The sequence below is a fragment of the Nicotiana tomentosiformis genome, chromosome 3 (assembly GCF_000390325.3).
Source record: "Nicotiana tomentosiformis chromosome 3, ASM39032v3, whole genome shotgun sequence".
NCBI classification, from domain to species: Eukaryota; Viridiplantae; Streptophyta; class Magnoliopsida; order Solanales; family Solanaceae; genus Nicotiana; species Nicotiana tomentosiformis.
The window spans coordinates 7,426,236-7,498,324 of record NC_090814.1 but is presented as its reverse complement, the minus strand read 5'-3'; the positions used below and the strand labels follow the sequence as shown (position 1 = coordinate 7,498,324).

Sequence of the window (72,089 nt, the reverse complement as noted above, 5' to 3'; positions counted from 1 at the left end):
AATCAATTACTCAACCACAGCTTATCCTTTTAAATTTGCCTCTGAAAGCTTCAAATCTATTCACAAACAATTCAATATATTCAATTCTAATCATAGGAATTAATTCCATATGACTTTACACATTTTTCGGATAAAAATCCGAAATTCATTAAAATATTCGACAGTAGGACCCACGTCTCAAATCCCGAAAAACCTCACGAAATCCGAACACCCATTCCGATACGAGTTCAACCATACAAAATTTGTCTAATTCCGATATCAAATGGACCTTCAAATCTTAATTTTTTGTTTTTGGAAGATTTTATAAAAATCTGATTTTTCTTTCATAAATTCACGGATTCATGATATAAATGAGTATGAAATCATGAAATATAATCAATATAGGATAAGGAATACTTACCCCAATATTTTTCTGTGAAAATCGCCCAAACATCGCCTTACCCGAGCTCAAAAACGGAAAAGAGTTTAAAATGGGTCGAAAGCCCATTTCTAGAACTTAAGTTCTGTTTCTGGGATTTTAGCCTTCGCGAACGCGGTCAGTGCCTCGCGTTCACGAAGCACAAATTTGTGCTGTCCAATTTTACTCTTCGCGAATGCGAGGGCTACCTCGCGAACGCGATGCTTGCCTGGCTTGGCCTTCGCGAACGCAAGATGCCCTTCGCGAACGCGAAGGCCAATTTTCCTAGCCAGCCTCTTTCCCTTCGCGAACGCGGGGATTCGATCGCGAACGCGAAGCTTTGTACCTCGACCCTTCGTGAACATATTCCCTTAGTCGTGAATGCGAAGCACAAAAAGTGCCAGTCCAAATTTCCTCTTCGGGAACGCGAGACTCCCCTCGCAAACGCGAAGAAGGAAACCAGAAGCAGATTTCTGCAGTTTTCTTAAGTTCAACAATGATCCGTTAACCACCCGAAATCATCCTGATCCCTCGGGGCTCCAAAACAAACATGCACCCAAGTCCTAAAATATCATACAAACTTGCTAGCGCGATCAAATCGCCAAAATAACACCTAGAACTACCAATCGGACACCAACTCAAAGGAAGTTTTCAAGAAAACTTTAAAACATATATTTTCACAACCGGACGTCCGAATCACATCAAATCAACTCCGATTCTCACCAAATTTGGCAGACAAGTCATAAATATTATATTGGACCTATACCGGGCTCCGAAACTAAAATACGGACCCGAGGTCAATAAATTCAACATCACTAATTTCTTAGAAATCATTAAGCTTTCAAGCTTTTAATTTTTTATCGAAATTCCATATCTCGGGCTAAGGACGTCGAAATTAGATTCCGGGCATACGCCCAAGTCCCAAATCACGATACGGACCTACCGGAATTGTCAAAATACTTATCTGGGTCCATTTTCTAAAATGTTGACCAAAGTCAACTTAGTTGAGTTTTAAAGCTCTATTTCCCATTTTTATCCATTTTTCACATAACAACTTTCCGGTAAACTTTTACGGACTGCGCACACAAGTCGAGGAATGATAAATGGTGTTTTTTGAGGTCTTAGAATACAGAATTACTTATTAAATTTAAAGATGACTTTTTAGGTCATCACATTCTCCACCTCTAAAACAAACGTTCGTCCTCGAACGGAGTTAGAAAAAAAGTACCTGAGCTGGTGAATAAGTGTGGATATTTACTCCGCATGTCCGACTCGGACTCCCAGGTAGATGCCTCTACCGGCTGACCTCTCCATTGCATTCGAACTGAAGGATAACTCTTAGACCTCAACTGTCGGACCTGCCGGGCTAGAATAGCCACCGGCTCCTCCTCGTAAGTCAAATCTTTGTCCAATTGGACTGAGCTGAAATCTAACACATGGGACGGATCACCATGATATTTTTGATCATAGACACATGGAACACCGGATTAACCGTTGATAAACTAGATGGTAATGCAAGCATGTAGGCTACTTCGCCACCCTTTCAACAATTTCAAAGGGTCTGATATACCTAGGGCTCAACTTGCCCTTCTTTCCGAACCTCATTACACCTTTCATAGGTGAAACCCGGAGCAATATTCTTTCTCCAACCATGAATGCAATATCACAAACTTTACGGTCGACATAACTCTTTTGCCTAGATTGAGCTGTGCGAAGTCGATCCTAAATAATCTTGACCTTATCCAAGGCATCCTATACCAAATCGGTACCCAACAACCGAGCCTCTCCCGGTTCAAACCAACCAACTGGCGATCGGCATCTTTCCGTATAATTTCGCATATGGAGCCATCTGAATGCTTGACTGGTAGCTATTATTATAAGCAAACTCCGCAAGTGGCAAGAAATGATCCCAAGAACCTCCAAAGTCTATAACACAAGCGCGGAGCATATCTTCCAATATCTGAATAGTGCGCTCAGACTGTCCGTCTGTCTGTGGATGAAATGATGTACTCAACTCCACCCGCGTGCCTAACTCACGCTGTACAACCCTCTAGAAATGTGAGGTAAACTGCGTACCTCGATCTGAAATAATAGACACGGGCACACCGTGAAGGCAGACAATCTCACGAATATTAATTTCAGCTAACCTTTCTGAAGAATAGGTAACTGCCACTGGAATGAAATGTGCTAACTTGGCCAACCTATCCACAATGGCCCAAACTTCGTCAAATTTTCTCTGAGTCCGTGGGAGCCCAACAACAAAATCCATAGTACTACGCTCCCACTTCCACTCAGGAATTTCTAACAAGCAAACCACCAGGTCTCTGATGCTCGTACTTAACTTGCTGACAATTCAGACACCGAGCTACATGTGCAACTATATCCTTTTTCATTCTCCTCCACCAATAATGTTGCCGCAAATCTTGATACATTTTGGCGGTACCTGGATGAAAAGTATACTTGGAACTGTGTGCTTCTTCAAAAATTAATTCACGAAGCCCATCCATATTAGGCACACAAATACGACCCTGCATTCGCAGAACCCCATCTTCCCCTACAGCAACCTGTTTGGCATCACTGTGTCGCACTGTGTCATTAAGGACAAGCAAGTGAGGATCATCATAATGTCTCTCTCTGATGCGCTCATATAAAGAAGACCGAGCGACTGTACAAGCTAGAACCCGACTGGGTTCTGAAACATCTAACCTCACAAACTGATTAGCCAAAGTTTGAACATCTGCAGCTAATGGCCTCTCACCAACCGGAATATACGCAAGACTTTCCATACTCACAGCCTTTCTACTCAAAGCATCGGCCACCATATTGGCCTTTCCGGGATGATACAAAATGGTGATATCATAGTCTTTCAACAACTCCAACCATCTTCTCTGCCTCAAATTAAGATCCTTTTATTTGAACATATATTGAAGTCTACGATGATCAGTAAATACCTCACACGAGACACCGTAGAGGTAATGCCTCCAAATCTTCAGCGCATGAACAATGGCTGGCAATTCTAAATCATGAACATGATAATTCTTCACGTGAACTTTCAACTGCCGCGACGCATATGTAATTACCTTGCCATCTTGCATTAATACTGCACCAAGCCCAATGTGTGATGCGTCACAATATACCGTATACGATCCTGAACCTGTGGGTGATACCAATACTGGCGCCGCAGTCAATGCGGTCTTGAGCTTCTGAAAGCTCAACTCACACTCGTCTGACCATCTGAATGGGACACCTTTCTGGGTCAATCTGGTCAATGGGCTTGCTATAGATGAAAATCCTTCCACGAACCGACGATAATAACCTGCTAAACCCAGGAAACTCTGGATCTATGTAACTGAAGTAGGTCTAGGCCAATTCTGACAGCCTCAATCTTCTTAGGATCCACCTTTATGCCTTCTGCTGATACAACATGTCTCAAAAAGGCAACTGAGTCTAACCAAAACTCACATTTTGAAAATTTGGCATATAACTAATTATTCTTCAAGGTGTGAAGCACACTTCGAAGATGTTGCTCATGCTCCTCTCGACTGCTGGAGTAAATCAAGATATCATCAATGAATACAACCACAAAAGAATCCAAATAAGGCTTGAACACCCGATTCATCAAATCCATAAATGTTGCTGGAGCATTTGTCAACCCAAATGACATTACTAAGAACTCATAATGCCTATACCGAGTTTGAAAAGCTGTCTTAGGGACATCAGATGCCCTAATCTTCAACTGATGGTAATCAGATCTCAAATCAATCTTCGAAAATACCTTGGCACCGTGAAGCTGATCAAATAAGTCATCAATTCTTGGCAGCGGATATTTGTTCTTAATAGTTGTTCATGATCAATTATCGAATTGCCAATTAACCTAGTGTTAATAAAAACTCTGGTTGTAAACCTTCACAATACTGATAACGATATGTGAGGCATGAAGACCTCATAATTATTTACCCGAATTAACGAGTAACATTTAATGCCACCTGGGCGAGCACCTACCTCGTAGGTTAAAACTCAATAATTACAAAAATTCAATATTTTGGCAAATATGCATAGAGAATTTTATACAAGAATTCTCAAATAAGCCTAACATGCATGACTCCCTATTAGTACTATAGTACAAATTTAATTTCATAAGGGAGAGCTTAAACACAAGAATTTTCATCACAAGGATCTCGTCCTTATATAACTTCCACCGCAGCTCGTAGCCCGGTTTAAACAAATCGATTTACATTACAAAGGAGAGGATCTCGTCCTCAGGCCTGGATCACAAGTAATATGCACATTGTGCCAATCGAAAATTTCCATTTTCTCCTTTTAAATAATTTCAGTTACACAAAATCTAAACACATAATGAACCCCACACTGGTAGGGCATATAATTCATAATTTGTAATTAATTATCCGTAAATTACATCAAAAAGTTACTGAAATGAGTAACTGAAAGCCACATTTAGCCTCACAGCTCTTATTAGTGACCAACATGGAATAATAGGCGTAGTTATCTCCATAGAATCTCCCAACAGGAGTAAACACATAAGTAGATTATAGAATTACGAAGCTTACTCATAAGTAGAGCACAATAGGAGGACTCGTCTTGACACTCAGAACTGAATCAAGTTAAGGAAATTATTCCTTTATTTTAAATCAAGGTCGTGCCCATAACGATATCATCTGATGTAACGACCTCCGCCATACCATAAAACAAATATAACAACGGATGGGTCTCCACCTCTAGGACGCCTTCTACCCGCTTGTCCTCCACCTCTAACGGTCTGAACTCAATATCTAATGGTTCGACCTCCACCTCTAGGTACCTGACCTCTGCCATAAGTACCCCTACCTCTAGACGAGGCACCATTGAAACCACCGAACTAACGAGGCCTCATATCAGACCTCCGTCCTCTCTCTTGTGCAACAACCATCTCGATCCTCCTCGCGACATTAGCAGTCGTCTGAAAAGAAATCTCACTTCTGGTCTCCTTGGCCATCTGAAGTATGATAGGATGAGTGAGTCCCTTAATAAACCCCATCACTCTCTCTCCCTCCGTAGGTAGTAAAAGGAGAGCATGACGGGTCAAATCCACAAAATGGGACGCATACTGAGTAACAGTCATACTGTCATGCTGTAGACGCTCAAATTGCTTACAGAATTCCTCTCTCAGTGTGATAGGGAGGAACTTTTCCAGAAATAGCTGAGAGAACTGCTCCCATGTAAGTGCAGGCGATCCGACTGGTCGGGTCAATGTATAATCTCTCCACCACCTCTTGGCAGAATTCGTCATCTGAAATGCAGCAAAATCAACTCCATTGGTCTCAACTATACCCATGTTCCGTAGCACCTCATGGCAGCGTTCAAGATAATCATGTGGGTCCTCAGAAGGTGTACCACTGAAGTGAACTGGAAAGAGCTTGATAAACTTATCTAGTCTCAGTAAGGCCTCAAAAGACATGGCGGGCCTATCACCCACCTGTGCCGTAACAACTGGCTGAACTACCCCAACTGTCTGATTCTGGGGAGCTATCTACTCCGCAGCGGGAGTAGTGGGAGTTTGTGCTCCTCCCCCAGCCTGTGAGACGGCTGGCGCCACAGGAAATGTACCATTCTGTGCCACGCCCTCCATAAGACTCAACAAACGGACTAGAGCATCCTAAAGTACTGGAGTAGCTATGAACCTTCTGGGACCTGAGCTGGTCCAATTGGTACATTCTCAACTGGAACCTCCTCTTGAAGATCCACCTAAGGTTCTACAACAGGTGCGGCTACTCGAGCTCTGGACTGAGCTCTACCTCTACTTCTACCTCGGCCTCTGGCGCGACTTCGGCCTCGGCCCTTGCCCCTAGTCGTAGCTGTCCTTGGGGCTCTGGCTTCTATCCGGTTGTAGACACAGTACGTGTTCTCGCCATTTGTGAAAGGACAAGAATAGAAGAGTTCAATCGTCAATGATAGAATAAAATCGCACGACAAAGTAGAATAGAAGTGAAATTGTTCCTAAACTCCATAGCCTCTGAGAGATAAGTACAGACGTCTCCGTACCGATCCTTCAGACTCTATTAAGCTTGCTCACGACTCGTGAGACCTATGTAAACTAGTGCTCTGATACCAACTGTCACAAATCGAAATACCCACCTTCGGACCGTGATGGCGCCTAACATTTCACTTGCTAGGCAAGCCAACGTTAGAATAATATTAACCATTTTTAAAAACAATTTTAAATTTATTAATAACAAGGAAACAATGCGGAAGCAAAGTTGGAAATATAGTGAAATAATCCATCAAAACAACAGTGTCTAAATACCATCCCAGAATTGGTGTCACACGTGCAAGAGCTTCTAGAATAAATACAAATAAAGGTCTGAATAAAATAAAGCTATCTGGAAACAAACACACAACTAAAGTAAAGTAGACGAGGACTTCAGAACTGCGAACGCCGTGCAGTTATACCTCAAGTCTCCTCTGAATAGCTGAAATCCGAGCAAGTCTACGATACGCCGCTGGGACCAACCCCAAAATATGCACAAGAAGTGCAGAGTGTAGTATCAGTACAACCGACCCCATGAACTGGTAAGTGCTGAGCCTAACCTCGACGAAGTAGTGACGAGGCTAAGGCGGGTCACTTACATTACCTGTACGCAATATTAGAAACAAAAACAATAATACAAATAAATCAAGTAACTCATTTATAATAATTGAAGCCAACTCAACAGTCATAATCCATTATTATTTTAGCCAATTCTGTTACAGCGTGCAATCCTCTCTCACAATATATTCCTTTTAATCAAGTCTGTCATGTATTTATTTCAATCAAGTATATATATATAGACTTTTAAATAAGTCTGCTATGGCGTGCAATCCGATCCCCCAATATATACATTTTTAATCAAGTCTATTGCAGCGTGCAACCCGATCCTTCAATATGGACTCTTAATAAGTCTGTTGCGGCGTGCAACCCGATCCTCCAATATAGACTTTTAATAAGTTTGTTGCGGTGTGCAACCCGATCCTCCAATATAGACTTTTAATAAGTCTGTTGCGGCGTACAACCCGATCCTCTAATATAGACTTTTAATAAGTCTGTTGCGGCGTGCAAACCCGATCCTCTAATATAGACTTTTAATAAGTCTGTTGCGGTGTGCAACCCGATCCTCCAATATAGATTTTTAATAAGTCTGTTACGGCGTGCAACCCGATCCTCCAATATATTCATTATAATCAATTATGTCGCGGTGTGCAACCCGCTCCTCCAGTATATTCACATTCACCAATTCTTATAGAAGGAATTTCCCCAATAAATGCAACAATTAATATGAAATTATAAGACAACAAACATACAATAATTATGATTTATTCATGAAACAGACAATGTCAAATAGAAAATTATTATAGAAATCAGGGAGAAAATAGGCAGTTTAATACTTAATATGCTAAATGTCTAATAACAATTAAGACAAATAATACAAGTAGCATGTAACAATTAATGCAGAAATTCAAGAATTAATATTTGGCAAAGAATAAGAGAGAAACAATTGTTATAATAATAAATTCATGATTTAAAACAATTATGATTTTTCAAGTAATTATACAAATAATTAATTTGACGACGTATAGACACTCGTCACCTCGCCTATACGTCATTCACATGCATTTCACATAACAAATAATTTAAGTGTTCTATTCCCTCAAGTCAAGGTTAACCACGACACTTACCTCGCTTTGCAAATTCCAATCAACTATTCAATCACAGATTTTCCTTTTAAATTTGCCTCCGAAATCTTCAAATATATTCACAAACAATTCGATATACTCAATACGAATCATAGGAATTAATTCCATATGAATTTATAAATTTTCGGGATAAAATTCGAAATTCATTAAAATATTCGGCAGTGGGACCCACCTCTCAAATTGCGGAAAAACTCATGAAATCTGAACACCCGTTCCGATATGAGTTCAACCATACCAAATTTGTCCAATTCCGATATCAAATGTACCTTCAAATCTTAAACTTTCGATTTTGGAAGATTTTATAAAAATCTAATTTTTCTTCCATAAATTCACGGATTCATGATATAAATGATTATGAAATCATGAAATATAATCAATATAGGATAAGGAACACTTACCCCAATTTTTTCCCGTGAAAATCGCCCAAAAATCGCCTTACCCGAGCTCAAAAATGGAAAATAATTGAAAATGGGTCGAAACCCCATTTCCAGAAATTAAGTTCTGTTTCTGGGATTTTTACCCTTCGCGAACGCGGTCAGTGCCTCGCGTTCGCAAAGCACATTTTTGTGCTGCCAAAAGTTGCTCTTCGCGAACGCGAAGGCAATGTCGCGAATGCGAAGCCTTGCCAAATTTGGCCTTCGTGAACGCGATACACCCTACGCGAACACGAAGCTTTAACGCTTGGTGCCCGGCCAGGCCTCACCTTCTACGCGAACGCGAACGCTTCCACGCGTTCGCGAAGAACACTGCCCTCTTCCCTTCGCGAACGCGAAGAGTAAATTTTACCTGCCTCCAGTTTCTTCGTCGTGAACGCGAGCCACCTCTCGCGAACGCGAAGAAGGATACCAGAAGCAGATTTCTGCAGTTTTTCCCAAGTCCAAAAATGGTCTGTTAACTACCCGAAATCAACCCGAGCCCTCGGGGCTCCAAACCAAATATGCACCCAAGTCCTAAAATATCATACGAACTTGATTGCGCGATCAAATCACAAAAATAACACCGAGAACTACGAATCGGACAACAAATCAAAGGAAGTTTTCAAGAAAACTTTAAAACTTATATTTTTACAACTGGACGTCCGAATTATGTCAAATCAACTCCGATTCTCACCAAATTTGGCAGACAAGTCATAAATATTATAGTGGACTTATACCAGGCTCCGGAACTAAAATACGAACCCGAGGTCAATAAATCCAACATCAGTAATTTCTTAAAACTTATTAAGCTTTCATGCTTTTAATGTTTTCATCAAAATTTCATATCTCGAGCTAGGGACCTCAGAATTCGATTTTGGGCATACGCCCAATTCCCAAATCACGATACGGACCTATCGAAATTGTCAAAATACTAATCCAGGTCTGTTTGCTCAAAATGTTGACTAAAGTCAACTTAGTTGAGTTTTAAAGCTCTATTTCACATTTTAATCCATTTTTCACATAAAAACATTCCGAAAAATTATACGGACTGCGCACGCAAATCGAGGAATGATAAACGGTGCTTTTTGAGGTCTTAGAATAGAGAATTACTTATTAAATGTAAAGATAACATTTTGGGTCATCACATTCTCCACTTCTAAAACAAGCGTTCGTCCTAGAACGGAGTTAGAAAAAGTACCTGAACTGGAGAAAAGGTGTGGATATTTACTCCGCATGTCCGACTCGGTCTCCCAGGTAGATGTCTCTACCGGCTGACCTCTCCATTGCACCCGAACTGAAGGATAACTCTTAGACCTCAACTGTCGGACCTGCCGGGCTAGAATAGCCACCGGCTCTTACTCGTAAGTCAAATCTTTGTCCAATTGGACTGAGCTGAAATCTAACACATGTGACGGATCACCATGATATTTTCGGAGCATAGACACATGGAACACTGGATGAACCGCTGATAAACTAGGTGGTAATGCAAGCATGTAGGCTACTTCACCCACCCTTTCAAGAATTTCAAAGGGCCCGATATATCTAGGGCTCAACTTGCCCTTCTTTCCAAACCTCATTATACCTTTCATAGGTGAAACCCGGAGCAATATTCTTTCTCCAACCATGAATGCAATATCACGAACTTTACGGTCGACATAACTCTTTTTCCTAGACTGAGCTGTGTGAAGTCGATCCTGAATAATCTGGACCTTATCCAAGGCATCCTATACCAAATCGGTACCCAACAGCCGAGCCTCTCCCGGTTCAAACCAACCAACTGGTGATCGGCATCGCCTTCCATATAATGCCTTATATGGATCCATCTGAATGCTCGAATGGTAGCTATTATTATAAGCAAACTCCGCAAGTGGAAAAAAATGATCCCAAGAATCTCCAAAGTCTATAACACAAGCACGGAGCATATCTTCCAATATCTGAATAGTGCGCTATGACTGTCAGTTTGTCTGTGGATGAAATGTTATACTCAACTCCACCCGCGTGCCTAACTCACGCTGTACAGCCCTCCAGAAATATGAGGTAAACTGCATACCTCGATCTGAAATAATAGACACGGGCACACCGTGAAGGCGGACAATCTCACGAATGTAAATTTCAGCTAACCTCTCTGAAGAATAGGTAACTGCCACTGGAATAGAATAAAATCGCACGACAGAATAAGAAAGAAGTGATATTGTCCCTAAACTTCATAGCCTCTGAGAGATAAGTACAGACGTCTCTGTACTGATCCTTCAGACTCTACTAAGCTTGCTCGTGACTCGTGAGACTTTTGTAACCTAGTGCTCTGATACCAACTGTCACGACCCGAAATTCCCACCTTCGGACCGTGATGGCGCCTAACATTTCACTTGCTAGGCAAGCCAACGTTAGAATAATATTAACCAATTTTTAAACAATTTTTAAATTATTAATAATCCAAGAACAAATGCGGAAGCAAGTTTGAAATATAGTGAATAATCCATAAAAACAACGGTGTCTAAATACCATCCCAGAATTTGGTGTCACAAGTGCACGAGATTCTAGCTAAAGTAAAATAGACGGGGACTCCAAAACTGCGGACACCATGCAGTTATACCTCAAGTCTCCTCTGGTAGATAAAATCCGAGCAAGTCTACGTCGCTGGGAACAACTCTAAAATCTGCACAAAAAGTGCAGAGTGTAGTATCAGTACAACCGACCCCATGTACTAGTAAATGCTGAGCCTAATCTCGACGAAGTAGTGACGAGGCTAAGGCGGGTCACTTACATTACCTGTACGCAATATTAGTAACATCAACAGTAATAGAAATAAATCAGGTAACTCATTTATAATAATTGAAGCCAACTCAGCAGTCATAACCAATTATCATTTCCATTAATTCAGTTACAGCGTGCAACCCGCTCTCACAATATATATATTTTTAATAAAGCATGTTGCGGCGTGCAAACCGATCCTCCAATATGGACTCTTAATAAGTCTGTTGCGGCGTGCAACCCGATCCTCCAATATAGACTTTTAATAAGTCTGTTTGCAGCGTGCAACCCGATTCTCCAATATAGACTTTTAATAAGTCTGTTGCGGCGTGCAACCCGATCCTCCAATATAGACTTTTAATAAGTCTGTTGCGACGTGGAACCCGATCCTCCAATATGGACTTTTAATAAGTCTGTTGCGGTGTGCAACCCAATCCTGCAATATAGATATTTAATAAGTCTATTGTGGCGTGCAACCCGATCCTCCAATATATTTATTATAATCAATTATGTCGCGGCGTGCAACCCGCTCTTCCAGTATATTCACATTCACCAATTCTTATAGAAGGAATTTCCCTAATAAATGCAACAATTAATATGAAATTATAAGACAACAAGCATACAATAATTATGATTTATTCATGAAACAGACAATGTCAAATAGCAAATTATTATAGAAATCAGGGAGAAAATAGGCAGATTAATATTTAATATGCTAAATGTCAAATAACAATTAAGACACATAATTCAAGTAGCATGTAATAATTAATGCAGGAATTCAAGAATTAATATTTGGCAAAGAATTGGAGAGAAACAATTGTTATAATAATAAATTCATGATTTAAAACAATTATGATTTTTCAAGTAATTATACAAACAATTAATTTGACGACGTATAGACACTCGTCACCTCGCCTATACGTCGTTCACATGCATTTCACATAATAAATAATTTAAGTATTCTATTCCCTCAAGTCAAGGTTAACCACGACACTTACTTCGCTTTACAAATTCCAATCAATTATTCAACCACAACTTTTCCTTTTAAATTTACCTCCGAAAGCTTCAAATCTATTCACAAACAATTCGATATACTCAATACGAATCATAGGAATTAATTCCATATGAATTTATAAATTTTCGGGATAAAATCCGAAATTCATTAAAATATTCGGCAGTTGGACCCACGTCTCAAATCCCGAAAAAACTCACGAAATCCGAACAACAGTTCCGATACGAGTTCAACCATACCAAATTTGTCCAATTCTGATATCAAATGGACCTTCAAATCTTAAATTTTTATTTTTGGAAGATTTTATAAAAAATCTAATTTTTCTTCCATAAATGCACGGATTCATGATATAAATGAGTATGAAATCATGAAATATAATCAATATAGGATAAGGAACACTTACCCCAATATTTTTTCGTGAAAATCGCCTTACCCGAGCTCAAAAATGGGAAAGAATTGAAAATGGGTCGAAACCCCATTTCCACAACTTAAGTTCTGTTTCTGGGATTTTTACCCTTCGCGAACGCGGTCAGTGCCTCGCGTTCGCAAAGCACATTTTTGTGCTGCCAAAAGTTGCTCTTCGCGAACGCGAAGGCAATGTCGCGAATGCGAAGCCTTGCCAAATTTGGCCTTCGTGAACGCGATACACCCTACGCGAACACGAAGCTTTAACGCTTGGTGCCCGGCCAGGCCTCACCTTCTACGCGAACGCGAACGCTTCCACGCGTTCGCGAAGAACACTGCCCTCTTCCCTTCGTGAACGCGAAGAGTAAATTTTACCTGCCTCCAGTTTCTTCGTCGTGAACGCGAGCCACCTCTCGCGAACGCGAAGAAGGATACCAGAAGCAGATTTCTGCAGTTTTTCCCAAGTCCAAAAATGGTCTGTTAACTACCCGAAATCAACCCGAGCCCTCGGGGCTCCAAACCAAATATGCACCCAAGTCCTAAAATATCATACGAACTTGATTGCGCGATCAAATCACAAAAATAACACCGAGAACTACGAATCGGACAACAAATCAAAGGAAGTTTTCAAGAAAACTTTAAAACTTATATTTTTACAACTGGACGTCCGAATCATGTCAAATCAACTCCGATTCTCACCAAATTTGGCAGACAAGTCATAAATATTATAGTGGACTTATACCAGGCTCCGGAACTAAAATACGAACCCGAGGTCAATAAATCCAACATCAGTAATTTCTTAAAACTTATTAAGCTTTCATGCTTTTAATGTTTTCATCAAAATTTCATATCTCGAGCTAGGGACCTCAGAATTCGATTTTGGGCATACGCCCAATTCCCAAATCACGATACGGACCTATCGAAACCCCATTTCCACAACTTAAGTTCTGTTTCTGGGATTTTTACCCTTCGCGAACGCGGTAAGTGCCTCGCGTTCGCGAAGCGCATTTTTGTGCTGCCAAAACTTGCTCTTCGCGAACGCGAAGGCAATGTCGCGAACGCGAAGTCTTGCCAAATTTGGCCTTCGCGAACGTGATACACCCTACGCGAACGCGAAGCTTTAACGCTTGGTGCCCGGCCAGGCCTCGCCTTCTACGCGAACGCTTCCACGCGTTCGCGAAGAACACTGCCCTCTTCCCTTCGCGAACGCGTCCCACTCTTCGCGAACGTGAAGAGTAAATTTCACCTGCCTCCAATTTCTTCTTCGCGAACGCGAGCCACCTCTCGCGAACGCGAAGAAGAATACCAGAAGCAAATTTCTGCAGTTTTTCCCAAGTCGAAAAATGGTCCGTTAACCACCCGAAATCAACCTGAGCCCTCGGGGCTCCAAACCAAACATGCACCCAAGTCCTAAAACATCATACGAACTTGCTCGCACGATCAAATCGCAAAATAACACCTAGAACTACGAATTGGATACCAAATCAAAGGAAGTTTTCAATAAAATTTTAAAACTTATATTTTTACAACCGAACGTCCGAATCACGTCAAATCAACTCTGATTCTCACCAAATTCGGCATACAAGTCATAAATATTATAGTGGACCTATACCGGGCTTCGAAACCAAAATACAGGCCCGAGGTCAATAAATCCAACATCAGTAATTTCTTAAAACTCATTAAGCTTTCAAGCTTTTAATGTTTTCATCAAAATTCCATATCTCGAGTTAGGGACCTCGAAATTCGATTGCGGGCATACGCCCAAGTCCCAAATCAAGATACGGACCTACCGGAATTATCAAAACATTAATCCAGGTCCGTTTGCTCAAAATGTTGATTAAAGTCAACTTAGTTGAGTTTTAAAGCTCTATTTTACATTTTAATCCATGTTTCACATAAAAACTTTTCGGAAAATTGTACGGACTGTGCACGCAAGTCGATGAATGATAAATGGTACTTTTCAAGGTCTTAGAACACAGAATTACTTATTAAATTTAAAGATGACATTTTAGGTCATCACAGAAAATTATTATCATGCTAGGGTTAGATAATTTTATAGCTTTCAATTATATTGATTATGATTATGCTAGGGTTTAATTCTTTTAATTATTTATTCTATTAGTTTAATTATAATTTATGATTAATGATAGGGTTAATTCTTTTAATTTAACTAATTTTAATTATGATTAATGTCAGGGTTAGCTAATTTTATGTCATTTAATTATATTTCCCTTTAATGGTCTAATTGAATTTTAAAAAAATTATTTAGGGATATATATATATATATATATATATATATATATATATATATATATATATATATATATATATATATATATGAACTTTCAAATTAATAAGCACTCAAATTATTTAAATTAATTATATTAAAACTAAAGTTTATTATGTAACTTAATTCTATAAATTAATTTGAACTATGATTAATATGATTTATTCGTTCTTTATGTAGATGGAATATCGTAGTTGGATGTATAATAGGAATTATCCTAATCGTCATTTTTTGAGGGAGAAATTTATAGAAGGGGTTAAGGAATTTATTACGCATCCAACGCCACTTGAACCGTCTCGGATTGGAGGGTTGATTAGGTGTTCTTGTGTGAAGTGCAAGTATTTGTATTTTTTTGGATCGGAGGATGTTAAGGCTCATCTTTAGAAAAAAAGGTTTATGGATAATTATTTTGTGTGGACTAATCATGGAGAGATTGATGGTAGTGATGGTGTATTTCATAACGTAGTTGTTGGTGAAAGTAGTAGGTCGGTGGGGAATAACGTTCAACATCCTAGATACCATAAAATGGTTGCGGTTACTTTTGGGATGCACTTCGATTTTCAAACCCATGAAAGTATTGAACAACCTCCTAACGAAGAGGCAAAATATTTTTATGAACAGTTAGAGGCCGTTAGTCGTCCACTAAGGGAAGGGAATAGCTGCTCTTGTTTATTTAATGTAATTGCTATGTTGCATGTTCATTCCTAATCATCAAGTTACAAAGATAATCACTGATATTCTTGGCGGATTGTATAATGCACCCTATCCGACTTGGAGTGACTTTCCAGAGGATCTTGTGCAACAAATGTTCAACCAATTTAAGGTTTTAATACAATTCTTATCTATTTAAGCATTATATTAAGAATATTTTCATCAAACATTACATACTTTATTTACAGACTAAGTGTGCCTGGGAGGACCGGTATAATCGTGAAATTTGTGCAAATTGGGAGTACAAATATCGTAAGAGACTCTCTAATCTTTCTGCTCCGCTCGAAAGGTTAACAAGAAGCCTTTACCGGATTTATGGGAGGATCTGCAGAGGTATTGGGCCACCGAGAAATTCGAGAAGCAGAGTGAACTGGGAAAGAAGGCCCGAGCATCTAAGAAGGTGGCTCCTTGCACTGGCTGGTTTCAAGGAGCATGGGGGATACAAGGAGACAACTGGTAATTCCTTAAAATATTTCGGTATATTTTTATCGAACTATATTTATATATGTTAATTTTGTTAACACATTTTATTATATTTGTAGGAAAAAAATATGGGATGAAGATGAGTCATGATGAGTTCTTCATGGAGACTCACATCCGGAAGAAGAAGGCACCGACAGATCCAACTAGATGGGTTGAGGACCGGGCGGAGATTGCACATGTAAGTTTCATAACTACTATAAATGTTTATAATATTATATAGTTAGTAATTTTCTATCTTCTAAATAAAGGGTTCTACAAGATTAATGTGGAGGAGTACACTTAGAGCTTGCCACCGAATGAGCAAGGCGAGCGATCGCCCATTTCAGATGAAGAAGCGCAGAGGATATGGTTGGATGTTGTCGATGGTCCTAAAAAGGGGATAGCATACGGCCTTCCAGATAAATTATTTCGGCGCTATAGGGCTGAATTGCAAAGTATAGGGACTTCCGTCCAAGGCGAAGCGATTGATAGGTCGACTATATCGTCTATGGAACAGAAGATCGCAAAGATGACAACAGTGTATTGCTAAACAAAGTATTGAACTTGTCAATATTTAGTTGAGACTAGTTTTGAATGATGATTATATTGTTATTTTGTTGTTGAATATTTTAGTAGTTATTGTTGTGGTTGTTATTAGTTGTTGTGGTTGTTATTAGTTGTTGTTGTTGTTGTTAGATAATGGTTGTTAGTGTTAGTTAATAGTTTTTATTAGTTAATTGTTGTTGTTGTTGTTGTTGTTAGTATATTCATTGTTATTGATTAATTATGGTTAAATGACAGCAATGTAATGCTGCCATTATAGGATGAATATTGGTTGTAATTGGCAGGTTGTGTAGCTCAAAAATAGGCATTTTCTGCCCAGTTTTTACCCAGATTTCCGATCGAATTCGGTCGGAAATTATGAATTTATATTTATTTTTTAAATAAATCAATAATTTATTATAATTTACAACTAATTATTTAATTAAATATTTTTTTTTTAAAATTTCCAACCGAATATGGTCGGAAAATAAAAATTAAAAAATTAAAAAATTATTTGAAAATTAAAAAAAAATATTTAATTGTTTCCGACCGATTTCGGTCGGAAATTAAAGTTTGACAGTCAGTCAACGCTTTGATGTTTCCGACCGATTTCGGTCGGTACACGTTTGCGACCATCGTTTTCCCGACCAATTAAAATCGGTCGGAATTAGGTCGGAAATTATCAATTTCCGACCAGTTTCGGTCGGAAATAGCAGACGGAATTACACTGTTTTTTAGTAGTGCTAGTTGAATGCATGTAATTTTGTGAATTAATATTTCAAATAACCACATTAGAGATGAGAGAAACTGAGCGAGGAGATTGACTTGCAGTAAAAGTAGAAATGGTCAGTTAACAGAATTAGAATGGACACCTTGCAAGAATTCATGAAACTCTATTGATAGTACTGCTATTATTTTTTTTATACACCTATAGTCTTATGCAGAGAGCAACGTGAAGAATGTTTGTAGGCCTTTAGATTCAGGTTCTTGCTCTTGTGTTGTCTCTCTCTTCTCTTTTTGTGCTTCTTTCTCGTCGTGAGAATTTGGAAGAAATCCAAGAGCATCATATTGCTTCATGATACATATATTAAGATAGAAGGTAATTGTTGAGTACATTAATGAAGCGCTGCCTTTTTTCTTTTCTTTTTTCCTTCTAGTGTTTCATGATGGTTTGAAGCGCTACTTTAGATGTTAGGCGTCAGTTTTTTTTAAAGTTAGGGTAATTAAGTTTTTAAAAGGGTAAGTGGGTAATTTAATTTTTAACTTTAGGCATTTCTACTTTAAACAAGCCCTACTATTAAATCTACACTTTACCACATATTTGACCAAAGTAATGTTGATGAGATCATGATAATGCAAATTACTCGCATTGTTGCATTTATTAAATCAATAAGTGTATGCCATATATATTTTTACATAAGTTTTATTACTTTTACATGGTTAATTGATATATATTCTTATCACAATCCATCACTAAACTATGGTAAGTTAGCATGACTTTTTTGCATGTACCAAGTGTAAATTGTTTGCTTTTGTAAACGGTAAGATGATTTAATTTTCATTAATCAAAAAATATTAAGATGATTTAGAATTGGCCTAATAATAATAATTTCTTTAATCAAATCAATTAAGTTCTTCAATGAAATAAAAATATGGAAATTCTAGCGATTTGAAAAAAGAATAGTTCAAAATTTCCAAATTATAAAAAGTTGCTTTGGTCATTAAAAGGAATGAAACTAACAGACTACTAATGTTTATAGGATTTTTAGTTTCTTAAACGGATCGGAGTTACAGCTGTGTTTTTCCGGTGTCCTAATTTTAGTTTCCAAAATTGAAAGAATCTGTCTATATATATATATATATATTCCTAAACCCACCTTGGACTCCTAAACCTGCGATACGCTCTTTCTTATTCACATTCTGACAAAGTGTTTTGTGCCATTTTTCTTCAAAGTCTTCAAGAAAGAAGGGAACCCATGGAGAAGAATGTTCAATTTCGTCTCTCTGACACTAATCTGATAATGCAATTGTTGAAATTTTTGGCTGGAAAATGCTTACCAACTGAAGGATTGATTGGCTTTGTAGATATTTACAGCAAAGAGCCATGGCAGTTAATTGGAGACATTAGTTCCAAGAAAACCCATTACTTCCTCTCCCAATTGAAGAAGAAGAAACCCACTGATGCTCGATTCAAAAGAACTACTGGTAATGGGAGTTGGACACAGCAGAATAAAGGCAAGAAAATTCTTGATGAAGATGGAAGTCTGATTATTGGGTATAAAAGAAGCTTGAGTTACAAGCACAAGAAAGACTCCTCTTTGAATGGCCGCTGGTTGATGATGGAGTATTTCTTGGCTGACTCTCTTCTTCAGGAGTTGAAATCTAACGAAGCAAAAGAGTTTGTAATATGTGCGATTAAGAAGAACCCCAGATCGGAAATCAGAGAAAACACTGATGCTACTATTGTAGAGTATAAGAGGTTCATTGATCGTGTCTTGCAAGAAGGGGTTCATCTCCAAACCTCAGAACCCTCACAACAGAGTATTATGATTTTGTCTAAGAACAGTCCTATGATGTCGGAGAGCACTTCCTCTGATGTTTTATCTATGGGACAATTAGAACAAAATAATGGAATGCTGGTTCAGACTGATTCTGATGAATTCTTTGGAATACTGAACGTTCAAAATCAAGAATGCTATTATCAGGAAGGTGATGAGGAGGAATTTGATTGGGATTCTTTTTTGGATTTTGATGATCATGGTTTTGTGCAGAATGACTTGGTTTACTAATTCTGGAAAGTTGAACCTTAATGATGTTTTTGAAAAGGGAATTTTTGATTTTGGAGTTTCTTTGCATCCAAGATTTTTTTAAAATTAAATTAGGGTACTTTTAATGGGTATATCTGTGAGATCTTAGGGATTTAGGAGCATGATTCTGACATTGACTTATGTTAGGAGTATAAACTAGGATGTTTAGATTATGTTGGTGTCAAGGAATACCAACAAAATTGATTTTGTGCAATGTAGATGATGTTTTTTAAGTTCATTCTTGTTGTTTATAATGAAAAGTTCAGTTATGAAAGATGCTCTACTTTGCTTTTGCCCATTTGTTGATGTCATATTTCTTTTATCTGTTTGAAATTTTCTCTTGGTTTGGAGTTCCTTGTATTGTTATGCCTTTCACTCATTATATTAGTACTTGGAACTTTCACTTACCGGATACAAAAAAGAAGTAATGAGAAGAATCCAGTTGTTAGAATTACTCGTGTGTTTATTAGTGCAGCTAGGAACCGAAAAACAACTGCATCAGCAATATCTTTGGAACTGGAGCTCATGGTATCCTACCTCATGGTGGTTTTCAAGATTTCAAGTATGTTCCCTTTTTATTATGTATACATTACGTCTGGACAAATAAAAGCACTAATCTACAGGTCATGCAATCATCTGCTGAAAGTTAGAGGAGAAAGTAACTCCCATTCTAGTCCTATAGATTTGGATAGTAGTAATGTTTCTGAAATGGCTGAACTAGTGTGAATTGGCTTTCTTAGAATTAAAGATCGCACAGGATAAGGCCTAACTTGCAAACTTGTTTATATCTGTAGTGTGACAGTACGTGTTTCTCGGATGGATTAAATTGCACTATACATTCCTCTAGTCGTTAGATATGTTAAACTTCCAGAGAAATGTATATATTAAGCTTGCTGTTTATTAAGCCCACGCAACAGTGTATGGCATTTTCATTGTTTGCCCTTTCTGATCTACAGACATTTCTATCCAATTGACACAAGTTTTTGTACATCACAGGTTCCCTAACAAAACATTGCTTGCACCTGATGGTTCTGAGGAAGATGGAAAAGTTTGCAGCTTCGTTGACGTCGAAGAGGCTAAGGCAATTCTTAGGTTGACTCCAATATGGACTACGTGTTTGGTATTTGCCATTGTTTTTTTCCAGTCAGCCACTTTGTACCTAGCAAGGCATGATGATGGACAGATCTATTGTGTCAAACTTCCAAATACCAGCTGCGTCTTTAGAATCTTTCATTGCCTTATCTGTAATGTCGCTCTTCCTGAATATGACACTGTTCTGGTTCTGCGTCTTAACAATCCGAAGGCAACTGTTCCAGTGAGTATCTGGTGGTTAATACCTCAGTATCTAGTGTATGGCATCTCTCAGGCATTTACCATGATCGGTCTGCAGGAGTTTTTCTATGATCAGGCGCCAACAGAACTGAAAAGCATAGGTCTCTCTTTACTCCTGCGTATTTGGCATAGGGAGCTTCTTGAGAAGTTTACTCATTTCAGTAATTGACAAAGTGACTAGTAAAGATAGAAAAGACAGTTGGTAAACAACATATACGGATCCCCTCCGCCCCTTTTTTCATTACTAATGGAATATCCTTCACTATTTTACTAAAAATGGAACGAAATGATCTTGTTTTGTTCCTCGGTTGAAAAGAGATGTCTTGAGCAATCGGAGAAGCACTTTGATAAACAGATTTGATCTTGACCGATTCAATTAAGGTATTAGTGTTTGTTCTATTATACAACAAAGATCGCATTTTTTTCACTTCGTTCAAATAATGGTTTTTCGAACAACCTAAATCTGCTTATAAGGAATTCAACTGTCTAATAACCAGGTTGGATGTTGGCCATGGAAGATGATATGGAAAGTAAAAATCCCTTACAAGGTTGCTTGCTTTACATGGTTACTAGCAAAAGAAGCGGTTCTAATACAAGATAATCTAATTAAGAAAGGTTTTCACTTGTGCTCTAGATGTTACTTATGTGGAGAGGAGGCGGAGACAATCAGTCATCTCTTTTTGCATTGCAAATTCACTGTTCAAATATGGAGGATTTTTATCAGTTTAAGGGGAATTTTATGGGTAATGCCGGGAAGAATTCTTGATGTTCTAGCTTGCTGGAATAAAGAGGGCTGCCTTTCTAGTTATAAAGAGAGATGGAGAATTGTCCCAGCGTGCATATGGTGGACAATTTGGGAAGAGAGAAATCAGAGATGTTTTGAAGACAAATCCAGAAACATCCAGAAGACGAAGATGAAATGTCTAGCTCTCTTCTATTTTTGGTGTAAAGAAAAGTTTTTGGAGGATCATGAATCCATTTTTGATGTGCTAGATTCCTTGTGAGAAGAACAAGGATTATAAGTGTTTTAATTTCTTTTTTTGGGCACTCATTTTGTAATTATGGGTGAGTTCACAAATTTAGTGAAGTCTATATATTAATATACAAATACGTTAACATCTCAAAAAAACAACCTAAATCGTGCACATCTTGATTGCTTTTATTGGCTTCTTGCTGAATTTAGTGTATTGACATTACTGTATACTTGTATTTCTCCATATCTTATAGCTACTATAGAACAAGTGTTGTGTAAAAGCAACTTTGAGTTATGGATGTAGTATAACTTGAGGATCAGGAAACTTTTTTATTTTGTGTCTCACACAGCAAAACTTAAATTATGTGAGACACTTTCATTGTAGGACAAGTGGACTTGTGGTTTACACTTAATTTATTAAAGAAAGAAGAAAAATGGCAATGCATTATTTGTTTTAATGGGTCGGATAATTATTAGCATTTTTCTTTTGTTAATTTTGACATTTCTTTTTACCCTTTTTCAAATTCATAACCAATTAAATCCTTTTTTATTAAAGGAGCTTCAATATATAAAGGGTGAATAAATTGTTTACCATAAAAGCAAGGTTGAAACTAAATTTTGTTTTTGGATAAAATTAAAAAGCTAAAGGTAGAAGAACCTCATCAACCCTTGTTTTTGTTAATTGATTTTTTTTTTTCATGTATTAATAAATGTCTTCACTTGTCAAATAATGAGATGCCTCGCATAAATTATGTTTGTTATGAAAAATACAAAATAAAATTTCTTCACAGATAAACACGTGGAACGTTTTTAATGGGTTTGAAGTAGTATTACGATTCCGCGAAACTTTCGTACTTGCAGATTCAATATGTCATCATCTTGCTCCCTCTCATCGTCCCTTTTTCTTCATCAATGCTAAGTAGACATTAACACTGCAGCAATTTAAGAAGAATCAAGAATTGCATAACGTACGGTGAGAATACAAAATTAAGTTTAAAAAGTTCGTATGCATTATTGTTTATGCTTTTAAACTTTAGATGGGTAAGTTAAATAAGCTTTGTGTTTGTTCAAATTTCAAAAATCAAAATACAAATGATTTCTCCAGATAATTACTATATAAAATGCAGTTCTTGATGGGCGATTTTGCTATCTCCAAATTTACAATTTTAATGGGCTATGCTTATTCTGTAGCATCAACTTTTCTAAACCTATGATTCAATGCATATAAGGACTTTACTCTATGTACCAAATAAGGCTAGTTATACGGGGATAGTCGGGTTATAATGATTTTATATCCATCTCCCAATACAATGTAGTTCATGGTTGTTGAGAAATATGCTTTACCAGCTCTTGGTTGAAATTCCGTGCGTACGCATTCCCATAAACTATTTCTCTTGTGTTCTATTTCTCAAATGATATCAGAGCTAGACCCGACTCTATTCTTGGTTTACTTAATGTGGGACCCTCATGTTATGTTGTCTCATGTTTTGTTGTCCATGCTTCAAATGTCCAATCTGGGTATGCAAGGTGTTAAATGCCCCATAACCGTTGTCTCCTTATATAGTTTTAGGAAATTTCTCACTTTATGAGTTAGCTTTTACTATTGAGTTAGAACAATGTCTATTTTCTTAACAGTATCTCACAGTTTATGACATGGTTATAAGCAATAAAAGGGCAGCTCGGTGCACTAAGCTCCCGCTATTCGCGGAGTCCGGGGATGGGACAGACCATAAGGGTATATTGTACGTAGTCTTACCCTGCATTTTTGCAAGAGACTGTTTCCACGGCTCGAACCTGTGACCTCCTGGTCACATGGCAACAACTTTACCAGTTACGTTAAGGCTTCCCTTCACCATGGTTATAAGCAATACATGAACGAAAGGGTCTTTTATCTCAAAGAAGAGTGAGTAGGAGAATCTTCAGTTGAACCGTTGGTAACCAAAGTAGTCCGGGCAAAAAGATGCAAGTCATTATTCAACTACACTATATGCTCTTTTCGTCGCTGCTTCTTAGAATTGGCTTTTGCAATTGCAATATTTTTGAGCCGAGGGTCTTTCGGAAACAACCTCTCTACTCCTCGGGGTAGGGGTAAGGTCTGCGTACACACTACCCTCCCCAGACCCCACTAGCGGAATTTTACTGGGTCGTTGTTGTTGTATATCCTATTAAAGCCTATTCAAGCCTATGAGAGCAGTGGGACCCTCCAATCCATGTATGTTAGAGTTGCACATCGGTTAAGAGTATGGGTTGCAGTATCCTTATATGTTCTTGTATAATTGTCACCACTTGAGCTAGTTTTCGGGACATAGTCCACATGTCCAGTCTTGACTATGTGGGGTGTTAGAATTCTACATCGGTTAAGTGTCTTCTTATGTGGTTTTTGAACAACTCTCACCACTTAAGCTAGCTATTGGAGTTGAGTTAAGTGCGGGATCCATTTTCTTAACAATGTTGTTATAAGCCCTTATGATGTTCAACTTTTGTGTAATACCAGCTACTTGGACAAGCATGATAAGGTTAAGCAAAAAAGGGAAGATTTCAAATGAAAATGCATTATTCCAAAGAATATGTGAAATAAGAGATGAAATTGACATAAAATAGATCTACATCCACAATCATCCGATCAACTTTTACCCGACATAGAAGTATTTGGGCAGATTCAATATTTTCTTCAATTTTTGTGGCATTTGTCTTATCTTTATTGTTAAGTTTCTACTGGCTGTCAATCATGCACTAATATCACTTAGTAATGAATTTTCTGGTGCCAATGAGAATAATGATGCTTTCTCTCTGATGCACCATATTTGTACTAATTTTTACTCACTTTTGCTGTTTGTCAAATGATCATGTTTCATGTGGACTAGATGAAAGAGATTAGAGATGGATCGCAGGCTAATCGTATGTCAAAATCTGCATCTTCTGACTCTAATCCACTAGTTCTTGATGTAGATGATTTCAAGGTGATGTCTCAGTCATCATTTAGAGTGGAAAATAATCCAAACTTAATTTAAAATATTCAATTGTTAATTGTTAGCAATGTGCTATATTGGATTATGCAGGGAAACTTTTCATTTGATGATTTGTTTGGTAACTTGGTGACTGAGCTATTGCCTTCTTATCTGGAAAAAGAAGCAGACTCATCAGAAAGTCACGGGAACATCGTTGGAATTGATGCACTATCAAATGGGAATTTGCGGTCAAATGCAGGAAAATCAGCTCAAGGACTATCAAGCCCATTGTTCCCTGAAGTTGATGCTTTATTATCTTTATTTAAGAATTCAAGCACCCAATTGGTTGATCTCAAAAGGCAGGTATATGTAAAGGACATTGTGCTGATCCACTGAGGTTTATTCTTTCTGAATAGTTTTTATCTAAAGCCCTTGTCTTTGGTGTAAGGTTGATGGTAAACTAAACAATCTCAAAAAAGAAGTTGCTGTCCAAGACTTGAAGCACCGTAAGACACTTGCTGAGGTCAGTAGGACCAGGAAATTCACGCTTATGTTTAGTTCTGGCATCACAAGATAAAATCATTAGTTTGCTAATGGAACACCTTTTCGGTTATTGCTTGGAAACGTTAGCTCACCTGTCATGGAATCCTTCTCTTTTTTTTTTTTTTTTTTGAGAGGAAGAACATGGGAATTCATGGAACTAGAATTGACTAATTAAAGAACAAAGTAGTGTCCTAGTAAACATGTTCAATGACACTCTATGATGTGAAAATGTACTTGATGTGCTTACTATATTTCTCTCTGGAAAGCAGGATTGAACCATTTGTTTCCTCATTTGCCTCTCACATCATCTTTTATTCACATTGAACTTCTAATCATGTTCAGTATCTTTCGTGGTACATGGAGCTTCTTTATACACATTGATCTAACGAAAGCCTAGAGAGCTTAGCTTTGATTAGTATTAAAATGTGCAGCTGGAAAAAGGTGTAGATGGATTGTTTGGTAGCTTTGCACGTCTAGATTCACGTATATCCAGTGTGGGTCATACTGCAGCCAAAATAGGAGATCACTTGCAGGTAAATATTATCTTTGCTTAATTAGCTTCGCTATTTTGTTCTTTGCTAGTGTTGCAAGAAATTGATTAAATGCATGACTTGGGTTATTTTTATCTGATACATAAGTAAGAAAGTAAGATTTGATTACTCCCAGAAAAACTTAAGTGTTCTTCCTCCGTTAAAAGAATGCCACTTTTTACGAGGACAAAAAGAAAAACATTTGTTCTAAATTTTTTAATTTTCCCTTTATCAATTTGTTTCCTGAGTTAGTTGAGACTAAGTTGGTATTAATGAACCTTTGTTGCTGGTCAGAGTGCAGATACGCAGAGAGAATCTGCCAGTCAGACGATAGAGCTCATAAAGGTAACATTTTGATGAATAACCATCTGAAAGTCATCTCATTCATGGTGCACAATGCATAAACTCATCCTTTGCTTAAGAATCTCTTTTTTGTGTTTATTTTTATACAAAAAAAAATTGACGGTATTACATTGACTTGCATTCAACAGTACTTGATGGAGTTCAATAGAAGTCCAGGAGACCTGACAGCACTTTCTCCTTTATTTACTGATGATAACCGCGTTGCTGAAGCTGCTTCAATTGCACAGAAATTAAGTAATATTATTACCCTTCTCTGGATATTCTCAAAGCTATAAATGTGAAGTTTCCTCACCAAAATTTGTTTTACAATCTTCAGTTGAGCTCACCTTCTTAAGGACAAACTTGGTAACTGGTTGTAACTAGTAGCTACTATTAAGGAAATGCCCCTGCTTGGCTGCTTATGCCTCTTCATTTTTTTTTCTTTTACTTCAGCTTTCCTGTTTTGGATAGTTAAGGTGCTTGGCTGTATGGGGCATTTCCATCTGGTTTTCCTTTGCCTACAAAAAATAAAAGTGACTTTAGATGCCTTCATTTATCGTCCTTTGTCCCCCTATTCTTTCTTTCTTCTTCGTCTTCTTCCTTTCTCTCTCTTTTCACCTTTTCTTGAGCCGAGAGTCTATCGGAAACAGCCTCTACCTCGCCAGGTAGGGGTAAGGCCTGCGTACATACTACCTCCCCAGACCCCACTTGTGGAATTATACTAGGTATGTTGTTGTTGTTGTTGTTTAGATGCCTTCATTGGAAATCAATTAGCAATATTCTGCTTCCTTTAATTACTTTTACCAGAGAAAGCTCAGTGTTTCTGACTCTCAGACAACTTATATCTCTCAAATACCAGGTTTTGGTTTTGTGATAACTATGTAATGGTTCACTAGTCCTCTTTCTGTGGAGAGCCATCACATTTGAGAATACTTGACACAAATGGCTGGGTGCTCTGTGTCCTTTTACTTTTGGGGTTAGGTGGTGGGACTGCCTGAGAGTTTACTTCAGAGTGGCGATGGAGAAACTTGATAGCCCTTTGGTTTAGGTTAATGACTTAATTCTCTCAATAATTGCCTGTTCTCCCATTGGTGATGTTGCTTTAGGTTTTGTTTTTCATTATCAGTAAAAACACTAATATATTTACTTCGCAACATGTCCTTAATATGTGAGGATATTAGAGGATTTTGCCGTCCACTTGTTTAGCTTCTTCTTTTTGTACAACTAAAAGCAATGTCTTGATCCCTGATTCAATACTTGGGATTGAGGATTGTAACAACAGAGAATTTTTCTTGCTGCATTTAGCCATTTACATTTCTCTTGTTTTTTGATTTAAAAGGAAGGATTTGAGTGACTAATCATATATCCTTCGTCTGAAGATTTTCATCTTTGATATGTAACACTAAGATTTTTTCCCCTGGATATAATCACATTTCATTTGTTTTCAGGATCATTTGCTGATGAAGATGTTGGAAGACAAAAAACAACTGTCTCCTCTGCTGTTGGCAATGCAACTTCAAGTAAAGGATTGGAAGTTGCTATCTCAAACCTTCAAGAGTACTGCAATGGTACAACAGTGAACAATTCTTTTCTTTGACTACTTGTGGTTCGGTGCTCCTCATGAATTTTTTCAAGAGCTGTAAAATAGTTTTGAAATACTGCTAAGTTTGCAACTGCTGTTCTCCTTGACAAGCTAGTAATTCACAAGCTACCTCAAGGAGAAATGAAGAACCTAAATCCACTGCTGGAACTTCACTTTTATGTTTAAGGAGAAGAATATTTGATTGAACTTGTGCTGATGAAAAAAGTAGAGCAGAAGTAGTTATTCGTCAGTAGAAACACGAGATGGAGTTTTAAATACCTTTTGACAACTCTTAGAGGAACCCTTTTAAGATACTTCTTAGGATATGCGCATTCTCACACTGTGCTTCCTCAGTTGATAAGCTTCTATGGTTACCTTATTCTTTTCGGGAAGCAAGTGGCAGTGTCATCAATGGCTCACAAAAAGGCATTTTTAGGCCATAAACCTAGGTGCTGAACAGGTTAAGTGCTTCACCTCGCTTAGGTAGTGCTTCAGTCCAGGCACCAAGGCAATAAGACCTGCGTCTTATCACGCAATGGGTTCTATATTGATGATGGAAGCACTAAACAATAACTATGTCACCTAATTATAATTTTTATCAAAATTTTAGACTATAACATTGTTGTTTGACACAATGATTTTCTTGTCTGGCATGGAACATTTGACACCAATGGAAGTGCTTAAGACTTTTAAGTGACGGACTTTATAATTATAACTAAGGCAGAAGGTTCTTATACTTTGGATGGTCCAGCACGAAGCATGTTCGGGACCAATGAACATGCACAATACCTATGAAACTCATATCATCGATGTGTTGCCCTTTTTCACATGTCTCTTGACTTTTTTTCTTTTTGGAAGATGTAAGGTCGTTTTATTTAAGGATGTTGGGACTTTTGTTTAGTGCATCTGTATCTCTAAGAAGAGGAGAAAAGAACATGGAAAGAGGTCAATCAAACATTTGTTGTTAAAGTAAGGGAATAATGAATACCAGAATATTATGTTCCAGCTCTTTCAAAGATCAAACTGCTCTGAATCTGAAGTTGTACTGATCTTTGTAGTGGATGGTTCAGTTTGAAGCTCTGAGTTATAAGCCATTAACTTGAATTTGCTCAACTTGTGACAGTCCTGAATATTTTTTACAATAAACATAAATTTGACATATCATAGCAGGGTAGTGTACATTTAAAGGGCATCTGAGTTACCAATGCCTTTTATTCATGCTCAGGTTACTGGTGTTTATTTCAAAAAGTTTCATGGGGAGAAGTAGCTACATCTGTGAAGATCTGTGGATCTGCTTAAACTTGTAAAAATTAATTTTGTCAACCATTACTTGGGGTATTGTCTCTTTAGTTTCAAATGGATTTTATGAGATTGACAGACAGTACTGCATTTTAAGATCTAAATTGTTACTAGTGGGGTTCTCGATTTCTACATTCGCGGTATGAATGTCTAGTTTTTTTTCTTTCTACTTGTGATGGTTTTTGGTAGCTAAAGCGTCTATTTCTTTTTTTTTTCCTTTTGTGTGTGTTTCCTCTGATGTCGCATCCACATTTTCATCTTGAAGGACATTCTAAGTCATCTTCTTATTTGGTGACCTGTAGAGTTGGAAAACAGATTATTAGCTCGATTTGATGCGGCTACACAGAAGCGCGATTTGACTAGGATGGGTGAATATGCTAAAATTTTGTCACAGGTAAAATCAAGCAGTTTCAATAGACCTGTCAAAAGTTCTTTCATCAGATTATTACTTTATGAAACTTACTGGAAAAATGGTATAAGGTGCAGCTGATCAAAATGTATGAATAACTTAAGGGGATTACTTTTTCTTTGCTCACATATTCTGGACAAGTCAGAGTCTCTTAAAGTTTTGGTTGTGCTCCATTGGAAACATCTGAAACGTTCTTTCTTTGAATTATGTACCAAATATCAAAAAGAACTCTTCATTTTTTGACATGTTCGTTCATCGAAACAGTTTAACAGGGGTACCAGTGCCATGCAACACTACGTAGGATTACGTCCAATGTTTGATATTGAGGTGATGAATGCGGATGCCAAATTGGTTCTTGGTGATGAGGGTGCCCAACCCAGCCCTAGCAATGTTGCTAAGGGACTTTCTTCAATGTTTAAAGAGATTACAGGTTAATCTGATTGAAGTTTAGAAAAAAGGTGTTTCTCTTGTAAATATATTCCTTGTAAATCTTAGCACATTATGCTCTCTTCCAGACACGGTGCGAAAAGAAGCAACCACCATAGCAGCAGTTTTCCCTTCCCCTAAGGATGTAATGTCAATATTAGTTCAGGTACGGTTGATTAATACTTTTTGAGGCAGTTTAAGTCCTAGTTTTATCTTCTTTTTGTATGATGGTGCTGTATCTGAAAAAATTAAGCTAGCTCAGGCTATGTTGTTAAATAGCTTTGGCAATATATGCGTAGAAGGATTAACAATTAACATACGTGCTTTGACATGGCATTGGTTATTTTAGAAGTAGACAATTTCTATCGATGAATGTCTTGAGCTTCCTCCAATTTGTCTGCTGTACTTTATATATTCTGATTGTTTCCGTTCCAGCAAAGTGCTTTCTGAATGAGTATAGCAAAGAAAAGAAAGTGAAATGGTGGAACTGGTGACTAATTGATTGAGATTATGAACAGCGTGTCTTGGAGGATCGTGTTCCAAAACTTCTAGAGAAGCTCTTACAGAAACCATCTCTTGTTAACCCACCTTCCATGGAAGAAGGTGGACTTGTATTAGTAAGTGACGTCACGGAGATTGTGTTTTCCTTTGTACTTATCAAAAAGGGAAACTAAGGGCTTTGACTCTTTTCTTGCCTTGTTAAGTATCTCAGATTGCTGGCCGTTGCATATGAGAAGACACAAGAGTTTTCTAAGGACTTACGAAGTGTAGGATGTGGTGACTTGGATGTTGAAGGTACAAATAAAAAGTAACCATTTACCATCTTGTTATTACTTGAATGTAGCTGTTGAAATTGAATACATGTGCTATAACCTTTAACAGAGGTACCGAGTGCCAAAATCAGCATTTGGCTGCTTTTAATTTAGAGAATGTGCTGCTTCAAAATGGTACTTTAAGGATTTACCTTACAAAGACACTTGTAAATGGATGATTTAAGCCTTCATTCTAAAATCTCTCAACTTGGACAGTTAGTGAAAGGTTCTGAAGCAACTGTGGCCTGCCGCTGTGGTTGAATTCTTTGAAGCAACTCAGTATTTTTTAACCACAAGGCCAATATAGATTGTCCTGATCACAAACTATTTCCTTTTCTCATTTCTTTGACCGACTTTGTTTATGTTGATTATATTTGTCATCTCCATTTTTCTTCTGGTTCAGGTTTGACTGAGTCTTTGTTTCTACCACACAAAGACATATACGTGGAGTGCGAGCAAGCCTCTCTTAAGCAACTTTACAAAGCTAAGGTGTGTGGCAGTTTCTCTCTTTGAACAGTCTGTCACTCCAAGTTTTTGTTTAAGGAATCCATTTCTCTCTTTTGCTCAAGTAGAAGAAGAAAATTTTGAAAGAAGTTATTTTTCATGATATAAATAATCAAAACTCCTGAAGTAAAATATATCATAACAAATAAAGGAAAGAATTTATTGGTTGTCGAATTTCTGGTATAAACTGGTTGTTGGGAACCTTGAGATACTTCCGATCCAAAGCACCAAGTAGGTGCCATATAAATTGCAAAAGATTTACTCCACATTGGCTTCCGCCAATTTAAATTTAGTTTGCATGAAATTTTTGCACGGTAGCTGACAAGGCTACCTGTCTCTGGAGAGCACTAAACAATCTTGAAACTCCACATTGTCATTGTAATAATAGACACTTCTGAACTTATTAGATGTTTATGAAAGTTCTCCACCTGTAGGATATCATTCTACTGAACCCTGCTCTTGAACAATATTGAACAGACTTCTTGCTTTAATTTGCAGATGGACGAACTACGTAGTGAAAGCCAGCTGTCCTCAGAGTCGTCTGGGACAATTGGACGCTCAAAAGGTGCTTCAATGGCACTTTCTAACCCGGAAATTTCTGTAGCTGTGGTGACAGAGTTTGTTCGCTGGAACGAAGAAGCAACATCCAGATGCAGTTTGTTTTCATTACAGGTACATATTACATGTTTCAAGATCTTGCTGAAGCTGCACCTTCATCATCTCTCAATCTTTTGCCTTTGCCTGGCACACTAAAGGGAACTATTTATTGCATTAGGCTTGTTGAATTGCCTGAGTAGATTTCGTTCACACCATATCCATTGGAATCTAATCGAGTTTTTGACCTCTTCTCTTAAAAAAGATGCCGCGGGCTAGTCAGATTAGAATTTGGATTGAAAATTAGGCCGTTTGACTGCTGATAGTGAAAGCGCAAGATTCTCTATTTTGGACATCTTGTAAACGCAGATTCCCGTATCACATCAACAAATTATTTAGTTCATAGAAAGGTCGGTAGAATAGTGAAAACCAATAGTTGGCTTATACATACAGAGGGAGTGACAGGCTCTTCCATGCTTTCTTTTGTAAGAAAAATACATTTTATTCAAAGGACCTCAGCATAAAGATTGCACTGGCTATATGCAAAATAGATGGATTTGTCCCTTTAAGTATGTCGGCTATCTGTAAAATCCAGCATTTTATCTATGTCATCTGCAACCATTCTCTTACACCAAATTCTTAATTAATTCTGAAAAAAATTCTAAACTTTACAAGAGAATTATCTGATTTCTCCCGAAACACATGGTTTCTTTCTATCCTAACTGTCCAAAATACAGATAAAGGAATTCTTCTCTATGCCTGCATCTGATCCTTAGCTTTTTTCCTTTCCAACTGATTATCAACTGAAAGCGTCAGCACTGGATTCAGTTAAAGTTCAAAAAAATATACCAGATTGCCAAGTAAATTTACGGTGTGACAGTACATTTTGCAGATTCAGCCAAATCCTCAATAAAAATATCGCCACTATATAGGTTAAATACTCTTATGTGCAAGTTGTTTTGAGCTTGATATGCCTCATGTAGAGTTAAACATCCCAGTCAAGACACTTATTGGGGCTCCAGTTCTCCAAAGCATTCTCGCTGGCCAATTAACCATGTTCCCTGGTTTAATTTTTCTAAGGAGCTTGATAACAAGATTTAAGTGAGTATCTGCCATCCTATTTAGCTTGTTACCATAAGGAGTCTTTTGCGCTTACATCCAATGCCAGCTTCTATCAATTGTAGTAGCATATGGACCCTATAAGTCTCCCATCCATTAAAGTTTCTCCCAACTGTATCTTCCAACCATCAATTACTTTTTGAGTTTTTGAACAACAGCCTAGAAATTTGTCGCCAAATGTTGCTTGTATGAATCCCTCTGTCAGTAAAAGTTTTAGACCTTCTATTTGCTTTAACTCCCAAGTCCTAGAGTCGTATTCTTTTCTCTTCTACTTTTTGAGTATTTTCCTATCCCTTACATACCCATTTTCTGGATGCTCGTATTCAAAGGTTTTTATAATTAATGTAACAGCAAAATACACTTTGGATAATCGTATCACATGTGCTAGTATGTGCATCTCAGCTGGACACTGGATACCAAAAAACAGAAGTGTCGGATGTTGTTTCCTATATATACGTCGCCTCTGTGCTTCCACTGTATTTAGTAGAAGACTTTGTGTTTTGTTATTTATTTCAGCAAAGTGTGATATTGTTAAAACATTATTATGCAAACAGGATGCAAACGTTCTACTAGTGTTATCTTTTGTGACAATAACACCTGGGTCAGTAGTCTTGTCAATTTTACTAATTACTACTTGCATGTTACTTCATCTTTTGAGGAGAACGAATTCAATTAATTAGTAAACAAGTACTTGAAGGACTATTATCTCACACTTTTATCACATTTCTCCTTTGATGCCCAGACCAGCCTCATAAGTTCATTGATGCATATGCTAGTTATCCATGGAAAATTGAGGAGAGCTGGTGCTAATTTTTCAATGGCTTCAATTTAAGCTTCACGATGTCATGTCCTCAATTTGCAATATGTATATAAAGACAATTGTAGAGCATTAATTCTTGTAGTAATCAAATATGTCGTATTTACTTATCTTTTTTAATGTCTTCCACTGGTACACTTAGAATCCCATTCTCTTGACATGATCTATTTATCAACTGATTTACTTCTCAGTTAGAAACCTACAGGAAGAAACTTAATGATCATTACGTTTTGTATACAGCCTGCTACACTTGCTGCTAGTGTTAAAGTTGTTTTCACATGCCTTTTGGACCAGGTAAGTTCATCATCTTTGTTTACATTTAGAGTTTGCTCCTGTTGATGCCATCTTATAGCTTTCATCATGTTATTGGAGAGTTGAATAATTGAATTAGAATTTCATAGAAGGTGAAGGGGAGCCTTGGCGTAGTTGGTAAGGTTGCTGCCATGTGACCAGGAGGTCATGGGTTCGAGCCGTGGAAACAGCCTCTTGTAAAAATGCAGTGTAAGGCTGTATACAATAGACCCTTGTGGTCCAGCCTTTCCCCGGACCCCGCACATAGCGGGAGCTTAGTGCACCGGGTTGACCTTAGAATTTCATAGAGAGTAAATTATATATCTGATAGTGTTTTTTTTAGGCTGCTAGTGGCTCCAGTTGTGTCCTTAATATTTCATTAGGTTTGTAGGTTAGGTTGTAGAAAGCTAGTCTGGAAGTGTTTTGTCTAGGATGTTAGTGGCTCTTGTTGTGTCCATATTATTCCATCGCTTCTGTAGTACTGTGCCATTGTTACTGCTTAGTGTTATTACTTTTCTCTCTATTTTCTGGTTATTACGTTGCTGGTGTTATCTTTCTGGACTCCTTTGTTGTTACCGCTACACTGTCTCGTTTCATCTTATTGTGCCGAGGGTCTATCGTTCCTCCGGAGTAGGAGTAAGGTATGCGTACACATTACTCTCCCCAGACCCCACTTGTGGGATTTCACTCGGCTGTTGTTGTTTGTTGTATATGATAGATCCAAATTTCTGTAGTTGATTTTTTCTGCAGTTCTCTCAGATTGAGAAGTCATGTAAGCAATTCCTCTAGTGAAGATTAAGGAGTTATTTTGTTCGCTTTACTTGTCATTTATTGTGAAAATTATCTTGAATTTGTATAGAAACATATTTGACGATGAAGGCAAGAGTCCCATTCAATTTTTGTAATATCTTTTTGTTTTATTGTGGTTGAAAGGAGCTTTGACAAGTGTTAAAAGAGTGGGAGGAGATACAAAGAAATTTCCCATAATTATGGGTTGCACCATACTTGTTTACCCTAGTTATTAATGAGCTAATCAATAGTATACAAGATAGGATTCCATCGTATGTTAATTGCAAACAGTGTGTTAATCGACGAAATTAGCAAAGAAGTCAACCAAAATCTTGATTATGGAGAAGCACTCTAGAGAGCAATGGAAGTGTTTTGTCTAGGATTGTATTTCATTAGGGTTGTAGGTTAGGTTGTAGAAAGCTAGTCTGGAAGTGTTTTGTCTAGGATGTTAGTGGCTCTTGTTGTGTCCATATTATTCCATCGCTTCTGTAGTACTGTGCCATTGTTACTGCTTAGTGTTATTACTTTTCTCTCTATTTTCTGGTTATTACGTTGCTGGTGTTATCTTTCTGGACTCCTTTGTTGTTACCGCTACACTGTCTCGTTTCATCTTATTGTGCCGAGGGTCTATCGTTCCTCCGGAGTAGGAGTAAGGTATGCGTACACATTACTCTCCCCAGACCCCACTTGTGGGATTTCACTCGGCTGTTGTTGTTTGTTGTATATGATAGATCCAAATTTCTGTAGTTGATTTTTTCTGCAGTTCTCTCAGATTGAGAAGTCATGTAAGCAATTCCTCTAGTGAAGATTAAGGAGTTATTTTGTTCGCTTTACTTGTCATTTATTGTGAAAATTATCTTGAATTTGTATAGAAACATATTTGACGATGAAGGCAAGAGTCCCATTCAATTTTTGTAATATCTTTTTGTTTTATTGTGGTTGAAAGGAGCTTTGACAAGTGTTAAAAGAGTGGGAGGAGATACAAAGAAATTTCCCATAATTATGGGTTGCACCATACTTGTTTACCCTAGTTATTAATGAGCTAATCAATAGTATACAAGATAGGATTCCATCGTATGTTAATTGCAAACAGTGTGTTAATCGACGAAATTAGCAAAGAAGTCAACCAAAATCTTGATTATGGAGAAGCACTCTAGAGAGCAATGGAAGTGTTTTGTCTAGGATTGTATTTCATTAGGGTTGTAGGTTAGGTTGTAGAAAGCTAGTCTGGAAGTGTTTTGTCTAGGATGTTAGTGGCTCTTGTTGTGTCCATATTATTCCATCGCTTCTGTAGTACTGTGCCATTGTTACTGCTTAGTGTTATTACTTTTCTCTCTATTTTCTGGTTATTACGTTGCTGGTGTTATCTTTCTGGACTCCTTTGTTGTTACCGCTACACTGTCTCGTTTCATCTTATTGTGCCGAGGGTCTATCGTTCCTCCGGAGTAGGAGTAAGGTATGCGTACACATTACTCTCCCCAGACCCCACTTGTGGGATTTCACTCGGCTGTTGTTGTTTGTTGTATATGATAGATCCAAATTTCTGTAGTTGATTTTTTCTGCAGTTCTCTCAGATTGAGAAGTCATGTAAGCAATTCCTCTAGTGAAGATTAAGGAGTTATTTTGTTCGCTTTACTTGTCATTTATTGTGAAAATTATCTTGAATTTGTATAGAAACATATTTGACGATGAAGGCAAGAGTCCCATTCAATTTTTGTAATATCTTTTTGTTTTATTGTGGTTGAAAGGAGCTTTGACAAGTGTTAAAAGAGTGGGAGGAGATACAAAGAAATTTCCCATAATTATGGGTTGCACCATACTTGTTTACCCTAGTTATTAATGAGCTAATCAATAGTATACAAGATAGGATTCCATCGTATGTTAATTGCAAACAGTGTGTTAATCGACGAAATTAGCAAAGAAGTCAACCAAAATCTTGATTATGGAGAAGCACTCTAGAGAGCAATGGAAGTGTTTTGTCTAGGATTGTATTTCATTAGGGTTGTAGGTTAGGTTGTAGAAAGCTAGTCTGGAAGTGTTTTGTCTAGGATGTTAGTGGCTCTTGTTGTGTCCATATTATTCCATCGCTTCTGTAGTACTGTGCCATTGTTACTGCTTAGTGTTATTACTTTTCTCTCTATTTTCTGGTTATTACGTTGCTGGTGTTATCTTTCTGGACTCCTTTGTTGTTACCGCTACACTGTCTCGTTTCATCTTATTGTGCCGAGGGTCTATCGTTCCTCCGGAGTAGGAGTAAGGTATGCGTACACATTACTCTCCCCAGACCCCACTTGTGGGATTTCACTCGGCTGTTGTTGTTTGTTGTATATGATAGATCCAAATTTCTGTAGTTGATTTTTTCTGCAGTTCTCTCAGATTGAGAAGTCATGTAAGCAATTCCTCTAGTGAAGATTAAGGAGTTATTTTGTTCGCTTTACTTGTCATTTATTGTGAAAATTATCTTGAATTTGTATAGAAACATATTTGACGATGAAGGCAAGAGTCCCATTCAATTTTTGTAATATCTTTTTGTTTTATTGTGGTTGAAAGGAGCTTTGACAAGTGTTAAAAGAGTGGGAGGAGATACAAAGAAATTTCCCATAATTATGGGTTGCACCATACTTGTTTACCCTAGTTATTAATGAGCTAATCAATAGTATACAAGATAGGATTCCATCGTATGTTAATTGCAAACAGTGTGTTAATCGACGAAATTAGCAAAGAAGTCAACCAAAATCTTGATTATGGAGAAGCACTCTAGGAATTAGGATAAGTAGAAGTAACAAAAAAATAAATATACACCACAAATTTAGCCAGCATAAGAAGAATGATATAAGGTGAAATAAGGTGCATTGTGTTGCCTAAATGCAGTCAATTCAAATAGATGAAGCTGTAAGACAATTAGAAAAGGATGACTGGAATGGAGAAGTGCTACAACAATGTTATGTGATAAGAGTTTACCTGCCAAAGTAAAAGGTAAGTTCTACAAAACGTCATAAGACCTGCAGTGTTATATGGAAGTGAATGTTTGGTCTCCAAGTCACAACGTGCCCACATATTGAGTACCCTTGTTATTTGTACATTAGGTCTTCGTCCTGGGTATGTACACTTACATTAGGTCCTCGTCCTTGGTACACTTGCATTACATCTGGTGTTTGATAAGAGTCTTTTCAGTTCAGGTATGTATATTATGTTTATATGTAGCGATGACTAGTTGGATAAGGCCTAATTTGTGCTAAAAGACGAATTATTGAGTACAGAATGAAACAAGCCAAATAGAAATGGTTATTGAGGATTCATAAAACTAACCCCAACTAGTTTGGGACTGAGGCACTAGTAGTTGTTGTGGTACAATTGCTTTCCTTACTCTAGCCTTTCGCAGGTCAGTCAGTACATAACAGGAGGTCTTGAAAGAGCCCGAGATGGTCTTACTGAAGCTGCTGCCTTAAGGGAAAAGCACTTGCTGGGAACTAGTGTTAGCCGAAGAGTTGCTGCAGCAGCTGCTTCTGCCGTAATTATTCTGTCTTTTTTTGTGATCTAAAGTTTGTACTTTGTATAACATCTAAATGGTAGAGAATGACCAGCTGGCTTATGATATGTTTGGTGGTATATAGGCAGAAAATGCAGCTGCTGCTGGCGAAAGCAGTTTCAGATCTTTCATGCTCTCTGTGCAACGTTGTGGAAGCAGTGTGGCTATTTTGCAGCAAGTGGGTTGGTTTGAACTGTAATTAGATTATTTTTTATGCTTCTTGAAACACTCAATTGCAACTAAAGTCTTGCTTTTCTTCAGTATTTTGTGAACTCCTTATCGCGGCTTTTGCTTCCTGTGGATGGTGCTCATGCTGCTTCCAGTGAAGAAATGGCAACAGCTATGTCTCGTGCAGAGAATGTTGCCTGTAAGGGGCTTCAACAGTGCATTGAAACTGTCATGGCTGAGGTTTGTGCTTCATAATATATGCTTTGGTGTATAGGCTTGATATGTGCTATATGTGGACACCTTATCCTCCCTAGGCAAAACATCCTATTGATCACTTTTACCAACTATTTTAAATTTTCCTGTTCTTGTGTATGTGCTCTCAAACCAGCATTTTGTTTGACACCGTGTTTCCCCTTCTTTGACTGTTATCAGGTGGAAAGGCTACTGTCAACCGAGCAAAAAGCAACAGATTATCGATCACCTGATGATGGCATTATCCCCGACCATAGGCCAACAAGTGCTTGTGCATGGTGAATCTTTATATATATTAGTTACAAGATGCATATATGTTAATCTGGGGTCTTTTATATTGCTCCCATTCAGAAGCAGAAAAATATCATATTCTTGACACAAAAAATACAAACTTTCAGTTGACCTTATCTCTGAAATTGATGTCCGTTTCTATCTATATTTACTTTCCTCATTTATCCTGTGCTGATAATATCTCGATTGACCAGTGTTGTTGCATATCTTTCTCGTGTTCTTGAGTCGGCATTCACTGGATTGGAAGGGCTCAACAAACAAGCGTTCCTGACTGAATTGGTATGTTAATGTTCTTCTTGCTGCTAATGCTCTTATTCTTTGTCCAACCCCTTGATGTTGGAACTATTCTCATAATTATCTGTCAAGTCTAACTTTCTTCTTGAAATTGCCCGGTCCAATGTTGTTTCTAGACGTATGACAATTGATCCTTGCCCCAATCAGCTATTTTTGTAGTTTCAAGGAATTCTGTTTTTGGAAATTGTTCAGTAGCTTTTTTGAATTGGCATAATCTACTTTAATGACATTAAACATGCCCTAGCGTGTAAGTTGTAACTCTCAGACTCACCAATTGTTTGAATTGATCTTGCTAAGGGTGCCTCCATACATTTGTTATATGAATGCTGGGATGAAACTAAAATTTTGGCTCTCGCATCCATTTAGTGCTATGCTTTTCTGTTGTATCTGACAGTTCACCAATGTTCGAATTATCTACAACTGTTTTTTGATTCCGTATTTAGTATTCTTTGAATCAGAATTTCTAGTATTGACACTGCGTTTTTCTATGTTTAAAATCTTTTATAGGGGAATCGCTTGCACAAAGCGTTGCTTAACCATTGGCAAAAGCTCACTTTCAATCCTAGGTAATTCCTTTCTCTTATGAAAATATTTCATAGTTATTATTGTTATTATTATTATTATGAAAATATTTCATAGTTAAATCTTCTTTGGGAGCCAAATAAAAGGTTAACCATGATATAATTAGGCAATGTAATGTAATCAGGCACAGATCTTTATGCAAGAGAAAGATCCCACTAAAGACAATATATGTTGGAATTGTGGTGATTCAAGACTGATCCCCAGAAATTGTGATAAAAATGTAGAAGAATAGAGAAAAAGAAAAAAGAAGTCCAACAAAAAATCAAAAAATTTTAAAATGCTAGTTTAGCTAATGAGAAGGGTGATGTTGATGTTCTTTTTGTGCCAATTCATAGCACAGATCAAATTATGATTTGCATTTGCTCAAAGTTGCTTCATCTATTTATTATGTTACTGTTAATTGACATAATTTCTCTCTGACTTGTGCAGTGGAGGGTTGCGTTTGAAGCGCGATATAACAGAATATGGCGAGTTTGTTCGTAGTTTCAATGCCCCCCAGATTGATGAGAAATTTGAACAGCTCGGAATGTAAGTTGCAAGTGTACTGAAAATTGTAGGCCTTATACAAAATATATTCTCCCCTAATGATTCCTGTCTTTTGCTTCAGCATCGCAAATGTGTTTATTGTTGCTCCTGAAAGTCTTGGCCCGCTGTTTGAGGGAACTCCAAGCATTAAGAAAGATGCTCAAAGGTAACTAAGATGTTGACATATTCTTGTACACTGTGTGCACAAATCTACATTGTGCTTCCTGCAGATCTCTCACATGATTACTTCTATGACATATGTTCTTTGTCACCCGCAAGGGGTGGCTGAGTGGGTTGGGTGAGTGGTTTCCCACATGGAAGACCTGGAATCGATTCCCCTCACCAGAAGCCTCCTCAGTCAGAGCTCGTCGCACCGGGCTTGCCTAGTGCGGTTTAAATCTCCTGTGTGATTTGCGAGCTGTTGCATAGTGAGCATGTTACCCGGTGCGCACCCGAAAGATAGTGGCTGCGGGTTTCCCCGTGGAGTTTTCCAAAAAAGGAAAAAATTATGTTCTTTGTCATGTTATGCATGTGTTTAAGTGAAATGTCCACCACAGTTTTTAATAACCAAAAATCTGTTTTATGATTAGTAGACACCAAAAAGGTTGAATGACTTGTATTCCGTATATGGTTGTGAGAAGGGACAGTTTTTTGAGTTCTTTTTTACTTTGTTTTTCAACCTAGGATAACATTTCTTGTGTCTGCAAACTCAGGTTTATTCAACTTCGCGACGATTACAAGAGTGCAAAACTTGCGTCAAGGCTCAGCTCCTTGTGGAATTAGCTTAGTTTGGATCAGAAATTACACTCTGAAAGAAGTTAAGAAATAATATACTGCTGATAGCATAGAATATAGATAGAGTTGACGTTTATATGGCAAGGCTCGTCCATCTCAAACTGGAACTTTTTATTCCTGAGCTGGAAGATTTGGGGAAGCTTTTGCTAATTTAGAGGTAGTTCATCTTAGTTCTAAGTTATATGAACCTCTTTCCTGGATTACTTTTTGTTGTTTAAGTTTTTGAAACCTGCAAAAGTTTCTGATGTGCTATACTGTTAATAATTGACGAGAAAGATATATCGGGTAGACTTAATACTGTAAATTTAGAGGTGGTTAATGGTCATGTTAGTTAATTACTTCCCAACTCTCACCATTACTGCGATGATTCCATTTTCAACACATGAAAGCTTAGGAATTCATACTTAAATATTTTTTATGGAAATATCAAAGATGTAAAGGGTTGGAAATGTCCAACTCTCATGTAAGATTTGAGGAGGTAACGTTGCATATCTGATTCCTTCATATATTCATTTTTTTGGATTCTAATATACAAGATAAATTGTACAATCTTTTTGTTTGTTTTCTTAAACCACAATAGTCAAAATAGAGAAATGCCTATTTTCTTGCAAATACTAAATGATTTTAATTTTTCTAAGAAGATATCGAGTTAAGAAGAAACTAATGTATGCAGAGTATACCAAACATAGAGCGCATAAAATAAAGTGGCATCAGATATATAACTAATAAATCTCGTAAAATGATGCGGCTGCTGATATGCTAGCTTATTTTGGGAAGTGATTATTTTAAAAACTCATCCAAGGCGTATTTACGGAAGTAGCAGGGAACTTGACCGTACTTTCGAAAAAAACAGTTTGTGTTTGACTAAACAATTTGAAAAACGCTTTTAAAAAATAATTTGTGTTTGGCCAAACTTTTCAAAAAATGTCTTTTAAGTGTGAAATTACGAATAAAGACATGACGAGATTTGCTTAATAGTTAATGTTATATAATTAGATAAATAATCACAAATATCTATTATTAAAGGTAATAATTAGTTTTTTATTTGGTTTATGTAAAGTATAAAAATAAAATTGAAAAGTATTTTATCCTTTCAAGATAATTTCAATATATCAAAAAATCATTCAATAAATATGAAAGTTCATCTCAAAAGTCATTATATATTATTTAATAGTTTGTTATTTTGGTATATATAGTATTTTGCTAAGGGTATTTTTGGTAGAAAGAAAAGTTAAAACTGCTTTTGCTTCTAGAGAGAAACTATTTTTTTCTGATTCTAGCCAAAAAATACTCCCCTCCCCCAAATAAAGCTTGGCCAAACACCTTAAATTGATAAAAAAGCACTTTTTTAAATTAAAAAAAATTACTTTTGGCTTGAGGAGAAACTTAGTGAAACATGCTATTAGATACTTACAGGTAATAACTTTATCGATAGTGAGAATTTTGTAGTCAATAAATTTGCCTTCAGGGGCGTATGAAGTGTATTACTGACAGGTTGAATTGAACCAATAACTTTTGACCCAAATAGTAGATATGAAGCCATAATTTTAAAAATATAATGAGTTCAATATTTAAAATCTTAAAAGATGATCTCATTGAGATTAAATTTTGGATCCGCCTCTGATTACCTTAGTAACCTTCACCACATCAATTCAAGCAATGCCAGTCCAAAGACTAAATCTCTTACCTTTCTAACACATCAATAATTGCATTGCTCTTCTGCCGTCGCCAATATAACATTATTGCTAACCGCTTTAAATTGGAGCCTAATGTGTCAAGAATGATATACTTCATTGAAACATCTATCTATGCAGGGACCTAGAAAGTAATGTTGCATCTCTTATTGATGAGGGATTGTATTTATTTATTACCTCTAGGAATTTAAACTCAATTATTAAACTTTTAAAAAATATGTCTCAACCTGAATCAGAAAAGACGTGTCTTTTAATATTCTTTACAAACTACAAACGTTTCAAACCCAAAATCTTCATGCCTTATATTTATCTTCTCCACATCAATCGGAATCTATCCCATTGATTGCGCAACATCAGTATCAGTATGAAATAAAATATTACGTACTTTTCATTCTCGGCGAATGGTTTGAATAAATCGAAGAAATTGGCGAGTAAGAGCAAAAAATAGGTAATTTAATCAAATTTTTATGTCGGTTATTCTCTGCTCTGGCTAACAATTCGTTTCCCTTCAATATGAAAAGTTTTTTTCTTTCAAAATTCGTATAAATATACGTTACTCTATAAGTATTATATAGAGATCAATATCTGAATTGGTTCAATTTAAAACGCCGAGTTCTATGTCTTCTGATGACCGTGCAACGAATCCTTACGTTGATTTTACTGCTTTGGCCAAGAATTCATCTTCTTTCAACACATATTTTAATTTCTTTCTTTATTTGCAAAAATATATCGGATATTAGACATTGTATTTTTGAATCGGTTTAATGTTTATTTGTTTTAGTAAAAAATAATTGGAATTGATCTTTCTGTGGAACAATTGTTTGGAACTGGAGCGTTTGGATTTTGGAGCAACCTCATCAGCATCAGTACTTGCAACTTCTTTTGGAAATTCAATGTCTTTTGGCGGTAAAAACTTGAATATAACTAGATGATTTTTTAGTTTCTTAGTGATTTGGAATCAGTATTTTTATGCTTTGTATTGGCAATGTTAGATTTCATGAGTCATGTTGAAGACTCAATTAAGAAACTCAAAAGTTATTTCTACTATCTTGAGCTAGTTTTTCCGTGAATTTTGATAATATATATAGCCAAAAAAATTCTTCTCCGGTCGACTTATATAGTACACATGGTATGCAATGAAAAACTTCAAATGTGGTTATTTATATTTATCAAATTTGATTGCGAAATTAGGAAAGAATTCTGTAGGAATCTTTTTTTCTTTATCTTATTGCTAAGGAGTTCTTGTGGTGGCAGAAAAATTGGTAGGAAAAGGCTGTCCCGATAAAGGTTACAGCTAAATTTAAGCAGAGGCCTCCATCTTATTAATTCTCTGACATTATTCCAATATTCAAAAGCTTTAGGAAGTTTTACGTTTCAAAATAATACGTTCTTTTGGTTAATTACATCCTTGTCTCCAGAAAGTTTTTGCATTAGAAGCATAGTGACTGTGAGCTTTAGTAATTAATGTGATTCAGTCATACAATAGTAGTTCTTGCTTGAGCTTCCTATTAGCGTATAATGATAATGCTAGCTGCACTTTTCAAATTAATGATAGTGCTTTGTTTTATATATGATATTGTGTTTTGTGATTTAAGATCCTCACATTTTAGTAGGAAGAAACAAAAAAAAAAAATATGTTCTAGGAAATTCCTATTCCAGAGAAGCCAACATAGAGATGGGATTAGTATACTACACCATCAGTTTATCTTCCTTTCTTTTGTTTTGTTTGCTTCTATATTTAACTTTTTTTTAGTATTTTGACTGTTCAAGTCATGTAGTTTTTTTTTGTTGAATCTGTTGATGAGATTTTGAGACATTTTAGTTGTTTAGTACTATATATATGCAATCTATTTATCTTCTTTTTCTTTATGATATGCATGCCTTGATTTCTTTATTCACTTCTTTCATTGACCAGAGAACTAATGCTAAAATTCCAATGATAACCTGCAGATTGAAAACACATTGTGGTCAGCAATTTGAAAAGCTTAAAATTCTCAATTATTTAAACTCGCCAAGAGCAACGTACCTCGAGCAGTGATGAATGCAATTCCGAAGATATCATCAGCTGTTTGTAAACAATTTTGGTCTATCAGTGGAAACAATTTTAAGCCTTCTTCCCCATTTGTACCAGTGTTGCTAAGGATCATATGGATAAAATTTCGTAGTTTCCTCAATCTTTTTTGTCCCTTTCCCTACTTTTCTATTTATCTTATTGTAAGATATATAAAAGTTTCAATTGTTATTACTCCAACCTTTTCTATCATGTATAGTGAAAAGTCTAAAAGTCTTCTCCAATCTTTCATATCCCTGATAAGATTTTTCAAGGTCTGTTAATAAATTATAATGCTTGTTATAAGAAAAATCAAATTATGGTGTATGTCTACTCTTCCTCCATGATCTTCTCAAATGCTTAATGACATATTCAATGACATATTTCTATGCTTAATGACATATTCAATGACATATTTTTCTTCACTTTTCATGCCTATATAAAAGCCTTGTAATAGATACGAAAATACACACAATTGAAGAAGAAAATCTCTTCATTCTCTCTATCTCTATTTCTTGTTCATGTTTTACTAAATTGCTTTTATTTCATAACAACATGTCTTGTTCATATTTTACTAAATTACTTTTATTTTATAACACGTTATCAGCACGAATTGCTTATTTCATGATCTTCTACGTCAAGACTGTGTAAATTACAAGCAGACAATGAGATCAAGTACAATGAAAAATGTCTTGGATGATAATACAAAGATAAATTTTACATCCATCTAAACTCATTCATACTTTCATATCTTTGCATTAACTTTATGTGAAGTGTTTAGTTAAAATATTTTTTTCAATTGTATCCAGTGAAATAAAGAATTGAAAAGTTATTTCTTTATTTACTACATCTCTTATAGGACAAAGATAATATTCCAATATATATATATATATATATATGTTCTGACCGTTTACATACTATGATAGATAATTATTAAGGTAATTTAGTAATAATATTTTTACCATCACGTGGTGTATTTCATTGAAAGCAAAATTATCAAATATGTAGGCGATTTTACAGTACCTTACAAATTTGGCATTCAAATATACAATCAATATAAACTCATTATAGTTATAATTTATAATAGTCACGGTTATACATTAAGCCTTAAATATTTTTGCTGGAAACATAAGGCTCATTCCTCCGTATTAGATTTTTTTGGTGAAGTTCTTATAGTCTTTGAAATATAAGTGGTTATAGGTTATCTGCACCATTCTCCTAATTAATTTATTAAAATATAAAAGTGATTGTATCATTTAAAAAAACATAACTAGCATTTTTGTTGCAAGGAACTGTTTCAAGATTGAAATAGTTATATATGTCTTCTTGAAAGTTAATTTATTTATGCCTATAATTATGAAGTAATAATATTTTAAAGGCTCGAGTGCGAGTCCTAGTGAATTTTGGCCTATTATGCCAAAGATTGAGGGTAAGACGATGGGTTCAAGTCCCAACGCACTATATTGATGAAAAGACATTGGATTCAAGTTCCAACGCATTATGGCCTAGCATGCCTTTATATGAGTAAGACGTTGGGTTTGAGTCCTAATGCACCATATTAATAATAATAATAATAATAATAATAATAATAATAATAATAATAATAATAATAATAATAATAATAATAATAATAATAATAATAATAATAATAATAATAACTAAAGAAAAATAATGTATTTTTCATGAAAAAGCATGAAGCTTGTCTCATTTGATTTGCTCCATTCTTGAAGTGAATGTGATAGCAGTGCATGATAAGTCTAAATAAAGACAAGTGGTTGACCAATGAATGTGGGCGTGCGAAAGACCAAAATAATAATAGTTATCACTATGGTAATTATAAAAGGGAGAACAAGACAATGTTTACCATTAAATTGGTATGAGAAAAATAAAAAAATAAAGCACATTGTATGATTATACTCCATTCTTTGAAGAGAATGTGACTTGTGATAATCATTGAGAATGCGTACTCATTCCTGAAAGTGAATGTGAAAATATATATGTGATAAAGATTATGCTTAATAATGTACTTGTGCATGGTTGGATAAATACTACAACTCACCACTAAGGGAGGTTTGAGACAAAGAAAGATAATAAATATTACTGTGTAGTTATATGAATATATCATTGGTCGCATACATGTGATACGCTAAAATATTTTGTCAAGCCTTATGAAAGTTATTAAAAGCAAAATTAAAGCAAGAAATTATTTTACTTATGATGATTTTGAACATGACAATTATTATGATATGATTCTCTTTGTGAAGGAGACATTCATTATATGGATGGTGTGACAAAAGATCTTGTAGTACAAAAGCAGTTAAGAGCTCTGAAAGAACTAACTTGCTACTACCCGGATAAATAAAATTATTCATGACATTAATATTGTAGTAAGTCTCAAAAGAAATATTTTAATTTACAAATATATTAGCCAACGTAGTTGGCATATTGAGACTATAAATGAAAAGAAGATTGAATATCTTTATATTACTGTAATCATACCTGGTAAATATGAAAGGTTACCTGACTTTTCTTCTATTTGTACTACACAAGTATAAGCATGATGATGCAATCACAAGCCACAAATAAACTAGAGGTTTACTGAAATAAATATTAGTTGGCATGACCGGTTGACCATCTCGGTTCAATTATGATGCGAAAAATTAATTGAGAATTATATTGGCATATATTGAAGAAATATAAGATTCTTCAAGAATTCTCTTCTGCTGCTTATTCTCATGATATACCAGTTAAGGTTGGGATTGAATCCCTTGATTTATAGAACGAATAAAGGTGATAAATATATGGGCACAGTCACCTTTCATGTGGACCATTTACTTTTGCAAGATTTTAATAGATGCATATATTCTATGGTCACATGTGCATTTGTTATCAACTTGCAGTTTGGCTTTTGCATGCTCAAATTATTAGATCACGATTCCAGAATATAAATTATGATGATTTATCTTGATAATACTAGTTTAAATCTAAGTTGGTTTAACAGAAATTGTATGCCTCCAATTATATCTAAACCATTGGTTATGAGAACAAAATTGCCAAAATAAAATTTGGTATGTGATGTATTATGTAATATACAACAGCACTTGTACGCATCTAGCCAAGTTATGATAAGTTCTCCCTATCACAATCGGTTCAGGGTCAGGAACCAAATAATTTCCATCTAGAAATATAAATGTGCTATATGATTTAATTGTTCCACCGTAATTCACAAAGATGGATCCCCAAATAAGGCTAGGGATATGTGTTGGTGATCCCAACAATAGGGGGAGAAAATAGGTAGCTGAAAAAGTAATGCATGTAATGAATTATTATGAGTACATCTATATTCTCGTACGAGAAAATGTGAACTTGAAGTTCAAGTGATAATTCATTTGCAAAATATTGCCAGACGTATTTGCTGACCCAAAGCTAAATATCATATTCAGCTGCTAATGCTCCAAATAAAATAAAGTTCATAATGAATAGAGTCCATGGCATGCATGAAGCATAATAGACTAATCGGTTCCAAAGATAAAACTCCTTGAAGAAGGAGAGGAGCAAATGTTCAAGATGGTCATAATAAGGAGGCAAGTGCTTTAGAAGAGCACCACGACATAATACTTCATAAGACCTCATGGGAGAGGCTCAGGTACCTGAAAATAATAAGATACAGAGATCTCAATAAGTTATGTCTTTATTGGGTAATAGTAGAACCGATATAAAATGATCGTCGGCGATATTGTTAATATAATGTAGCACTCAATATTATTAATATTGACGAGGATCTTGAGCTCAAATTTGTCATAAAATTTGGACAGATAAATGATTGGCCAAATGAAAAATACGCAATGAAAATTGATTTCACCTGAAAAATATAAAGTTGGAGATAGTCCCAACACCTGAAAGTATAAAGTCAGTGAAAGTATAAATGTGTTCTTGTGCGGAAAAGAAAAAGTCAAGTCGATAGACATAAAGACGACTTGTGTCACAAGAAGATTTGTAAATATCCTGGCATTGATTATATAGAGACATGTTCTCCTGTGGTGGATGTCGCCATTTCAGGTTTTAATCTGCAATACAAGAAAAATGTGATATGCGTATAATGGAAATCATTGAAGGATTTAAATTGTTCTGAAGCATATTAAGGTTTCCAAAATATTTATTAAATAAAGTTTCAAAAATCCTTATACGGATTGAAACAATCAGGGCGCATGTGGTATAATCGCCTGAGTGAGTACTTGTTAAAAGAAGGGTACAATAATGATTCAATTTGTCCTTGTGTCTTTATAAAAAGATCCGGATCTAAATTTATTATAATCGTCATGTATGTTGATGATTTAAATAACATTGGAACTCCTAGGGAGCTTCCTAAAGCAATAGACTATTTAAATAAGGAATTTGAAATGAAAGGTCTTGGAAAGACAAAATTTTGTCTTGGTCTACAAATTGAGTATATGAAAAATGGAATTTTTGTCCATCAATCAGCATACACTAAAAAGATTTTAAAGCGATTCTATATGGATAAAGCACATCCATTGAGTACCCGGATGGTTGTGAGATCACTCGATATAAATAAAGATCTATTTCGACCTCATGAAAATAATGAAGAGTTTCTTGGTCCCAAAGTACCATATCTTAGTGCAATTGGTGCACTAATGTATCTTTCTAACATTACAATGTCTGACATAACTTTTTCAGTTAATGTCTTAACAAGATATAGCTCTACTACTACAAGGAGACATTGGAATGGAATCAAACAAATATTGCGGTATCTAAAAGGGACTACCGATATGGGATTATTTTATGGCAATGATTGCAGTCCCGATCTTGTTGGTTATGCCGATGCTGGGTATTTATCTGACCCACACAAGGCTCAATCTCAAACAGGCTATGTGTTTATATATGGAGGCACTGCCATATCTTGGCGATCGACTAAACAATCAATCATGGCTACTTCATCTAATCATGCTGAGATAATTACTATTCATGAAGCAAGTAGAGAATGTGTATGGTTGAGGTCTATAATACACCTTATTCGAGACAAATGTGGTTTGAAGTGTGACAAACTACCCACAATTTTGTATGAAGACAATGCAACATGCAAAGCCCAATTGAAGGGAGGATTCATAAAAGGGGATAGGACAAAGCACATTTCACCAAAGTTATTTTTCACACACGATCTTCAAAAGAATGGTGATATCAATGTGCAACAGATCCGTTCAAGTGATAATATGACTGATTTGTTCACCAAATCTCTACCGACGTCAACCTTCAAAAAACAAGTGTACAAGATTGGGATGTGAAGACTCAAGGATGTGAATTGATGCTCTCATCAAGGGGAGTTAATACGCGTTGTACTCTTTTTTCCCTTACAAGGTTTTGTCCCACTAGGTTTTTCTTGCAAGGTTTTTAACGAGGCAACCAAAAGGCGTATTTCTAAACATGTGTACTCTTTTTCCTTCACTAGGATATTTTTTCCATAGGGTTTTTTCCTAATAAGGTTTTAACGAGGCACATTATCTATGGACATCCAAGGGGGAGTGTTATAAGAAAAATCAAATTATGGTGGATGTCTTCTCTTCCTCCATGATCTTCTCAAATGCTTAATAACATATTCAATGACATATTTCTATGCTTAATGACATATTCAGTGATATATTTTTCCTCACTTTCATGCCTATATAAAGGCCTTGTAATAGATAGAAAAATACACACAATTGAAGAAGAAAATCTCTTCTTTCTCTCTATCTCCATTTCTTGTTCATGTTTTACTAAATTGTTTTTATTTCATAACAACATGTCTTGTTCATATTTTACTAAATTACTTTTATTTTATAACAATGCTATTCTTTTTGCCATTTTTCCTCATTATTTTCATTCCACTCATGTTTAAAAAACTCAAAAGTCACTATTAAAGAAATATCCATTTTCCCCCAAAAGTCAAAACCCCTAGAATTCTCCTACACTAATGTATGTGCTGATAAGTCAATCAATTTCATTATACTTAAAACTTTATTCTGTAGTTATTGTTGCTTGATGGAGGAGTATGTTAGTAATGTAAATTTTATTGTTGAAATGGGGGCAGTTGGGACTATGACTATACTAGGAAAGATTGATAAATTATTTTTATCAAATGGGATATTTATGATACTTCTATCCGGTCAAGAAGGAAATGCAAATTACTCTTAATAATAACCTATTACAGCTACTTCATTCTTTTATTTACCTGTTACGTTATTCCAAATTTTCATCAGCATGGTCTTATCCTTTTTATTTTTTGCTGAAATTCTTGGTCTTCTCTAAAGATGCGAAACTTTGGTTCCAATTAATATTATTATAATTTCTGATGTTCTTTAAATCATATGTTCATGTTTATGGTCACGAATGCCTTTGCTTTCACTTCAGAGTAAATGGTGCTTCTCCTACAAATTTGCTTCCACATATTGCTTCTCCTACAATGTATTTATCTGATGTCCCCTTTTGTTTAAAGTCATAATTTTTTAATATTTGAGTATTAGAAAAAGAAGTTTGTAAATTCAATGAAGTTTCTTATGATCGCGCGAAGCGTAGACAATTCCACTAGTCTTAATATAACTGAGAGACTTTACTTGACTAGACAATTATCGTTCATGCAATTGTGGAATTAAAACATCTTTCGATCATTCTCCTTAAATACTTGATTTGAAAGCCCAATAAGTTATTAGACAATAACATGTTTGGCCATGCTTCTAAAATCAACTTATTTTGAAAAATACTTTATTATTTTTTGTGAGAAGCAGTTTGTGTTTATCTAATAAGTTTAAAAAACACTTTTTTGAGCAACAATTAATGTTTGACCAAGCTATTTTCCTCAAAAATGCTTTTCAAAAAGTGCTTTTGAGAAGAAACTACTTTATTTCACTTCTCAAAAAATGCTTCTGCTTCTATTGAAAAGACTTTTCCTTCTAAAAACTTGACCAAACACCTTAACTTTGGAGGAAAAAGTACTTTTGGCTATAAAAAAAACACTTCTTGCAAAAAAAAAAGCACGGCCAAACAGGCTATAATTATAGTATCATGTGATAATGTTGCACAAATTTCCTTTGTTTCTTAATCTGATTTTCAAGAAGTTCAGATTTTCAACCCGAAATAGAAACCACATCTCCTACATCCTAGTTTAACTCAACTTTACGCAAATGATGAATAAGATTTACAATTATCAGGTTCGAGAAGAAAATAGTTACTGGAGAATAGTCATGTGGCTGGCGTAGGATGGTGAGGGAATTGGGGGGGGGGGGGGGGGGGCAAGAGGCTAGTAACCTTCTTCTTGGCAATAAAAGACTCAGAACACAGGGAATGTCATAAGTGACATCTTATACATTGAAAACCACATATTGCTCCAGTTTGGAAGAACTGAGACGAGTAAATTGTCGCGAAAATAGATTTGCAAAGCCAATAGAACATATAAATCCTTTGCCTTGGGAGGAAATCCAGCAGGCCGTGAAACGAGAAAGTGGTCATTGTGTTTCAATCAAACCAGTTCTATGCCTACTTCTTTCACTGAATCAATAACTGCTTTGACCTTTCCATGGTATCTTTGCTCTCTCTTAAAGAAAACAGATATGGCGGGAATACCTTTAGCCTGCAATCGCTCTCCTAACAACTTACCGATTTTTGCAGCAGCAGCAACATCTCTAGTATTTTCTTTTCCTTCTACCATGGCAAGCCTTAAGCCTTTCTCTTGTGTGCTTGCAGAAGCAGCCACTGTTGCAGTTGGTGTGTGAACTACTTGAGCATTTACATACTTGTTTGTGAAGTGCATCCTCAGCACGTAAGGTTTGAGATACTTTGTCACTCTGTCTGGTCTAATTGGGGGGGGAATCACCATTCTGCTAGAAGTAACAAAGACATCAAAAGAAGTATCATCAAGGAAGTTAACTCAAAAGAAAAAAAGGGCAGCCCGGTGCACTAAGCTCCCGCTATGTGCGAGATCCGGGGAAGGGCCGGACCACAAGGGTCTATTGTACATGGCTTTAACCTGCATTTCTGCAAGAGGCTGTTTCCACGGCTCGAACCCGTGACCTCCTGATCACATGGCAGCAACTTTATCCGTTACGCCAAGGCTCCCCTTCCATCAAAGAAGTTAAATGAAATATCAAAAAATCTTAGATAGAGCTCAACATTCAGGGAGTACTTCTCATCATCAAGAAATGCAATTTTGTATCTTACACTAGAGCTAACAATAACTACTAATCCTAAAAGATAGCTAAGGGAGTACAAATCCATCATTTATGAGATGGCTTCATAGACCATCCGTTCCAAATCCAGCAATGGAAGAGTTATTTAGCAGATAATAGATATATACAACTTGACAGATAATTTACCATTTTGAGTTTCAAGGACTTAAAGTCTCTTTTTATATAGTCGATCTATCTGTAATTCATGTCCTCTAAAATCAGTGCTCTTCTTAAATTTCATTGAAAACTAATTCCTGATTTCCACATTGAACGAGGCAATCTTCCGTTTAATACCTTTTATAATTACATGGAAAGCAACAGGAAAGGTGAAGATGGACCTGAGATATAGCAAGTGTGGCTGGAAACGGCAGTTAGCAAGTAAACATGACGGTGGGCCAAGGTACAGACTGGTGTAAGTCAACAGAAAGGATACGATTGCAATGAATTGATAGCTGAGGTGCATGGCTATTGGGGCAAAACGTGGAATAGGATAAAGAATTGCACAGGCAAACATGGTAATTGTCACCATTTCCAGAAAGGTGGAATGGCTTCTTTTTTACTCTACGAGGAAATAAACAGTAAAATAGCCGTCACCTCCCCCCCCCCCCCCCCCCCCCAAAAAAAAAAAAGTATCACTTCCGAAGGCGAAACATTGGGATGAATTTTGAAGAAACAGCTTTTTCCTTGATAAGTAATAAGGATTTTATTAACGCATCCAGCAAAAAAAGAAATGCTGGAATGTAATTACAAAAAGTGCATTAACACTTCATATCGTGTAATGTACTCAGTAGGTGTAACATGGCTTCAACATCATTTACATTTGCCACATTACACCAAGACGAAACAACTAATTTTTACTCATAAAAGTTGGTTTTAAGCCATTAAAACCCATCTTTTGTTAAGTTTAATAAGAGACTTTGTTTTAATTTTTCCAAATTTTAAGCTTAATACTTTATAGATTCCTCAATGATTACAGCTTATGGAAAAGATAATGGTGGCAAACTGGTAAACCAATTCCTCTAGCACTGGTAAAGATGGACTCAAGAACACACTGACTCTTGCAAGATATCTAGGCATGGTCGGTTTGGATTTTGAAACTGATTCTGACTCTTCCCGTATTGGGTACTAGATAATTGAGTAGAATTTAATCAACTATTAAGTAACAGTTTGGTTATTCACTAATAAGTGATTATTCTATACACTGGCAGAAATAAACTAAGCATAAGATATAAAAACTGCATACCAAACAGGGCTTTAACATCTCCATCTCCATGAAAACATCATTTTAATGCTTTACTTCCTCCTCAAACACTCATCTATAGCAAATACCAAATTCATGCTTCCTACGAATTCTTTCAAATTTTAGCGATTTACTCACAACATTTCACTCGGTTGACCCAAAAACGAAAAGGGTTTTGTTAACCAAGATAGCCCAATTCCAATTACAGTAAAACAAGTTCATGTATAAACATTCCATCAAACAGGTAGCAGGCACTGGTCAATCCTAAACGAAATTTTCCAAGTTGCCTAACACGACATATTTAAGATCTGAAAAGGGTACAGTTTAAATGCTACATATATAGCGAGTAATATTAAAGCAAACCTGAATCAGGTGTGTGTTTGGACGACTCTTTAGATTTTCCTCACTGAAATGCAGCAGAGCAAATATAGAGAAGAGCGCTGTGTCTTTCTTTGAATGCGAGCATAAATATAAGAGACGAAGCATTTGAGGGCTCTTCTTGGGCCGGGTCCAATAAATTTTAAGTAACGAACAAATTGTCTCACTAGAGACAACAGAATACGGATAACAATACAGAGGAAGGTCTTTGGATGGCCCAACAATCAAATATCTACTCCCTCTCAAAGTACAAATAGCATGAGCTAGTCGGTTTCGGACCGGTAATGGAGAATTTGGAAAGTCATTAAAAATATAGTCATTATTTTAATAGAAAAACAGTAAGTTTCAACATAATATAGTCATTATTTTAATAGAAAAACGGTAAGTTTCAACATAATATGTTGGATTATGAATTTTTTGCATAAAAACTTTTGGCATATTATGCTGGAATTCAAACACATTATGAAATTACAGTATATTATATTGGTATCTCATAGGTAAAAAATTACGAAAAAGGATCAGAAATGCCCTTAACGTATTAGAAATGGCTCAAAAATACCCTCCTTCCACCTATGGGTTCAAATTTGCCTTTAATGTTATTTTTAGGCTTAAAAATGCCTATTTAGGAATAGATTGGCTTTCTGAGTTCTGAAAAAATGGCATTTTAATTAAACATGTAGCATTTATTTAGTCTGGAAAAAAGTAAATTTTTTTTATACTAAAAACTGAAAAAAACGAAAATATTTCAGTTTTGATGTAAGAACTAAAATATATAAAAAATAAACTCTGAAAGCATATGGACAAACAATGAAGGAAGAAGAATAGGAAATATTTTTTTTCAGTTTTTACAAAAACATTGCTTTAGAAAATTATTTTTTAATTTTTTTCCAGTTTTTACAAAAATATTGTTTTAGAAAATATTTTTTCAGCTTTTTTAAAAGCAGTTTTTTTTCTAAAAACTGGAAGAAAAAATATTTTCATTTTTTTCAGTTTTTAGAAAAAAAAAATCACTTTTTCCAGACTAAATAAATGCTACATGTTTAATTAAAACGGAAAAGGGTCAGAAATGCCCTTAACGTATTAAAAATGGCTCAAAAATGCCCTCCTTCCACCTATGACTTCAAATTTGCCCTTAATGTTAAAATGTTCATCAATGCCATGTCATTTTTCCGTTAAGAGAGGGGCATTTTTAAGTCTAAAAATAATATTAAGGGCAAATTTGAACCCATAGGTGGAAGGAAGGCATTTTTGAGTCATTTCTAATACGTTAAGGGCATTTCTGACCCTTTTCCGAAAAAATTATAACTCCAGATATCATGCTGATTTTTTTTTGAATTTTTAAGGATATTTTTATTTGATAAAATAATGATTAAATTTCGATTACTTTTAAAATTGTGGCTATTTTTCAATTATACCTCTAAACATAAAATAGTCCCAAAGGTAAAAAAGAAAAAAAGAGGCGGAAAAGATGAGATAACTAATTACTTGACTCATAGATGGAGATGGAGGGAAAGCCCTCCAACTCAAGTACGACATCAAAGTTGATCGCAGTCACTATTTTATCTTTTTACTGTTCCAGCAGTGTTTGGGCCTTTTTCTTATAGCTATAAATTGAATAGGTTCCGAAAATAAACCACCAGTCAACGATAGGTTCGGAAAATAAACTACATCAGTCAACGATATGGTTTCATTATCAAAATAGATGTATTTCTTTGCCTTTTAGCAGATTAGTCACTCGCACGTGTACTTCAAATTATTTTTTACAAAATTTTGAATAATCACTTGAGATTATTAAAACTTATTTTTGAATAACGAATAAACCAAAGGACTTTATATAGCTGATGAAATTAAATAATTTGTCATTAATATTTAATTAGATACAATAAATAAGATAGAAATAAGATTAACCTCCGGTTAAGAAAATAAGGATAAAAAGAGAAAAAAGATAAATACATTACTTGGCTAGGAGAGGTCTCACGTCACCTCTCTATAGGAACAACAACCCAGTATAATTCCACTAGTGGGGTTTGGGGAGGATAGTGTGTACGCAGACCTTACCCCTACCATGAGGTAGAGAGGCTGTTTCTAATAGACCATTACGCAGATCTTACCCCTACCACCCCTACCATGAGGTAGAGAGGCTGTTTCTAATAGACCATTACGCAGACCTTACCCCTACCATGAGGTAGAGAGGCTGTTTCTAATAGACCATTGGCATCCTTCCCTCCAAGAACTCCCCACCTTGCTCTTGGGGTGACTCGAACTCACAACATCTTGGTTGGAAGTGGAGGTTGCTTACCATCGGAGCAACCCCTCTTGTCTTGCATCACCTCTCTATAGATCAAACCTATATATATATATATATATATATATATATATATATATATATATATATATATATATATATATATATGTGCCAAGCCGTGTAAGGCTCTTTAAAGAAAAAAACGGGATCTGTCACACTGCCACATTCTCTAACTTTGCAAAAGATAAAAGAAAAGATCAAGCACAAAACTTTCTAGTTTTTTACATTCTCCAACAAAAGCTATGGACTCCACACCTTTTACGGTCTCAATTCTTGCCCATTGACAGCATACAATATTATACGGGAATCGCATTCACAAGGCTACGAGAAATATAATATGTCAATAATGAACTCAAGGCACTTAAACAAAAGATATATCCATATATAAATCCTTCGTTGAATAAATCATCTGATATTTAATTTAGATATGTTTGAGCAAAAAAAATAAAAGAAGTGAAGAAATGCATGAAGTACTCACTGTTGACTACTCCATGAGCAAATAAAACAGTGAAACTACATTTTTGGTTTAGTTTGTTGAGAATTCACATGAGAATGAAAGTTATTCGTCTTTTTGTAGTTGCAAAAAAGGCAAATACATTTAAACCTCATTGAAGCCGAAGCCTTCTTATAGCGGTAAGTATCGGTAAGCATTTAAACCTTCTTGTAACGGTAAGCATTTATTCCATACAAATTAGCAAAAACATTACTAAGCATTTGTCTTAGAAACTAAAGGGAAAAGTCGCATATGTTAGGAACGCATCCATTAGAATTTAGAAACGGCGGTAAAATTTATTTTTCCTTATTTATCATGTAGCTACAATCAAGGGAAAAGACACAAGTTTGTTAGTGTTTTTTTTTTTTTTGTATTTTCTTTAAGTAAGGTAAAGGGAAATATTGCAAAAAAAAAGGAGAAAAGAGATAAATCTAATTGCTGGTCATTGGGAATGCCACATCAGCTTTTTATTTAAAAACTAATGAATTACCAGCATGAAATAAAACTAAATTACTGCAATTTAAAAAAATTCTTTATGGTTTTAGTTCTATTAGTTGAATAAATTATAGGACATATTTATGTTTTCCGATTGCTCCAACACACTTCGTATAATCAGTTTCATAAAAATAAAAAATAAATTGAAGGCAAAAGAAAAAGTGATATTACTACCACAATGATATTACTAGTAAAAAGGGGGTTGAACATGGGGTTGTTCTTATTTTATTGGAGGAGTAGTAACTTTACATATACAACCACATAGTAACAAATAAATTTTTTTAGAAGTAACAAAAATGATAAAACTTTGTCGTTCTTCATCCTTATTAAAATCATGTTGTCATTAATTATATTCCGACAATTATGAAGCTTTATTTCCTTCCGTACATTAATTAATGTCTAAATTAACAATCATAAAATATTTTATATCCACCATATATCATTATACTTCTCCATTGAAGCACCATCAATAATTTATCTCTTTCTTCTCCATCACTAAAAGAAGAAAGAAAAAATTTACTCACTATAACCACTCTTTACATGTGTGTGATGTGATTCATATATAATTGAGGATATGAAGGTAATCCCATAATAAATATATATGAACACAATCCCAATGTTAATCACACTTCACTCAAAATGTCTACATTTCAAGTAATGGTTAGGTAAAATATTATTTTTGTTTTTAATTTTTGTATGGTTTCACACAAACAACTTTTTTTAGACACGTAAATGTTTTACCTTCTCGCTCATTTTAATCATTTTTATACTTTTAAGTATTATAAAAAAAGACTTTCAGTATCAAGTGTAGATATGTTTTATTTTTTCCTCGATTAGAAATTATAAACTTAACTAAATAATTTTATTAGATTTTTAGGTCTTACAATCTGTATAGGTTTCTAAATTTTTGTCATTTCTTTGATTTTCTGGAAATGGAAAGAAGAGAAAATACTTTTTGAAAAAGTTCATTTTTCTTATTTTTATAATAGGAGGTTTACTTGGACTTATTTTATATTTAAATTTAATAATAACTTCAATGTATAGTCATAAATTCATAATAATATATCTTGCATGATTCAAATGATAATCTAACACTCAGCATCAAGATACGAGTTAGCACGTGAGTTCCATCGAAAAAGATCTTAACAAATAAAAATGTCATTAATTTTAAGAGAAGTAAAGATTTTAATAAACCTGGCCAATTGAGAAATGTAAAATTTATATCCGACCAACATCCACTCACATGAAATAGGGCCTTTCTACATCAAAGCTACAACGCCAAGGATCTTTCTGTCCTAGCGCCAAAATTTCATGCTCGTCTTTTAAACCTGAAAATAACCAAGAATCTCCAAGATATGTTTGTAAAATCTGTGCAACAACGATTGCTACATAAAAAATTCCAAAAAGTACTCACTTTTTCAATTCCTACTACTTGAAAAAACATTATAGGCCGAGTTCAAGGTATTACCATGGCTTTCGCTAACATTTTAGGGAATTTATTTTTTGATATTAGATGGAGAGATATGAAATATGAAGAAAATAAGATGTCAAATGAGAATATGCAAACAGTGATGTTGGTGGAAAAGTCGTGACCCTTATATCTCCTTTAGAAGTCATTTTTCCAGAATGATGAAATTCAAACGCCGTGATCCATTCATATGGGATAAGTGAGTAAAGGAAAAACAAAAATACATATGTATGAACGAAGGAAAGAAAACATAACTTTTAAAAAAGAGATGATGCATCCACTCCATAGAGATGGACAAAAGCTTTGAAGATGACAAATTGTTATTAAAGCCCAATCTGAAAAACATTTTCGGTTGCCTTTTCAACATACATGATGCTGAAATTCCTCACCATTGTGATGAGGCATTAGATTCTATATATAATTGCCACAAGTCCTTTACAATTTTGCCGTTGGGTTCTCTTATGTAAGAAACACGGTTGTTTATTAACAGTAATGACTTTTGAGTAAAATTTTACTCAATATATAGAGGGGGAAACTTAAAATTTTACTCAAAATTTCATTTTCCCTCCATTTCCCATTCACCCTCATTTTAAGAATATTACATCTTAAAAAATAAAACCTCAACAATCCTCCATATGAATGGGGAATCACTATATCACGAAAATATGCATGAAAAACTATGTGATTTACAAGCAAGTATTAATCGCATCTGGATAAACAGGTTTCCCTTTGAACTTTCCATAGTGAACTTATGTCAGATATACTCGATCAATCGGTAGATTTGATATCTTTGAACCGTCAAACTTTGGTGTATACCTAGACAACCATAAGTCACACAATCAACCCTTAACCGTCTTTGGTTCTCATTGTTGTGTTCGTTTCAGCCATGAACACCGCCTGGTTTCATAAGTGCGTAGAGAACTGGCCTTACAAAGTTCTCCTTGAAGCGGCTCACACTTCACACTTAAATAGGTGATTCCTAAACGTGTCATCCTGTAGATACACTATTTGATATACCCCGTATCAAATTTAGAAATCATTAAAAAGCCTTAATGCTTTATCCTTGGTACTGAACATTGTCTCATCACGAGAATGGACTAAAATTTTATTTGACAATGTTGAACCGTCATTAATGACTTTGTTTGATCTCTTTGAACCTAGATCTTGGGATCTCCAGTCTTCTAGGTAGAGTTACCGCCACAATGACTTGTTCTCGGCCATAGCCCCATTCCCCTTGATGATTTCTCAACTACCTCTCTAGTTAGGCCTTTTGTAAGTGGATCCGACACATTATCACTTGACTTTACATAGTCAATTGTGATAATTCCTCTAGAGAGTAATTGCCTAACGGTTTTATGTCTTCGTCGTATATGACGAGATTTACCGTTATACATGACGCTCCCAGCCCTTCCAATTGCCGCTTGACTATCACAATGTATGCATATTGGTGCCAACGGTTTGGGCCAAAATGGAATGTCTTCCAAGAAATTCCGGAGCCATTCAGCTTCTTCACCGGCTTTATCTAAGGCTATGAATTCAGCCTCCATTGTAGAGCGGGCAATACATGTTTGTTTGGACGACTTCCAAGATACCGCTCCTCCACCAATAGTGAATACATATCCACTCGTGGACTTAGAATCAGTTGAACCGGTGATCCAATTTGCATCACAGTATCCCTCAATCACCGCAGGAAAATTACTGTAGTGCAATTCAAAGTTCTGGGTATGTTCTAAATATCCCAAAACTCGTTTCATTGCCATCCAATGAGATTGGCCTGGATTGCTCGTATATCGACTCAGTTTACTTATAGCACAAGCTATGTCTGGTCGTGTACAATTCATGATATACATTAAGCATCCCAATACACGAGCATAATCCAATTGTGATATGCTTTGGCCTTTGTTCTTTGCTAATGCAAGATTCACGTCAATTGGAGTCTTTGCAACTTTAAAGCCCAAGTGCTTGAATTTTTCAAGTACTGTCTTAATATAATGAGATTGTGACAATGCCAGACCTTGAGGAGTCTTATTGATCTTAATTCCCAGAATTAAATCAGCAACTCCCAAGTCTTTCATATCAAACTTGCTATTGAGCATACGCTTAGTAGCATTTATGTTGGCAATGTCATTACTCATTATCAACATATCATCCACATATAGGCAAACAATGACTATGTGATTTGGAACATTTTTAATGTACACGCATTTATCACATTCATTTATCTTAAAACCATTTGACAACATTGTTTGGTCAAATTTCGCATGCCATTGTTTGGGTGCTTGTTTTAGTCCGTAAAGAGACTTAACAAGTCTACATACCTTCTTTTCTTTACCTGGAACCACAAACCCTTCAGGTTGTTCCATGTAAATTTCTTCCTCCAACTCTCCATTTAAGAAGGCCGTCTTAACATCCATTTGATGAATTTCAAGACCATACACTGCAGCTAATGCTACTAACATCCGTATGGACGTAATTCTTGTAACTGGAGAGTATGTATCAAAGTAGTCTAGACCTTCTCGTTGTCTATACCCTTTGACTACGAGCCTTACCTTGAATTTATCAATAGTGCCATCATCTTTGATTTTTCTCTTAAAAATCCATTTAGAACCCAAAGGTTTATTTCCAGGAGGAAGATCAACCAATTCCCATGTATGGTTGTTCAATATGGATTCTATTTCACTATTGACTGCCTCTTTCCAAAACAATGATTCCGAAGAAGTCATAGCTTCTTTAAATGTTTGAGGCTCATTCTCCAATAAGAAAGTCACAAAATCTGGTCCAAATGAAGTAGACGTTCTTTGACGTTTACTACGTCTTGGATTCTCCTGATTACATGTACTTTCTTTTGTTTCTTCCCGAGGTCGTTTAGATCCTTCACCAAACGACTCACATTCCTTTTTATATGGATATATATTTTCAAAAAACTCAGCATTATCTGATTCTATAACCGTATTATTATGAATGTCGGGATTTTCTGATTTATGAACCAGAAATCGATATGCTTTACTATTTGTCGCATATCCTATGAAAACACAATCAACGGTTTTTGGTCCTATCTTTACCCTTTTGGGTTTAGGAACTTGCACTTTTGCCAAACACCCCCACACTTTAAAATAATTCAAGTTGGGCTTCCTTCCTTTCCATTGTTCATAAGGAATGGATTGTGTTTTGCTATGGGGCACTCGATTTAATATTCGATTAGCCGTAAGAATGGCTTCCCCCCACAAGTTCTGTGGCAAACTAGAACTTATCAACAACGCATTCATCATCTCCTTTAATGTGCGATTCTTTCTTTCCGCAATCCCATTAGATTGGGGCGTGTAAGGGGCTGTTGTTTGATGAATAATTCCATATTCTAAACATATTTCTTCAAAAGGAGATTCATATTCACCACCCCTATCACTTCTTATCATTTTTACTTTCTTGTTAAGTTGCGTTTCAACTTCATTTTTGTATTGCCTGAATGCGTCTATTGCTTCATCTTTACTATTCAGTAAGTAAACATAGCAATATCGAGTACCATCGTCAATAAAAGTTATGAAATACTTCTTTCCACCGCGAGATGGTATTGACTTCATGTCACAAATATCTGTGTGAATTAAGTCTAAAGGATTTGAATTCCTTTCAACTGACTTATAAGGATGTTTAACATACTTACATTCCACACATATTTGACATTTTGATTTTTCGCATTCAAACTTGGGCAGTACTTCCAAGTTAATCATTTTCCGCAAGGTTTTATAATTGACATGACCCAAACGTACATGCCATAAATCATTTGACTCAAGTAAGTAAGAAGAAGCTGAAATATTATTATTATTTTTAACAACCATTACATTTAGATTGAAAAGGCCCTCGGTGAGGTAACCTTTTCCCACAAATATTCCATTCTTACTAATTACAACCTTGTTGGATACAAAAACGTACTTAAAACCGTGCTTAACAAGAAGTCCAGTAGAGACTAAATTCTTTCTCATTTCGGGAACATGAAGGACATTGTTCAAAGTCATGACCTTGCCAGAAGTCATTTTTAGAAATACCTTCCCATATCCTTCAACTTTTGCTGTTGAAGCATTTCCCATATAAACTGTCTCTCCGGGTTCAGCAAGAGCATAGGTAGCAAAAGCCTCTCTAACTGCACAAACATGGCGAGTGGCTCCTGAATCAAACCACCATAGTTTAGGATTTCCCACCAAGTTACATTCAGAGAGCATGACACACAAGTTATCAACATCATCATGGTTTACTACCATGTTTGCTTGACCCCTTTTCTTGTCTTTCTTCGGAGCACGACACTCCGTAGATTTGTGTCCGGTTTTCCCACAGTTGTAGCAGTTTCCACTGAACCGCTTCTTACTTGGGTTGTATTTCGGACCAGAAGCCTTCTTCCTCTTTTTGTTAGCTTCAACAATATTTTCTCCCATTATTGTTGAATTTCCACGGCCTCTCCTTTCAGCAGCTTTATTGTCCTCTTCGATTCTCAACCGAACAATGAGATCTTCAAGGGACATTTCCTTTCGTTTGTGTTTCAAATAATTTTTGAAGTCCTTCCACAACGGAGGCAACTTCTCAATCATTGCTGCTACTTGGAATGCTTCGTTGATTACAAGACCTTCAACAAGTAGATCATGAATAATCACTTACAATTCCTGGACTTGAGTAATAACAGACTTGTTATCTATCATTTTGTAGTCCAGAAATTTTGCGGCAACGAATTTCTTTATCCCGGCATCTTCAGTCTTATATTTCTTTTCAAGCGCATTCCACAATTCTTTGGATGTCTCCATGCTCCTGTATACATTATACAGATTATTGAGCGAATTGTATGTTGAGTTGAGTATCTTTCTTCAACATTTGCTGCTCATATATATATAGCAGCCAAGAAGGAGTGCAAGACCAAACATCCACCCTTCATGGTGGAGCAAGCATTACATGTTTGTGGAGCAAGCACTTCATGGTGGGAAGACCATTATCCGGCTGCCAAATTATCAATACACGGATTGGAAAATATCCGTTTACAAATACGGATAATCTTACGTTAATATTTAATCAATCAATCATTTGACCAAATCCGAAGCCGAAGCCGAAGCCGAAGCCGAAGCCGAGCCGAGCGAGCGACGACGACGACGGCGCGAGGCTTGCTTTCTTCTTAACTCTTTAAGAGCTACAAGAAGAGCAATTATATATATACCCACCAAAAATGTCTTCCACTTCCAATATGGGACAATGTCTCATTGTTAAGAGGGGAAAACTTAAAATTTTACTCAAAATTTCATTTTTCCTCCATTTCCCATTCACCCTCATTTTAAGAATATTACATCTTAAAAAATAAAACCTCAACAAAAATTTGTTCTCAAAGGATGTTGTCAACATGATCAAACTTGTAAATTGATAAGAAATTATGGCTTTGACTCCCTAGCTGGCGGCATACCTTGTATATTGTGTTTCTTTGTGGCCTTAAAATAAATGGCATGCATCAATACATATTATTCTTAATAAACATTAATAATAGGAATGTTGCTTTGAATGAGAGTGAAAAAAATATTCGAGAAAAAAGCTTAATGCATGTGCAAACACCTAATGAAACGAAAAAAAGAAAAAAAGAAATTTAATGCAAATAGATGAAATCAAATGCCAATTAAACATGAAGCTTTGTCCCTTCAGAAGAAATTACCCGTAGACATTAGACTATTATCTGAAAAACCAGACAAACAAAGTTTTTAATGACCAGAACACTCTATTGAGGGAGTTGTTTAAAAAAAACAACCCTTTCATACCTCTAAAACAAATACAACTACCTAACAATTTGAGACATAAGAATTGCGGTTTATGTTATATGAAATACTAATTTTATCTATTAGCCAATTTAGATATGTTTTTTTATAAGTTTTGTCAAACTAAATGAGATAAAATTTTCATATGAAAATTTCATTTAGTTCTAAATATTGATGAAATTGCAACCGTGAAATACCATTATTAGAACTAGAGCCTAGATGAATTGTGTCTTTCATTATTATTTTTTCCTTAATAAATGAAAAATATAAAAAGATTTTCAAATAAGAGTTTCACTTTTAGGTATAATACGTGTATATGTGGTTTTACTACGTATAAATTTCTTAGTCTTATTATCTTATACTCCATAAATATAGGTATTTTGATTTCTTTCTTTCAATGCTCTTTTTTTTTCTTTCTTTTCTATTTAATATTCCCTCTATCAAATTCGCTATCACCTAAATAATCTCTTATTACAGAAAATTCGTTACTTCCCATCAAACTTCTATTTTCTATTTGTTCACTATTTTTTCCCCTCTTTCCTACGGTTAGTCTATAAAGTTATAAACTTTACTTTCATTTTCATGCCTACAAATCTCCATTAATCTTCTTCTCCAATTTTCGGGGGAATTCCCAACAGTTTGTTTCTTGCAATTTTAATATTTCTGTTACCCATACTATAAATTGAGAAAAGGTTAAAAAGAAAACGTTTGATCATAAAAAGAAATCATTTAGTAAAAATCAAAGAGATCCAAGTATAGAGAAGCTAAGAAGCAATTGTCATCACATGCAAATGTAAAATTGTAATTATAAAACTTACCATATTCGACACCGACGAATAGTATATCCAGCATGAAGAAAACATCCAATAGGATATAGCAAACACTTCCTCAATATTCTTCTTCCTAGCGCAAAAACAAAGGGAGACTATATTCATTAGTCAGACATAGGCCTGGCAAGTTGGCCGGTCCAGGCCCGGGACCGGCCCAGGACCGCGGGCCAGACGGGCCAAACGGCTAAACGGGCCAGGACCGTTTGGTCCGGTTTTAGCGGGCCTGGTCCGGTCTCGTGGGCCGGTCCTATGATTGGGCCCGTCAGGCCCGGGACCGTTTGGCCCGCCAGGGCCCGGGACCGGCCCGGTCCCCTTAGCGGCTATTTTTTTAATTTTTTTTTTTTTTTAAAAAAAAAAACGTTGGACTGTCAAAAATAGCCGTTGGGCTGTAGCCATTTAACCCCTCAACTTTGTTTTAATCCCAAACTTTTTATAATTACACTTTTTCCCTATTTTCAACTATAAATACCCCATCATTATTTCATTTTTTCTTACAAAATCATCAATCTATCACAATCTCTCTCTAATTTACTTCTACTATTGCTTACTTTATTGTTACAATTTGTGAAACAATTGTGAAGTTGGTGAATTGAAGTCTTCAACGATAATCAATTTCCAACAAGTTGTTCGTCAATTCGGTAAACTCGTTCCAACTCTTAAGTTTTAATATTATAATTTTGTTTGTTTTATTTACTTTGTTTGATTAATTAAGATGGCTTATTCCTTAAAAAATATATTTAGTAAAAATAAGGGAAAATCGAAGAGTGGTGAATCTAGTGGCCAATATGTTTCTCCTCCACTTCCCCCGGCTCCACGACCCAAACATGTTACCCGTCCTACACCTCCTATTCTTGATAGCGATAATAGTTTATTACAATTTACCAAGAGTCAATTTTTTCATAATATAGCACCCGGTGAACAATTAAACCATGAATATATGAATGCTCTTTATGGTAATCCAACTATTGATGAAAATGATGATGAAGAAATAGATTTTGATGAAACGCAACCGGATAATGATACACCCACTAGTCCTGCTCCTGAAGTTAACCCAACTAATAATAATCTTGATGATCCCCCATCTGACCCTCCTATTAGTGCCCCTACTTTTTCTAGACAACCTCCTAAACGGGCAGAAACATCTCTTGTTTAGCAATTTTTACTCAACTAAGAGAAAATAATAGGGCTAAGTGTAAAACTTGTGGCAAAGAGTTAGTTTTTCAATATGTTGGAAGTCCGGGGGGAGGATATATAGTATAGTATATATATATATATCGAATATACCTTATATATCTTAAGTTGTATATATAGTATATACTATACTATACTATAATATATATATATATATATATATACATCTTACTATATATATATATATACATCTTACTATATATATTATATATATCTTAAAATGTATATTATCGAATATGACTTATATACTATGTATATATAGTATAGTGTGTGTATATATAAGATGTATATATAGTATAGTGTGTGTGTATATATATATATATATATATCTTAAGATGTATACATAGTATACTATAGAATATGACTTATATACTATGTATATATAGTATACTGTATGTATATATATATATATATATATATCTTAAGATGTATATATAGTATATAAATCGAATATAGCTTATATATATTAAGATGTATATATAGTATAGTATAGTATAGTATATATATATAATATATATATATATATATATAAGCTTATATATATATATATATATATATATATATATGTATATATACTATAGTATATCGAATATACTATGTATATATAGTATAGTGTGTATATAACTATATAACTATATATATATATCTTAAAATGTATATATACACTATAATATACTATAATATATATACATAGTTTATAAGTCATATTCGATAGTATACATCTTAAGTTATACTATATATACATCTTACTATATATATATATATATCGATAGTATACATCTTAAGATATACTATATATACATCTTACTATATATATATATATAGCTTATATATCTTAAGATGTATATATATCTTAAGATCTACTATACTATACTATATATATATATATAGTATATCTTAAGATGTATATATAGTATATTTTAAGATGTATACTATGTATATATAATATAGTATGTATATATTTTAAGATGTATATATAGTATATAAATCGAATATAGCTTATATATCTTTATTATTATTTTTTTTCTCTAACTTCTATAAAAAAAAAATTAAAAATAGAAAGTTTTTGTTGGGCCCGTTTAGGCCCGTTTGGGCCCGGAACCGGACCGGGATCGGCCCATTAAACCCGGGCCCGTTAGTTCGTGGTTCCGGTCCCGGTCCCGAGCCGATTCCAGCAATAAGCCCGCAAAGCCCAGGACCATTTAGAACCGGGCCGCATATGACCGGCCCACTTGCCACCCCTAGTCAGACACGAGAGACGTATACTCAACATTGATAAATAAGAATGCATACTATATTATTTCTATGACCATCATTTCAAATGCACCACAAAATTAATAAAGCCAAAGAATGTAGGAGGCAAAGTAAGTCAAACAGTTACAAACGTGAATAGATAATATACTATAAAAATATTTTACGTTTAATTCCCACTTATCAGTATCACAAGGGCAATTAAAAGCTGACAATTCTGAACATATGAAAGATGGGAATTTAGTGAATCAAACTCAAGAAAAAACACATCAAATTAAAACAAACCATCAAATACATAACTCAATGAATTCACTAAAATAATTACTACTATAATTTAATCAAAATTCTTTGGGCGAAAGAGCAGAGCAACATCAAAATGAAAAAAGCATTAGAGAGAATTGGAGATCAAAAAATAAAAAAAGGTGAAAAGGTTGAGATGGTTTTCCCATTCTTCATTTGTGAAGGACGAACACCGAAAATTAAATAAATGAAGGATGGTTTTTCTTTTCAAATTGTGGAAGTTGAAAAGCTAGAAGTTTTGAATTGAAACAGTGTCTTTTTCTTTCCTATTTTCATGCAATTCAATCAATATTGAAACTGTGGGGCTGCAATTAAAGCCGTAAATATTTTTGAAATGGTTCTTTCTTTTTCTCTCTCTTTCTTCGTGGAGGGAGTATGAAAAGTTTGTGTAGTAAATTTAAGATGTTTAATTTTTTTTTTTTATAATATGAAAATGAAAGAGTAAAGTAGTAATAATTGAGATATTTATTCCTACAATAAGTCTTTCACAATAAGAAATAGAAATGAGTCCAGTAGTAAAAACTAAGACATATTCTTAATAAACAAAACGTAGGAAAAGGACAAAAACGGATAAGAATGTAGAGAAGATTAAAGGGTGTAAACGGTGACAATATGAAGGGGTATTACGTTTGTTTTTCTCAATTAATTTTCTTAATTATTTATATTAGAATGTGTATTTACATTTTTTATACAAAAATATTTTAAAGTAATGTTTGATTGGAGGGCAAAGTGGTCACTTAGTTTTTAATGGATAAAATTATAAATCAACTTTTGACTTTTGGGTGTTCCTACTTTTAGTATAATATGATATGATTTGATAAAGATTGACAATATTGTAGCTTCCATCAATCTGGCCATCCCAAGCAATCTTTATTTCTCCTATAAATCTCAACAATATGAGTTAAAATCTGTCCTAGTGAGGAATCTGTTACTGGGACATATGGCAATTGACTAGTTTTTCCCTTCAAGGAACAAGACAAGTACTAAGAAAGCAGGCAATAAGTTGTAGAGAACTTCCTCAAATAGGCTGGCTCAAGTTATGCAAGACATAGCAACAACTAACCAACTGCATAATCATCAAATGCTATAAACAATTTCTCTTGGCAACCCCAACTAATTCCCAGTAAGGTCATAGCCACATGGTACAAGTTTAACATTGAAGTCCAACTCCAGAAAAGGACAACTCTGCCAAAGTTAAATGAGTAGGACAATTTCAAGCAGGAAAAAGACAAAAAGACAGTCAAATATAGGAATGGCAGGCAGTGCGGTGCTGTGCGGGTTCTGTCTGAACCCCACACAATTTCAACCCGCCTCGCCCTGAATAAGATTTAAACTCGCATCCGCCCGCCCCACCCTCCACCCCCACATTCACACGCACTGCCCTGCCCTCCCCTGCAAATTCTTTTAATAAAAATTCTCTTTTTTTTGTGGTTTTTTTGCCAACAAAAATTAGCCGAAGGAAATCCTGATTGTTGTCTCATATGTAATTGTTCTGCCATTAGTTCACTACTGTATTTGTATTTTCAATGGCATTACCATATACAATTATTTTTATAACTTACAATGGTTCTAGAATGACTTTCATCTGCAAATTTAAAATATATGCCAAAAGTTTGTCGCTGGTTCCAACTTATGCTAGCAAAACAGTCTTGGTTTTTGATTGATGTTTCCTATTTAATACTGCTCAAGAACATAATATTTAGCCTTTATGCCTGTTAGTTCAAAAAATTAAATCCCCAACCTGTGACCCGCCCCGCGTGATTTTTTTAATTTAAACATTGAACCCGCCCCGCCCCGCAAGCTCCCAAACCCACCCCGCACCCGCACCACCCCATTGCCATCCCTAGTCAAATACGAGCTGGGAAATGAGTAAGCCAGTAACATGGAAAAAAGAAAATACAAGAGACAACTCTTGTCACACTGAATTCTACAAAGTATAAACACAACATAAGCTTACAATAGAAACATATTCGTTTGAAACAGCAAATCCTAGTTATCATAGGTGCATTGCTCAAAAGCTCTTTATCACATGAGAACAGAAATATAAATATTTTCAACGTCAAAGAACCAGATACCACACATCTGATTACTCATATTGTTCAATGCTTCACTGCTTTCTGGTATGCCTCTTGCTGCTCTTCTTACGGCTACTTCGCTCTTCAGAATCGGACCCAGAATCTGAAGAAGACTCAGAAGACTCAGAGGTTGAGCTGTATTTCCGGTGTCTTCTCTTCTTCTGCTGCTGCTGCTGCTTCTTCCTCTTCCTCCCCCTCTCTTCCTCTGAATCAGTTGAAGAACTATAACTTGATTCACTTTCCCCAGAAGATTTATCGGACCTTGTCACTGATGACGCCTCACTGTCAGATTCAAAGACTGAAGCCTCACTATCACTCCCGGACTCTGTATCCGACTTATGCTTCCTCTTACTCTTCTTCGCAGATTTTTCACTCTTCCTCTCCTTCTCAATATCTGGGTTTTCTAGATCATAAGATATTGATACTTTCATCCTCAATTTTGGATTTTTCAGCTGCTGTGTACGAGACGGTCGTGATATGTAAACCCTCTCATTCTTGCACTCATAAGTCCAGTGCCCTGACTGGAAACATTTCTGACATTGAGAAGCTGCAGCAAGGGTGGAATCTGAAGCCTTGAGGTCTTTCCTTTCCCCCAATCTCACCTGTTTCTCAGTACTCATCAAATACATCTGCCTCTTTGCTTCTTTTCTTTCCTGCCATCGACTGGGTCCTTCTTCCTTCTGGCCATATGCATTGACATTTCTAGTAGCGGCGGCGGCGGCGCGCTCAGCCTGAGCACGACTCAAACCCTTTGCAGCTGACAAGGTTGCAACCTTAATCCTTTCTGCTGCATCCTGAGCACCACTTTCCTCATTCTTAGAGGATGCCATGATATTGGCACTCAACAAAGAAGAGTCCCCTCTCCAAGTTAACCTTAATCTCTACCAGTACCCTGGACAGAAAACTAGAGAACAGCACAAAGAGTTAAGGTTAGTGAAAAGATAACCAAAAACCAGCCAAAACATTAAAGTAATCAAAGTATACTCTTTCAACCACAATTTTTAATACAATTTATACTCTTCCAAGTACAGTACATCCCCAAGTAAAAATCAAAAGATAATGCCTCA

General features: G+C 35.7%; 4 protein-coding genes across 8 annotated transcripts in view; 2 read left to right on the top strand and 2 right to left on the bottom strand.

Moving 5' to 3' along the window:
- Nucleotides 1–18,575: 18,575 nt before the first annotated feature.
- Nucleotides 18,576–21,020, top strand: LOC104111082 (NAC transcription factor 47-like). Its single transcript, XM_070197906.1, has 4 exons — nt 18,576–19,421; nt 19,995–20,081; nt 20,516–20,600; nt 20,732–21,020. Exons 1-4 carry the CDS (start codon nt 18,689–18,691, stop codon nt 21,018–21,020), a joined length of 1,194 nt encoding a protein of 397 aa, XP_070054007.1. The 5' UTR covers nt 18,576–18,688.
- A 1,626-nt stretch (nt 21,021–22,646) lies between these two features.
- Nucleotides 22,647–41,814, top strand: LOC104111083 (exocyst complex component SEC10b-like). Of its 3 annotated transcripts, none has more exons than XM_070196689.1 (25): nt 22,647–22,797; nt 24,689–24,784; nt 24,884–25,135; nt 25,221–25,295; nt 25,747–25,848; nt 26,140–26,190; nt 26,337–26,442; nt 27,636–27,755; nt 29,371–29,462; nt 29,742–29,907; nt 29,993–30,069; nt 30,422–30,520; nt 30,608–30,698; nt 31,119–31,204; nt 31,718–31,891; nt 33,990–34,043; nt 38,212–38,340; nt 38,444–38,536; nt 38,620–38,766; nt 38,959–39,056; nt 39,264–39,348; nt 39,871–39,929; nt 40,375–40,473; nt 40,553–40,636; nt 41,184–41,814. In XM_070196689.1, the coding sequence occupies exons 2-25, from the start codon at nt 24,689–24,691 to the stop codon at nt 41,251–41,253; spliced, it is 2,505 nt and encodes an 834-aa protein (XP_070052790.1). In that variant the 5' UTR covers nt 22,647–22,797; the 3' UTR covers nt 41,254–41,814. The 3 variants fall into 3 exon arrangements, with proteins under 3 accessions (XP_070052790.1, XP_070052791.1, XP_070052792.1); XM_070196690.1 differs by having other exon boundaries at nt 22,654–22,792; XM_070196691.1 differs by lacking the exon at nt 22,647–22,797 and adding an exon at nt 24,016–24,036.
- Nucleotides 41,815–52,342: 10,528 nt separating this feature from the next.
- Nucleotides 52,343–54,963, bottom strand: LOC104103495 (uncharacterized). 2 transcript variants are annotated; one of them, XM_070196687.1, is made up of 2 exons: nt 54,826–54,963; nt 52,343–52,874 (listed from the first exon to the last, which is right to left on the bottom strand). In XM_070196687.1, the coding sequence occupies exon 2, from the start codon at nt 52,871–52,873 to the stop codon at nt 52,517–52,519; it is 357 nt and encodes a 118-aa protein (XP_070052788.1). In that variant the 5' UTR covers nt 52,874; nt 54,826–54,963; the 3' UTR covers nt 52,343–52,516. The 2 variants fall into 2 exon arrangements, with proteins under 2 accessions (XP_070052788.1, XP_070052789.1); XM_070196688.1 differs by having other exon boundaries at nt 52,343–52,877; nt 54,826–54,920.
- Nucleotides 54,964–70,832: 15,869 nt separating this feature from the next.
- LOC104110082 (uncharacterized) overlaps nt 70,833–72,089 on the bottom strand; it is a 3,059-nt gene continuing 1,802 nt past the window's right edge. For both annotated transcript variants that reach the window (XM_009619812.4, XM_018775831.3), the window contains exon 2: nt 70,833–71,926. In XM_009619812.4, the coding sequence (XP_009618107.1) occupies nt 71,055–71,852 (798 nt within the window). In that variant the 5' untranslated portion in view covers nt 71,853–71,926 and the 3' untranslated portion in view covers nt 70,833–71,054. The remainder of the gene's footprint in view (nt 71,927–72,089) is intronic.

What these genes read in the sequence shown, in the direction of transcription:
- LOC104103495 (XM_070196687.1), bottom strand. Translation starts at nt 52,873, where the DNA reads ATGGTGATTCCCCCCCCAATTAGACCAGACAGAGTGACAAAGTATCTC.
- LOC104111082 (XM_070197906.1), top strand. Translation starts at nt 18,689, where the DNA reads ATGGAGAAGAATGTTCAATTTCGTCTCTCTGACACTAATCTGATAATG. An exon ending in AGAATGCTATTATCAGGAAG is followed by an intron (nt 19,422 to 19,994) that starts GTGATGAGGAGG and finishes TTATTAGTGCAG; the next exon opens with CTAGGAACCGAAAAACAACT. An exon ending in TTGACGTCGAAGAGGCTAAG is followed by an intron (nt 20,601 to 20,731) that starts GCAATTCTTAGG and finishes TCCAAATACCAG; the next exon opens with CTGCGTCTTTAGAATCTTTC.
- LOC104111083 (XM_070196689.1), top strand. Translation starts at nt 24,689, where the DNA reads ATGAAAGAGATTAGAGATGGATCGCAGGCTAATCGTATGTCAAAATCT. An exon ending in TGGTTGATCTCAAAAGGCAG is followed by an intron (nt 25,136 to 25,220) that starts GTATATGTAAAG and finishes CTTTGGTGTAAG; the next exon opens with GTTGATGGTAAACTAAACAA. An exon ending in TCACATGCCTTTTGGACCAG is followed by an intron (nt 34,044 to 38,211) that starts GTAAGTTCATCA and finishes AGCCTTTCGCAG; the next exon opens with GTCAGTCAGTACATAACAGG.